The sequence below is a fragment of the Oryctolagus cuniculus genome, chromosome 1, assembly GCF_964237555.1.
Source record: "Oryctolagus cuniculus chromosome 1, mOryCun1.1, whole genome shotgun sequence".
NCBI lineage: Eukaryota > Metazoa > Chordata > Mammalia > Lagomorpha > Leporidae > Oryctolagus > Oryctolagus cuniculus.
In genome coordinates, this window is record NC_091432.1 from 55,065,148 (window position 1) to 55,137,236 (window position 72,089).

The window sequence follows — 72,089 nt, forward strand, 5'->3', positions numbered from 1 at the left end:
TCCAAATACTTCCTAGGTTTCTGCAGCTTGCTCTTCAAACCAGGCTGTCCACCACAGAATAATCAGGAAATAAGGTTCCTGATACACAGGGAAGTAAGACCTCAGCTTAAACATTGTAGGAGAAGAGCACCAAGAGACACAAAAGGGACTCCCTGGAATCCAGAGAGGAATCCACACCAGGCCTGAAAATCCATCCCCCCAGCCCCTGTGCAAGGCATAGTCATTCACTCCTTAGTGGGGAACCAGCGGGCATTTTCCAAATAACACTTTCTAGGCCATTTATAACTGGACTGAACAAATGTATGTGGAGTCAAAGTAGAATGAGCTATATATAATTTCCATTCTGTAGTGTGGGCTCAAAAATTCTCCAGAATCCTTTTGTTCATCTCTTTAGATATGACATTAAAATGTTATCCAGTTAAAGGTATATATTTGGACTTAGGAGACCTAATACTACTATAAAAAACAATATTCTGAACCCCAAAAGGGCAAAAACAAATAAGCAGATCCCCTATATCATCCCCATCATCCCCATCATCATCATCATCATCATCATCATCATCATAGCAACAAAAACAAACACAATAACAGTGAGTTGTTGCCTATGGCAGAAACCATGCTAAGCATTTTACAAACATCCTTTCACGCAATCCTGGAAGATGAGGAAGTAGAAAGTGGGGTTCCAGCCCGAGAACAAAGCGATTCTGCCTGCCCTTCCCCTTCATTACCACCTTCATCATCCTCCCTCACATATTTTATCTTGATGATTTTCCTTTCCTCCATTTTTGTATCAAAGGTTGTACACAGCCTATAATTATGCCATTCAAGGTGACAACCACTCTGGAAGTTCTCCAGGCATTAGCACACGATTTAGGGAATTATCTCCAGGCCCCAAGGAAAATATTAATTTCAGACAAAGAAATGGTTTGCATAGGGAGCTTCCCAGAAGTCAGAGAACTCTCCAGTCCTTTGTGAAAGCAGACCAGAGCAAAGTGGTAAACTCTACCAGACACTGGAAAAGATGTTTTGCTTCCATGTCTCCTTTCCCAGTGGGAATAATACTAGCCAGAACAAAGCAATGAAGAACTAAGCCTGCACTCTCTGCAACAGATTTATGTGTTGGGTGGATGGATAGATAGACACACAAAGATGCATAGATGGATAAGATAAAAACAGATAAGGTAGACTACATAGAGATATGTAAATTGTTGCCAATGTAAAAAAACCTCAACAACATTGCTAAAATGCATGCTATCAGCATCTCTTATAAATACTTTCTGAAGTCTTCTAATGTAGGTCTAAACGCTTCTCATTTCCTCCCTCACTGTCCTGAGTAAGGCGAGACTCCCCCTACCCAAGTGCCCAAGACCAGCTCCTCTGCTGCTCAATGACAGCTGGTTCTCAGAAGCGCCCTCAGACTATGCTTGCGGAGGAAAGCAAGCCTGCGACTTTCAAGAGCTGAGAGCCAAGACGAGGCAGTGTCACCGGGCTTATGGTTGGTAAGCCTTTCCCTTCTGAGAGTGCTGTCTTAGTTTACGTAACAAGTCGAGGCCAAGAACATCTGGTGACTCTGGGGTGGGTTCCACCCCTGGCAATGGCAGATGAGGTTTTCTCAGTCTAAATTCCTCTCTTTAAAAATTAAGCAATCTAAACAAGGTGTTTAAAAACCTTCTGGTGATGCAGTAGCATTATCAATGTCCTGGAAGACCCCCCAAAACTGGCTGGAGGAATTGCTATAGAACCCCCCCCCCAAAACTGGATCTGCTCACCTGACACACAACAAGCCAGTCACTGACACCGGGGCAGTGGAAGAAAGCAGGTGTTTATCACACAGTGCAGAGCAAGAGCAGGCAGCTACCGCTTCATTTCCAGGCTCCCCGAGGGGTTGTGGGTAGAGCTTCTGGATTGGAGTTGGAATTGAGAGGTGCCTGTTCAACTCAGGTCCAGGTCCCTGGCTGGTCCGCAGAACTTGTGGCCTCCCTTTGGTTGGACGGTGATATCTTGTTCCTCAGGAATTTTGATGATGGCAGAGCAGAGTGCAGACATTCTAGGGCCTACGTGCAGGTGGTGGTAGCTATTTTTCACTCAGAACCTGGGGTTCCTGGAAAAGAAACCTCTCAAGACAAGGTTGAACATCAAGACGCTATCTAGAGGGGAGATAGCTGACCTCACGAGTCTTGTGTTCAGGGACCCTGTAGGGCCAGCAGCACCACTCCCTCAGTTTGGTGAGTTCATTTTAATAAGAGAGTTGATTTGCAATCATAAAAGCAGGACAAGGAAACTTGAAACCAAGGGAGCTTCAACTTTAAACTTTAAGCTGTGAGACTGGAGTCTATATCCAAGGCACTCTATAGGGGCTTGTAAGATGATTAAAACTTTAAGGCATAAGAAGAATGAAATGAAGAACCAAGAGGGGTCAACCTGGAATGTGGGGTTTTTCTCAAGCCAAATGTCAATTCCAAAAAGTAAAAGCTATGACTGACAGACTGAGAAACTGAACAAAGTTTTCAGAAATCAGAGAACTAGAGTGATTAAAAAAATAAAGCCCATGGTCTTCCGAGAGGAAAGGATCTGGTGAGCCCCCAGGCTTTTGGTTTGCAACTCAAGAGGCTGAAACTTTGCAGGAAGTGCCAGCCAGAAATAGATGATCTCTCCTCAGGCCTGAAGTTTGAAACATCAAATCTCTGGTTGCAATTAAGCCGGAAGTCCCTATGCAGTAAAAGGCCAGGGCTCCAAATTATGTCTAAAATTTGTCATATATACTGTCCCGTACACATCTAAAATTAATCAGGCTTACAAGAAGACAAGATTGAACAAAGATACAAGAGGGGAAAAAAACAGACAAAAGGACATAGGGCACTTCAAAAAGTTTATAGAAAATGTGCATTGTGAAAAAAATCTATGTATGGGTTGCACTAAAATAAACTTCTTTTAATTTTATTTCCTACAAAATTCTTGAATTACCCTTGTATTTGCTAAAGACACTGACAATGCAGCATAATTCACAATAACTAAGAAATGGAAACAACCTGTGTGCCCATAAAGAAACACAGTATGCAGACATAATTAAATAGCAATTTGGCCCAGGGTACACGTGTGGCACAATGGTTAAGTCACTGCTTAGGACACCTGCACCCCAAATCACAGTTCCTGGTGTGAGTCCTGGGTCTTCTGCCTCTGAGTCAGCTTCCTGCTAATGTGCACCCTGGGAGGCAGCGGATGACTGCCCCGGCCACGCGTGTGAAAGACGCAGACAGAGCCCCAGGCTCCTGGCTTCCACCTGGCCCAGCCCTGGCTGTTGCTGGCATTTGGGGAATGAACCACCAATTGGAAGATGTCTCTCCATCTCTCTCCATCTCTCTCCCTCTCCCTCCCTCCCTTCCAAATAAAATGAAAATAAATAAAAATTTTAAAATAAATGAATATTATTCATCCTTCAAAAAGGACATACTGCCACTTCTGACAACACAGATGAACCTGGAGAACGTTATGTGAAATAAGCCAGATACAGGAAGCAAAAGGCTTTAGGATCTCACTTGTATGTGGCACTTTACAAAGAAGCTGGCTACATGAAAGCAGTTACTGGGGGCAGAGACGAGGAGGGCACAAGGAGATACAGGTCAAAGGACATCAACTTGCAACGATGCAGGATGAATAAATCCAGAGGTTAATGTACAGTAAGAGGCCTGTCGGCAACAATATTGTAATCTATGTTGAAACGTTCTAACAGAGTAGATTTTAGGTATACTTATTATACACAAAATAGAGGTAGCCATGGAGGGTGATGGATACGTTACTTAGCTTGCCTGAGGGAATAATTTCACTATGCATATGTGTATCAAAACATCATGTTGCACACAAAACATCACGAATACAATAAAAGATAAATGTAAGGGCCCAGGGTCGTGGCACAGCAGGTTAAGCCAACACTTGCAATTCTGGCATCCCATATCAGGGCACCTGTTCAAGACCTGACTGCTCTGCTTCTGATCCTGTTCCCTGCTAATGCATCTGGGAAAGCAGCAGATGATGGTCCAAGTATTTGGGCCCCTATCACACATGTGGGAGATCCAGATGGAGATCTGGCTTCTGGGTTCAGCCTGGCCCAGCCTTGGCTGCCGTGGTGATCTAGGGACTGAGCCAGCAGAGGAAAGAACTCTGTGTGTGCGTGCGTGTGTGTGCGTGCGTGCGTGTGTGTGTGTGTCTGCTCTGCCTTTCAAATAAATGAATCTTTAAATATATATATAATATCTTGACACTAGAATTAGTTAACACACATTTTAAAATAATTAGATTAATATATTTAAAGATTAAATATCAACAGGGGAAAAATTTGGCAGAAAATCTATCAAAAATAGGAATTCTGGAATTAAAAACTCCAGTAATTAAAACAAGGAACTCAATATATATGTTTAGTAGCATATTGTGGATAGCAGAAAGAGAATCAGTGAACTAAGAAAAAATGCAGAATAAAGCATGAAAAGACAAAGAAAACAATGTGGCATCATGTAAGATATAGTACACAACCTATGATGCATATAATTGAAGTTTCAAAAGGAGAAGAGAAGCAAAATGAAGAAACTTCTGAAGAGATAATTCTTGAAAACTTTTTACACCAATAAATCCATAAAACCACAAACTCAAAAAGTACTTTTGATGTTGCACAAAACAAAGGCTACTCCTAAGTGTGCCATAGAAATAACATTAAAGACACACACACACACACACACACACAGAAAAAGACCTATTACTTTCAAAGGAACAACCAAACAATGAAAGTCAGTCTCTCAGCAGAACAGTGGAAATCTGAAGACAAAGGAATTCCCTCCTGATAGTGTGCAACACTAAGAATTCCCAGTGCGAGATTCGGAACCTCGTGACAACAGCCTTCTTCAATGAATGAGAAAATTTCAGACAAACAGGAATTGAAGTCTTTGCTTACCAGCAGGTTCATAGTAAAAAAACACTAAAGAATATTCTTGAAGCAGAAAGACTATTCCAGCCGACAATTTGGTGTTACAAGAAAAAGTGAGGAGGGGCTGGCGCTTTGGCATAGCAGGTAAAGCCACCGCCTGTAGTGCCAGCATCCCATACCGGCACCAGTTCATGTCCAGCTGCTCCACTTCTGATCCAGCTCTCTGCTATGGCCCAGGAAAGCAGTAGAAGATGACTCAAGTCCTTGGGCCCCTGCACCCATGTGGGAGACCCAGAAAAAGCTCCTGGCTCCTGGCTTTGGATCGGCGCAGCTCCAGTTGTTGCAACCTTCTGGGGAGTGAACCATCGGATGGAAGACCTCTCTCTCTCTCTCTGCCTCCCCTCTCTGTGTAACTCTGACTTTCAAATAAATAAATAAATCTTCAAAAAAAAGTGAGGATGATTGTTTTAACTCCAAAAGTATCAGTGAGGATGTTAGTTGTAAATGGACTTAGAATTCCAAAATTTTATGATGATTAAAAAAAGTTTATACTAATTACAAGAGACATTCCTGAATATAAGTCCACAGAATGGATGAAAGCAAAAGAACAGGTAAAGTCACATCATAAAAACACTAAGCAGGAGCCGACGGTGTAGCGCAGCAGTTTAACGCCCTGGCCTGAAGTGCTGGCATCCCATATGGGCGCTGGTTCTAGTCCTGGCTGCTCCTCTTCCAATCCAGCTCTCTGCTGTGGCCTGGGAAAGCAGTAGAGGATGGCCCAAGTCCTTGGGCCCCTGTTCCCGCGTGGGAGACTGGAAGGAGGCTCCTGGCTTCAGATCGGTGCAGCTCTGGCTGTTGCAGCCATCTGGGGAGTGAACCATTGGATGGAAGACCTCTCTCTCTCTCTCTCTCTGCCTCTCTATGTAACTCTGACATTCAAATAAATAAATAAATCTTAAAAAAAAAAAAAAAAACACTAAGCAAAGGAAGACTGGTATAGCTACACCTAAACAGACATTAAGACAATTACTAGAGATAGAGATACTGCATTAGCATAGAAGAGTCCACCCAACAGGAAACTAAACAAATTCTACAAGTGTATGCACCAAATATGATAGCGACAAAACACGAAAGGACTTCAAAAGATTTATGGAAAACTGGAACACAAAAATAAGCTTATTTGGTACAAAAGAATTTTGAAAACTATGTATAAATTTTCATAATATACATTTCCCACAAACTATTTGAATATGTCTTCTATTCTAAGCAAAATAGAACCAAATTGATCAGGGTCACAGAGGGAGTCACTTGACAGCACAGAGGGAGTCACTTTGCTTGTCTTGTACCACCAGTACCTAATAAAATGCCTGACAAATTATAGGTGCACACTAAATGACTTACAAAGTCAATATTACAAACCACAATGCCTGTTATTTCTACATATTCCTACCACTGTATGAATTCTAACAAACACATTACTACTGGTGCTTAAACCATATATAAACACACACACACACACACACACACTTGTCTAAGTAGTATATGATAGTATTTAAGGAGCCAGTGCCACGGCTCAATAGGCTAATCCTCTGCCTGCGGAGCTGGCACACCGGGTTCTAGTCCCGGTCGGGGCGCCGGATTCTGTCCCAGTTGCCCCTTTTCCAGTCCAGCTCTCTGCTGTGGCCCTGGAAGGCAGTGGAGGATGGCCCAAGTGCCTGGGCTCTGCACCCACATGGGAGACCAGGAGAAGCACCTGGCTCCTGGCTTTGGATCAGCGCAATGCGCAGGTCGCGGTGGCCATTGGAGGGTGAACCATTGGCAAAAGGAAGACCTTTCTCTGTCTCTCACTGTCCACTCTGCCTGTCGAAAAAAGATAGTATTTAAGGGGAGAGTAAGCTTTGGACTCAGAATACCTGTGTTCATATTCCAGCTCCTACTCTTACTATGTAATCTTGGAAGTGATGACCTCTATGAGCCTCTATTTCCTTATCTGTGAATAGAAGGATGATAATACTTGATCAAAGGTTTTCCCAAGTTTGAAATAGAATAACATGGGACAGGCATTTGGTGCAGAAGTTGGGACATCATTTGGAATGTCTGTATCCATGTCAGAGTGCCTGGATTTGTGTCTCAGCTCTACTTCCAATTCCAGCTTCCTGCAAATGGAAACCTAGAAGGCAGCAGTGATGCTGCAAGTATTTGGCTCCCAGGTGTGAGACCCTGGCTGAGTTTCAGGCTCCTAACTTCTACCTGGCCCAGCCTTGGCTCTTTCAGGCACTTGGAAGTGAAAAGATGAAAAGAAGATCTCTGTCTCTGTCTCCCTGTCTGTCTCTCTCCCCTCTCTAAATCAACTTTAAAAATTAAATAAAACTTAAAAATAAATGGAATGATGCATAGTACAGCATCAGGCCCTTAGCCAAGAGTCAATAAGTGGTAGCAACTAATGTTAATGATTATATAGGTAAGAAATTTGAAAATAATGCCAAAATAATAATCAAAAAATAATCTACATATTAGAATCAGAAATGCCCAGGCACACTAATTTAGCATGCCTAAATCTTTTTAAAGTTTTTTTTTTTTTTTAAAAGATTTATCTATGTATTTGAAAGTCAGTTACATAGAGAGGGGAGGCAGAGAAAGAGAGAGAGGTCTTCCATCCATGGTTCACTCCCCAGTTGGCCACAATGGCCAGAGCTGCGCCGATCCGAAGCCAGGAACCAGGAGGTTCTTCTAGGTCTCCCACTTGGGTGCAGGGACCCAAGAACTTGGGCCATCTTCTACTGCTTTCCCAGGCCATAACAGAGAGCTGCTTGGGAAGTGGAGCAGCTGGGACTTGAACCAGCGCCCATGTGGAATGCTGGCGCTTCAGGCCAGGGCGTTAACCCGCTGTGCCACAGTGCCAGCCCCAAGCTTGGCTATTTCCAAAACCTGGCCCTGAGAATGTTACCGAGGTAGATGGACTTACAGATGGCCTTCATGATCCTTGCCTCTTATAAGTCATAGTTTTGTACAATCTTCTCCCCTTGAGGATGAACAGAACTTGTGACTTGCTTCTTACCAACAGACTGCAGTGGAAATGAGGAGGGGTGCACAGGGTTATTCTGATCACATGGCACCCACCTTGCTGGAGTCTTTTCTTGTCACTGGTTTTAGAGAAGAAAGCTACTATGAACCCAACAGCCATGTTTCCAACATGCAGGGAATCCCACCAACATGAGGGCCCTTGGGCATGGATCTTCCCTGGGCTAAAGCTTGTGAAAAGTCAGCCTGAGCTAAGGACCAGCGCCATGGCTCACTTGGCTAATCCTCTGCCTGCGGGGCCGCCATTCCATATAGGCACTGGGTTCTAGTCCCGGTTGCTCCTCTTCCAGTCCAGCTCTCTGCTGTGGCCCAGGAGGGCAGTGGAGGATGGCCCAAGTGTGACCAGGAAGAAGCAGCAGCCATTTGGGGAGTGAACCGATGGAAAGGAAGACCTTTCTCTCTGTCTCTCTCTTACTGTCTGTGACTCTACCTGTCAAATAAGAAAAAAAAAAAAAGCCATCCTGAGCTGACACCTTGATTACGACCTTGCAAGTCCTAAGGAGAAAAACCAGATAAACTGTACTTGATCCTTGAATGTCTTTATCATGACCATGCTAGTGGGTATGAAGAAATGTATCATCAGGGTTTTGATTTGCACTTCCCTGACGGCTAGCGATGTTGAACATCTTTTCATGTGCTTTTTGGCTGTTCATAGGTATCTGCTTTGGCGAAAATATCCATTCACATTCTATGCTCAATTTTAATTTGGAAATTTAGCCCTTTTGGTACTAAGTTTTGAGAGGTCTTTATATATTCTAAATATAAGATCCTTATTATATATATGATTTGCAAATATTTTCCCACATTTTCTGAGTCGTCTTTTTACTTTGTTGATGATGTCCCTTGAAACACAAAAGTTTTTATTTTAATGAAGTGTAGTATATCTATTTTTCTTCCCTTTGTTACTTGTGCTTTTGATGTCATACTTAAGAAACCACTGCCTGGGGCCAGTGCTGTGGCGTGGCGGGTAAAACCGCTGCCTGAAGTGCCAGCATCCCATATGGGCACCAGTTGAGTCCCAGCTGCTCCACTTCTGATCCCGCTCTCTGCTAGGGCAATAGAAGATGCCCCAAGCGAAGTGGAAACTTGGGCCCCTACACCTGTGTGGGAGACCCAGAAGAAGCTCCTTGTTCCTGGCTTTGGATCAGCCCAGCTCCCCCGACCTGCAGCCAACTAGGGAGTGAATCAGCGGATGGAAGACTCTCTTTCTCTCTGCCTCTGCCTCTCTGTAACTCTGCCTTTGAATAAATAAATAAATCTTTTTTAAAAAAAGAAAAGAAAGAGAAGCTATTGCCTAATCCAGGCTCAAGATGATATAACCCTGTTTTCTTTTTAAGAGTCTAATAATTTCAGCTCTTACATTTAGGTATTTGATCCATTTGGGCAAAGTTTTGCATACAGCATGTGGTGTATGTGGCCCCAAGGTCATTCTTTCACATGTGGGTATTCCATTTTTTCCAGTACCATTTATTGAAAAGATCTTTCTTCCTTTTGAATGGTTTTGTAGCCCTCATTTAAAATCAATTGTCCATGATGTGGTGATAGTCTATTTTCAGACTTTTGATTTTATCAGGGAAATTCAAATCAAAATCAGAATGAGGTATCAGCACATTATATTAAAATGGCTACAATCAAAAACAAAAACAGAAAATTAGGAACTGTTATCAAAGGTGTAGAGAAACTAGAACCCTCTGCACTGCTGGTGGGAATGTCAAATAGTGCAGATTCTGAAAACTAGCAGGGTGATTCTTCATAACATTAATAATAACATGACATGACCCAAAACTGCCATTTCTGGGTGTCTACCCAACAGAAACAAAAGCAGGGTCTCAAGGAAATATGTGTGGACTCATGTCAATAGCAACATGACTCACAACAGTCAACAGGTAGAACGAATGCAAGCATCTAGCAACAGAAGAATGGAAAAACCCAATGTGGACTATCATTCTGCCTTGAAAAAGAAGGAAAGTCCAACACATCCCACAGCACAGGTGAACCTTGAGGACACGATGCTGAGTGAAACAGGAAATCTCCAAAATGACAAATTCTTCGTGGTCTCACTTATATCAAGGACACGGAATCGCCAGGTTTATAGTCTAGGGTGCAGAATGGACTGAGGGAGCAGGGCAGGGGAGCTGCTTAGCCGGCACAGAGTCGGCTCTGCAAGGTGGAAACAGCTCTGGAGAGCGGCTGCACAACCATCTGAGTGAACCTAACACTTCCAAACCAGACACTGAAAAATGGCTAAGATGGTATACTTTATGCGCATTTTATCACAAGTACAAATTTTTAAAAAAGACAGTGAGAGAGCGTTCTCAGGGAGAGGCCTTCAATGAGCGGCTGGGAGGGAAGGCAGAAGCACCCTCCAGGAATGTGGGGAGGTGGTCACACACCCGCCTTCTAAGAGGGGTGGCCAAATATGGCAGGGTCTTGTTCTGCGGAGCCTTTTGTGAAAGTCTTGGCAGGCACGAAATTGCTGGAGACAACGGAGGAGAAACCGCACCCAGCCGAGCGCTCTGTCTGCACGGAAGGCAACACTCAGTCTCACCAACCAACTGTTGGTGAACAAATATTCAAAGAATATTTTGGGAAGAGGCATCAGATGATCAGCCTGCCCAGGGTGCCCACGTGTCTCAGTCCAGCCCTAGGATACTGCAAAGCCAAGGGCTTCAAGGGCCCCAAGAGCTCCATCGTCAATTTCAGTAATTGGTGAGAGTTCAGCTTTCCTCTGCATCTACAAACAGTCTGGACTGTGGTGTTTCTGCTTAGCTGGTCGGAAAATCCTAACAGTTTGGCTTCAGTGTTTTCAGCCGCTTAGAGCTGAGTATTCATTAATTATGCAAAACAGGCTTCAGGGGACCAATTCTATTGAGTTAATTAATATTGAGTGTTGCTAGCCAATTAGCAGCCTTCTCCCTTCCTGCAGGAGATTGCTGTGGGACCAGCCAGGCTCCCCGTCTGGCTCCATCTCTTCACAACAGCAGCGAGGTGCACTTTTTTAAAAAGATTTATTTATTTTACTTGAAAGTCAGTTACACAGAGAGAGAAGGAGAGGCAGAGAGAGAGGTCTTCCATCTGCTGGTTCACTCCCCAATTGGCCACAACGGCCAGAGCTGCGCCAATCCACAGCCAGGAGCCAGGAGCTTCTTCCGGGTCTCCCACACGGGCACAGGGGCCCCAGGGCTTGGGCCATCTTCTGCTTTCCCAGGCTACAGCAGAGAGCTGGATAGGAGGTGGAGCAGCCGGGACTAGAACTGGTGCCCATATGGGATGCCGGCACTGCAGGCGGTGGCTTTACCCGCTACGCCACAGCGCTGGCCCCAAGATGCACTCTTGATGAAGAAGGTCAAAGCACAGACTCTGCTCCCCTGGGCCTGCCCTCATGCTGGGCCATTTGGCACCTGGCACCTCCAGAGGTGGGCTGCAGAGCAGCAGAGGACTTGTTGAAAGGCCCCTTCCCAGGTCTCGAGTCAGAATCTGCATTCTAACAAAATCACTCGTGGCCCTTATGCACATCAGAATTGGGGACGCACTGAGGCTGACGTGGTTGTTATCCTGCTGCTCGCAATGCTGGCATCCCACACTGGAGTACTAGCTCGAGTCCTGGCTGTTCCGCTCCCGATCCAGCTCCCTACTAGTGCATCTGGGAAAGCAGTGGAGGATGGTCTGAATGCCTGGGCCCCTGCACCCCTGTGGGAAACTCAGATGGAGTTCCAGTTTCCTGGCTTTGACCTGGCCCAGCTCAGGCTGCTGTGGCCATTTGCAGAGTGAACCAGCAGATGGAAGACATTCTCCTTCTCTCTCTCTCTCTCTCTCTCTCTCTCGCCCTCCCTCCTTCTCTCTTTCTGTCTCTCCCTCTCTTTCTCCGTGTAACAAAATGTCCTCTTGAAATTCAAATGGCCAACAGACACATGAAAAAATGTTCAGGATCACTAGCTGTCAGGAAAATGCAAATCAAAACCACAATGAGGTTTCACCTCACTCCAGTAAGAATGGCTTTCATACAGAAATCAACAAAGAACAGATGCTGGCGAGGATGTGGGGATAAAGGCACACTAATCCACTGCTGGTGGGAATGCAAACTGGTGCAGCCACTGTGAAAGACAGTTTGGAGATACCTCAGAAATCCGAATACAGCCCTACCACACGACCCAGCCATCCCACTCCTCGGAATTTACCCAAGGGAAATTAAATTGGTAAATAAAAGAGCTATCTGCATTTCAATGTTTATTGCAGCTCAATTCACAATAGCTAAGACATGGAATCAACCTAAATGCCCATCAACGGAAGACTGGATAAAGAAATTATGGGATATGTACTCTATGGAATACTACACAGCAGTAAAAAAAAATGAAATCCGGTCATTTGCAACAAAATGGAGGAATCTGGAAAATATCATGCTGAGTGAAATAAGCCAGTCCCCAAGGGACAAATATCATGTTTGCTCCCTGATCTGTGACAACTAACTGAGCTCCTAAAAAGAAACCTGTAGAAGTGAAACTGACACTATGAGAAGAAATGACTTGATGGGCCCTTGTCCTGACTGTCAAGGAACAGCTTACTATTTTATTCTTTTTAGTATTTTCTTTTTCTACTTAATACCATTGGTTGAACTCTTTAATTAACACAGAATTATTCTTAAGTATTTCAATGCAATTGAAAATTGATCCCTGTTAAAAATAAGAGTGGGAATAAGAAAGGAAGGAGAAAGCTAAAAACTTGCCATGGGACTCCAAATTCCATTAAGTTGGCAGGTACCAATGCCATCTTACTAGTTAAAGTGATCAGTTTAAGTTCATAACTGATCATAAAGATAGGATTAAGTGCCAAAGGGATCACATAAATAAGACCAAATGTCTGCTAATAATAATAGAATAAAAAAGGAGAGAACAATCCAACATGGGAAGCAGGCCACACAGCAGACTCATAGAATGACAAATGCCCTAAATAGCACTCTGGCCTCAGAATCAGCCCTTAAGGCATTCAGATCTGGCTAAAAAGCCCCTGAGAGCATTTCAGGCATGGAAAGCCAAGACGGTGTGGCAAAAAAATGACCTAACTGAAAGATCTCTGTGAGTGAGATCCCAGCAGAAAGAACGGGCCATCAAAGGAGGAGGTACCTTTCTCTGAAGGGAGGAGAGAACGTCCACTTTGATTATGGCCCTGTCTAAATAATGTCAGAGTTTATGGACTCAAGAGGCTTCCATAGCCTTGGCAGCTCATAACAAGAGTCTCCGGTGATCACTGACATCATAAATAAGAGTGTCAATTGTTAAATCAACAACAGGAGTCACTGTGCACTTACTCCCCATGTAGGACCTCTGTCCTTAATGTGTTGTACTATGAGAATTAATGGTAAAACTAGTCTTCAAACAGTACTTTAAACTTTGTGTGCTTGTGTGGGTGCAAACTGTTGAAATCTTTACATAGTATAGAGTTGATCTATCTATATATAAAGAGAATTAAAAATGAATCTTAACGAAGAATGGGATGGGAAAGGGAGTAGGAGGTGGGACAGTTTGGGAGTGGGAGGATAGTATGGGGGGAAGAACCACTATAACCCAAAAGTTGTTCTTATAAAGTTTATATTTATTAAATAAATGCTTTCTATAAAAAAAAGTCCTCTTGGAAGAGTTTGTGTGACCCACTTTCCTGCAATATGACTTTGATGCCCTGTCCATGTGCTATTGATGATAATATTTTAAACAACTACCATGTGTCTATGTTAAGGATCTCACTGGATTGACTTTTCTTTAATCTTCATAATTACACTATGAAAATTTATTTTTATTATTATATATTGAGGTTCAGAGGGGATCAGTAATTTGACTGACATCATCTTGCAACACCGGATTCAAACTAAAGTCTATGTAATTCCAAAATCCCATCTCCCACTCTCCATTCTATACACCACATCCCACAGGGCTTGCCTTTACCAAGACATTATTCACAGCAACCTGTAACCTCTGGTCATATGTTTGCCTCTCCCCGGCCCTCTTGCAAAGGTAAGGCGGCCTTTGAAGTCAGGCACTGTGTGGACCACAGGGCCCTGCCTGCTGGCTGTGCAATGAACAGGAGCGCTGCACTCTGCTCAGGTTGCCGTAACAAAACACCATACACAACAGGATATATGCTCTCACTGTCCTGAAGGTGAGAAACTCCATGGTCAGCGTGCCGGCAGGGCCAGAGTTTCTGGTAAGGACTCTCATCCTGGCTTGCAAACAGCCACCTTCTGGCTTTGTCCTCACGTGGCAGAGAGAGACACAGTGACTGCTGTCTCTTCTTTCTTGTGGACACAAGTGCTATCAGCTCAGGGCCCCACTCTCTGGCTTCATTTAACCTCACACCTTCCTTTCTGTCTCCACCATGGTCACACGGAGGGGCTAGGGCGTGGACGTGGGAATGTGGGTGGAGTGGGGCACAATTCCGTTAACAGCAATGAGCCACACCCTTATCCACACCGTTTCAGGGGCCAGGCAGCCAGCATGCAGACTGACAGCTTGGATCTTAATGCTCTCGGGGGTAATTAATGCTGGGGGGTCCAGGAAAACATACAGAGGAGAGATCCTGAAGGAGGCACAGACGCTACACAGGTGGGAAGGGTGGCAGAAAGTGTCTGTGGCTGGAGGAGGAAGACAGCAGAGCATGGTCAAAGTCACAGAGTCTTTGCAGGAGAGGAGGCCTGGCTGGCAGGCAGGAAGCTGGTCATGCAGCACCAGGGAGGCTCTGCACTGAAGCACAGTTTTCGTACCAGAGGCCGAAGACCCTGGAGTCATCAGGTCTGCTTGGTTGGATAGGGCTGCCTGCACTACCAAGAACACAGGGTTCCGAGACTGCTTCTGAGCTCATCCGAAAGAGGAGAGCAACAGAGGCAGGCATTGTGGTGCAGCGGGTTAGGCCACTGCCTACAACACTGGCATCCCATTTAGCAATGCTGATTTGAGTCCCAGCTGCTCTGTTCCTGATCCAGCTTCCTGCTAATGCACCTGGGAAGGCAGCAGATGATGGCCAAGTGCTTGGATCCCTGCCATCCATGTGGAAACCCAGAAGGAGCTCCTGGCCCAACCCTGGCTATTGTGGCCATTTAGGGAGTGAACCAGCAGGTGGAAGATCTTTCTGTTTCTCTACCCCAAAAATAAGATGAAAACAAATAAATGACAGTTTTTAAAGTCCTATCATCATCTGTTGCCCTTGTCTCCATTCTCTCCCTGATCACAGCCTAACTTCTGCCTTTCTCAATTAAAAAACAAAAGTCTCCTTACATATTAAGGGAGACAAACAGGTCCTAGTGAAAAGAGCCCTGATCCTCCAACAAAATGCTTCAATACAGGGACACTGAGATAGAAAACACATGTAGCAGCCTGTAAGTGGCTCCCCCAGCTCTGTGCCTCTGGAGACACTGAGAGCATATTAATAGGTAGAACTGAATGAACGTGTGTGATGTAGAGGCACTGTGCTAAGTACCAGGCATAGACTCTCAGTTAACCTTCACACGGAGTCTCAGGGAGGAGGGCGAGCATCCCGTGGTGTGCTTTTGATCGTGATGCTGCTGCTTGGATTCCGAGTATTTATTTCCCTGCTGCCCTTCCTCTGCAGAGACTCTGGGAGGAAAATGGAGTTCGTGCCTGCACCTGGGCCAAGCAACAAATGGGAAGCAGCTCCAGCCTGGAATCCCAAACTACAAGGAAGGCGTGAGCAGTTACGAGGGGGTGAGGAACCCTCCAACAATGATAGGAGTCCGCATTCTCATGCACCCTCATTGGCACCTTAAGAGCTGCACGTGTATTTATTTAATCCTCACTACTGATGGTGTTGGACATTAGGGATCTAGGGCAGAGCGCGTTAATAACTCACCCAAGGTCAAACAGCTGGCAAGCTGTGGAGCTAGAATCCAAATACAGACTGTGCAGCTCCCGCCCAGACCCTGGACCATGCAGCAGAGGTGAGGTCCGATGTAATCAGGTCACATCTGTGTGGTTCGGCTGTTCCAGTAAGTTAAATACTCTTCCCGGAGAGCCAGTCCCAAGACTTAGGGTTTGTTGTAAGAGCCAAGTCCTCCCACGGCTCACCCTCTCTGCACACAGACTGGGGAGCTACCTCGGACCCCTTGTAGAATGCCTGCTGGTCATAAGAAACCAAGTCACAAACCTGGGCAGGAACGGGAGGGGTCGAGGCGTTCCTGCAGGAGAGCTGTCCTGCTGAATTTTTCATGTTTCTGCTGTCAGAGTGAGTCAACTGGACCCTCAGACCCTCGCAGAAAACAAAATTAAGGCGCCCAAAGCAAAGCAAAAGCTCAGGATTCTTGTCAGAGCCCATTAAGGTAACCAGTTCAAGTGGCAGGTGGTACAATTTCCGTGGTTAATTTGAAAACCTATTGTCTCTCTTTCCCTTCCCTCTTCCCTCTGTCCACCCTCTCTCCCTAGCCCATTCCCTACCCCGCTGTCTCTCTGGAATGCAAGTGTGTGCACACACAGAGACAGTAACCTCAAAGCCAGGGGCTTGGCTGGCCTCGAGGCCCACCCTGGGGCAATGGGAGCAGCATTTCCCAGGTTGATGCCCCTGACACCAGAATTAGGGTGAGTCAGGAGGCTGGCGTTAGCAAGGCTCCGGGCTCTGGTCATCTGGGGATAAGGCAGAGACAGCTTTGTCTCCCAGGACTCCTCAGCTGTGTGGCTGTGCACCTGCAGCAGGAGGCCCAAGTGTGCGGAACGAACCAGATCCCTTTGCCCACTGGGGCCATATCAGATGCTCGAAGGGAGTGACTTTAGACAGTATGAGGCCTGATGTTCCTCTATCTCCCCAAAGCTGTAGCTGCTGAGGTCTCTCCATGAAGTTTCTGCACATCCCAGTTTTACAGCCAGCTGTCCAGTGCAGGGAGCCTTACCAACAGGGGAACCTTGAGATGGTCACGTGGACATCTAAGCAGCAGCCCAGCACCAGGTGCCTACAGAACACAACTTGCTCCTGCTTCTGACTCTCCTCCACCACAAGTTGGCTCAGTCTGTATGTCTGGGCTTTTCCTGTCCAGTTTCCCTGCCCAGTACTTGATATCTGGGTGGTACTTGAACCCTGCCCTGCACCTCATTCCATTTGGGAAGCCCCTGACCCTCATCCTTTTCTTGCCACCCTTCCCTGGTGACTAAATTCTGTTCCTGAGATGAAATGTTCACTGGGAATACCACTGCCCCCGACCCTGCACGCCTCCACAGATCACTCAGCTCTTGGACAACCTCTGCTCCACCACCACTGGCCCTTCACATGGTTGTCTATTGTCTATGCTCAAGTACAGCAAACTCATCAGCCCTTGGACATCAGATGACCTACTACATCCACCGGCATCAAACCCACAGCCAGAGCATTGGCCAGTCCCCAAGTCCACCCGCGCTGGCCCCCACCTATCTCCGTTGATCTCTGTTGCTGGGATCCTGGCCTGCTCAGAGGCCAAGCTCTTCCCAAGTTGGGAATGGGGGTTGGCAATTTTTGGTTAATGTCCCCAATTCACCACAGGTCAGGAGACATCTGCTGAAGTGTCAGGATCAAGACAAGGCATAAGAGGTGAGAAGCGTGGGTGTTTCCCTCAGGCTTGATGCAGGCTGGGCGATGTGGAGGCCATGCTGATGTTTAGATTTGGACGGAAGAACAGGATGGTTATATTAGGTCAATATTCCCAGACATTCAGATTTCATGGGCCATTCCAATTTCAAAAGTGTTCTTTGGGAGATTTTATAATGTTTACAACCATTAAATAATGGGCAATAAAAAATAACAATCTGTTACTACCATCGTTTCCTGCAAAAACGTGTATCCTAATGCCAAAGAAAATGTAGGGAGGACAATTTCAACATTTGAAAAATGAATTCTATGGAACACATGCACACTTCTCCTACTCTGTTTTATTTGAAAGGTTGATTTAATTACTTGAAAGTCGGAGTTATAGAGTGAGAGGAAAGAGAGACAGATCTTCCATGCACTGGTTCACTCCTTAAATGACCTCAATGGTCAGGTCTAGGCCAGGCCAAAGCCAGGAGCCAGGAACTTCTTCCAGGTCTCCTACATGTGTGGCCAGGGGCCCAAACACTTGGGTCATCTTCTGAAGGCTTCTTTTCCCAGGCCATTAGCAGGGAGCTAGATAGGAAGTGGAGCAGCTGGGACTTGAACCAGTGTCCATATGGGATGCTGGCTGCAGGCAGTGGCTTTACCCACTATACCATGGAGCTGGCCCCTACTTTCCCTATTTTAATAAAAGACAGTAGAAACTGGTCACAGATCAGCCCTAGCATAGGCTTGGGACTTTGGAGCCACTGGGCCAGAAGCCTCCTTCGATTCTCTGCTCCTGTGATCACTCCTCGCTACCTGGCAGCAGGTCGCCTATGTGACAGTTCTGATTGCTGGCTGGTACTTCCTTTCATGAACACAAGTCTGCCACTCCCACACTTTAGTCTTGGTTGTGCTTTGGCCCTCTCTTTGGACAGTTGAAGTCTGTGCCAAAGAGCTTTCTTGGGTTACCCTCCCCCAACCCCTGTCCTAGAGTGGAGGCTGGATTCTCTGAGGATGACCTTCCTGAGAGAGAGAGAGAGAGAGAGAGAGAGAGAGTTGCAGACACTGGGGAGGCCTCTCTCAGCCCCTCCTTCCTCGAAGACAGAAAGCAGGAGGCCAGAGGATCGGGGCGGGGGACGGGGGGCCACTCCTGAGCAGCGGGAGCCTGGGGGCCTCAGGTGACCTGAGAAAGCCTTGGCCAGGGTCCAGATGTCTGTCATGGGGCAGACCTCTTCCAACAGAGCAGGCTGCCTTGTCACCTCCAAACCCAGAGCTGATCCAGAGGGGTCACTTGGTGTATTCCTCACAGCAGAAGAGGGGACATGCCTGCAAAGCCCCAGCTGTGCCTCTTCCTCCCCTAGCAGAGAAGCAAACTGACCTGTGCCCAGGGAGCATTGGTCCAAGGACATTGCTGTCTGTGTTAATGGCTCTTGATGGACAAGACAGACGCAGGCAGAGAGGCCAGTCTACAGCCAAATGCCCTCTGAGCCTGCAGCCAGACCACGGCCTCCACGGCCACCTGAGAAAAAGAAGTTGACCTTTGTGAGGCCCCCAAAGCTACGCCGAGCTCATGACTGTCCGATAATGTTCATCTGATGGGGCTCCAAATTCCTCAATGACCTCCTATTCTCAGAAACATGTTTCTTAATGTGCAGGGAACTGTGCCATGTGGGCTTCCTCATGCAGGCTTGGCTCCAGCGCAGAGCCAGCCACCAGGACCATCTTCCAGTTCCTTCAGATGCAGCCTGCTCCCAGGCAAGGACTCCTCTCCCTCTGTTCCCTCAAGTCCTACCCGTCCTTCAAATCTCAGCTGAACGCCACCTTCCAAGCGAGATTCTCCCTGAACCCCTCCACTTCAGCTGCACTGCCCAGAATGGCAGCAGGAGCAAGTTAAACTCTGGACACCCCAGCCCATATCAGAGTGTCTGGGATGGAAGCCCACCTCTGCTTCCAAGTCAGCTTCCTGCTAATACGCACCTTGGGAAGTAGCAGGTGAAGGCTCAAGTACTTGGGTCCCTGACACTATCCCCCCCCCACACACACAAATGGAAATGTGGAGAATGGGGAATGCTAATCAAGATGCACTGGAAATATAAAATATACCCCAGATTTTTAAAAACTTGGTACAAAAATAATAAGGTAAACTATCTCTCAGGGACCATTTTTAATACTGATTACAGGTAGAAATGATAACACTTTAGGTATATTAAGTCCATATATTAAAACTGACTCACCTTTATTTATACTTTTGTTAATGTAGCTATCAGAAAATTTCTGATCATGTATGAGGCTCTCATTTGTGACTCCCGTCATACTTCCACGACATAATGCTGGTCTGCAGCACGTGGCCCTGGTGCATGCTTACAGTCCTTTTATGGCACTTTAGAATCATGCACCACCCCTGCAATGTCAATGCCACAAGGACAGAGTTCGCGTTTGCTTAGCTCCCCACAGTCCTTGGCGCCCAGTTGGAACACAAAAGGATATGTGCTAAATGGACAGATGAGCTCTCTGACCTGGGCCACACTTCACAGGCAGCGTTTTCCAACTTGTGTGTGCATGTGACTGTGTCTGCTGTGCCTATGAGTGTGTACATGTTGGGGGGGGGATAGAAAAATAAAATATGGGTGCTGCTGAAATCAACAGAATGGCCTTGGATGGAAATTGGGTGGGGAGCTTCTGTATAGCATCCTCATCCTTAACAATAGCCCTGAAGCACCCAAGAAATCCCTAGAAGCCCTTGGTAGACAGTAAGAAAACCACCGTGTTGCCTTCCCCCACCCCCTCAGCAGCTCTGAGAGGAGTAGCAGTGGGAGTGGCCACATGACTGGTAGCCAGAGCGTGATGCCAAGCAGGCACGCACTGAACAACAGATGCCAGGTAAGCCCCAACAGTACACTGAAGAGAGGCACCTGTGTAGAGCAGAGGTGTCCCCAAAGGACACCCAGTTATCCACCTCCAGAGCAGCCAGCTGCAGCCTTGGGGACCTCTGGCCACTCTGGTCACTGCTCAGGGACAAGTGGAGATGAATACAACTTCTTTGAAAGGGTTGCTCAGGGAACTGAATGAGAAAATGTATGTAACAGTGCCTAGCACACGGTTGGCACTGCATTAATGCTCGCTGTATTGTTATGGTCATCATCATTATCATCAAAAATAAGCAAGTGGGGCCAGCGCCGCGGCTCACTAGGCTAATCCTCCACCTTGTGGCGCCAGCACACAGGTTCTAGTCCCGGTCGGGGCACCAGATTCTGTCCCGGTTGCCCCTCTTCCAGGCCAGCTCTCTGCTGTGGCCAGGGAGTGCAGTGGAGGATGGCCCAAGTGCTTGGGCCCTGCACCCCATGGGAGACCAGGAGAAGCACCTGGCTCCTGCCATCGGATCAGCATGGTGCGCAGGCTGCAGCGCGCCAGCCGTGGCGGCCATTGGGGTGTGAACCAACGGCAAAGGAAGACCTTTCTCTCTGTCTCTCTCACTGTCCACTCTGCCTGTCAAAAAAAAAAAAAAAAGAAAAAAAGAAAAAAAAAAAAGCAAGTGGTAAGCCTTGGCAATGGCATCTAAACAGAAGTATGGTTCATTCATTTGCTAAATGTACTTTCCTGCTGCAGTCATTAGTGATCTGCATCCATGACCTATGCTTTGCACAAACACATGGATGTATCCACTAAATACATGTGCCATCGAGCCCTACAATCTGTTATTGTCATATGTGCAGAGCAGGAGCTGAGCTGAACCTATTTTCCCAAGTGGTTCCAGCACAGAGACATATGATCCTCAAATTCAAAACCAACTGTGTCACTTTGCAAAAACAATTCCATGCCACCGTTTCCACGAGTGGGAACAAGGGGCACATGAACATTTGTTCCTAATTAACAGCAACAACAACAAAAAAATCTGTCTCATTTACCCTTCCTGACCAATCCTACGCCCGGTTCCCGAGGTGCTGCTTGTCATGTTTCATTTGAGAAAGGAATCACCGCATCTCCATGGTGTCCGGGATGGGCTCAGGTCTCTGCCTTGCGTGCAGCATGGCATCTCCCATTCGTCATGCAGCAGGCCAGAGGAACTGGCTGTTCTCAGACTTGGTAACCACCCAGCACCTGTCAAAGTGTGGGCCAGTGGAGCTGAAAGCCGTAACGTTTCCACTCAGTCTGAAGCGAGAGCTGTCAATCAGAGACTCATGAATAGACTTCTCTGTGGGCCTCCACCAGGAGACCTGGGCCTGGAAACTAAACACAGACAGGTCCTCCCACCGGCCACCTGCCCTACGGCTCTACTTCAGAGGCCACATCTGTGATCCTTTCACTAGGCTCCAGGAACCCAAAACAGGAGGTGTGGAAGCCAAGTTCACTCACAAAGCCTCAGGCAGGCTGGCAAAGGATGCCCAGAATCCTGAGCTTCCTGGCTCTGTACCCTGGTCATGGCCAAACTCTCTGAAGGCACTTATGAGCCTAAGGTCATGGAGCCTCTCCTCGCTCCCTCTCTCCTTCCCATTAGTCATCACCATTTACTCATGACTCAGCTGGGCACAAAATGAGAGACCACAGAGGTTCTGCAAGCACTTTCTATAAATGTCAGATAGTAAAAGCTTTTGGCTGTATGGAATAGATCATCTCTGTTGCACCTGCTCAGTTCTGCTGTGATAGTTTAACAGCAGCCATAGACAGTATGTAAGAGGTGGCATGGCTGTAGGCTAATAAAACTTTATTAATAAAATCTAGTGGCAGGGAGGATTTGGCCTGCTTCTCACTGACAGAAGTGAAAACAAATTCAGGTAGTAACCAGAGCTTTTGTTCTTCAATGACCAGATTGGGATGAGTGGAATGGGCTGGGACAAGAGGGGACAGACTAGATCACAATGAACTAGAATAGAATATACAGAGTTTACTGCATGGACTAAGAAGCATACTTTTGTGAATATTTGGTTACAAGCATGCATCCAGAGCCGGCACCGTGTCTCACTAGGCTAATCCTCCGCCTTGCGGCGCCGGCACACCGGGTTCTAGTCCCGGTCGGGGTGCCGGATTCTGTCCCGGTTGCCCCTCTTCCAGGCCAGCTCTCTGCTGTGGCCAGGGAGTGCAGTGGAGGATGGCCCAATTGCTTGGGCCCTGCACCCACATGGGAGACTAGGAGAAGCACCTGGCTCCTGGCTTCGGATCAGCACGGTGTGCTGGCCACAGTGCGCCGGCCCTAGTGGCCATTGGGGGGTGAATCAACGGAAAAGGAAGACCTTTCTCTCTGTCTCTCTCTCACTGTCCACTCTGCCTGTCAAAAAGGAACGAAGGAAGGAAGGAAGGAAGGAAGGAAGGAAGGAAGGAAGGAAGGAAGGAAGGAAGGAAGGAAGGAAGGAAAAAGCAAACATGCATCCAAATACACCATATAGGCCCCAGCCTGGACTGGTTTGAACCAGAGAAAGGCCTCCCACAATGGGGAAATCGAAATCATGGATTTCTGAAGTTTTTGCTGCTGGGGAACCCTGCAGCCTTCAATGGTCCCTTCAATGGTCCCAAGTGCAATGGGGGAAAGTTGCCAGGGAGTGTGGACCACTGACTGCTCCAGAGGAGGAACCCAGCTCATATGGTCCCCTCCCCTAACCAGCCTGATGCTGTGCAGAGCCATTTTGAGATGAAGTCCAAGTATACCACACCTCTGTTACTGTGCATGGTGCACCCTGCTGGCTGCAAGCATGGCCTCACTTCCACGTTACCCACAAAAGGTGATGTTTGTGTACCCCCTGATGACATGAAAGCTGCACCATATTTCCTGGACTACTAGAGTGACCTCACCCCCACACAGCTCTGTAGACTGGCATGGGGACAACACACCACACAGGTGCACTGCCCCCTACTGCCATGTGATGTGAGCTGCAGTACGCCTGCCCAGGAACACTGATGGCCCCATCCCTGTGTGAGCGGTGGAGACTGGCAGTTGTACTCCTGCCACCAGGCATGTGCACTGCATTGTACCTGCCTGGGGCCACTGGAGTGGTCACCACTTACACACCCCCAAGAGATGAATGGGTTCTCCACCTCAGCCTCCACACACACCACAACCAAAGCCTTCAATTGCAGCCAAAGAGGCTTTGCAGAGATACACTTCAGCTCCCAAATGGGACCAAAGCCAACATAGACTACCAAGTTAACATTCTAAGATTCCTCTTCAGAAGAAAGTCTCTTATTACAAAAGCCACACAGTAAAATTGGTAAGAAGCAATAGACCCACCAGACAGGCAAATACCGGTATAAAGACACAAGAAGTATGAAAAAGCAAGGCAATGTGACACCTCCAAAGGAATGCAGTTACTTCCTACCAACAGACCTAAAGGATACCAAAAAATGGAAAAATCTTCCATGCTCATGGATTGGAAGAATCAATATCATCAAAATGTCCATTCTCCCAAAAGCAATTTATAGATTCAATGCAATACCAATCAAAATACTGAAGACATTCTTCTCAGATCTGGAAAAAAATGATACTGAAATTCATATGGAGACACAGGAGACCTCGAATAGCTAAAGCAATCTTGTACAACAAAAACAAAGCCAGAGACATCACAATACCAGATTTCAGGACATACTACAGGGCAGTTGTAATCAAAACAGCATGGTACTGGTACAGAAACAGATGGATAGACCAATGGAACAGAATTGAAACACCAGAAATCAACCCAAACATCTACAGCCAACTTATATTTGATCAAGGATCCAAAACCAATCCCTGGAATAAGGACAGTCTATTCAATAAATGGTGCTGGGAAAACTGGATTTCCATGTGCAGAAGCATGAAGCAAGACCCCTACCTATCAACTTACACAGAAATCCACTCAACATGGATTAAAGACTTAAATCTATGACCCAACACCATCAAATTATTAGAGAACATTGGAGAAACCCTGCAAGATATAGGTACCGGCAAAGACTTCTTGGAAAAGACCCCAGAAGTACAGGCAGTCAAATCCAAAATTAACATTTGGGATTGCATCAAATTGAGAAGTTTCTGTACTGCAAAAGAAACAGTCAGGAAAGTGAAGAGGCAACCGACAGAATGGGAAAAAATATTTGCAAACATTGCAAAAGGGCTGATAACCAGAATCTACAAAGAAATCAAGAAACTCCACAACATCAAAACAAACAACCCACTTAAGAGATGGGCCAAGGACCTCAATAGACATTTTTCAAAAGAGGAAATCCAAATGGCCAACAGGCACATGAAAAAATGTTCAAGATCACTAGCATTCAGGGAAATGCAAATCAAAACCACAATGAGGTTCCACCTCACCCCGGTTAGAATGGCTCACATTCAGAAATCTACCAACAACAGATGCTGGTGAGGATGTGGGGAAAAAGGGACACTAACCCACTGTTGGTGGGAATGCAAATTGGTCAAGCCACTATGGAAGTCAGTCTGGAGATCCCTCAGAAACCTGAATATAACCCTACCATACAACCCAGCCATCTCACTCCTTGGAATTTACCCAAAGAAAATTAAACTGACAAACAAAAAAGCTATCTGCACATTAATGTTTATTGCAGCTCAATTCATAATAGCTAAGACCTGGAACCAACCCAAATGCCCATCAACAGTAGACTGGGTAAAGAAATTATGTGACATGTACTCTATAGAATACTATACATCAGTCAAAAACAATGAAATCTGGTCATTTGCAACAAAATGGAGGAATCTGGAAAACATTATGCTGAGTGAAATAAGCCAGTCCCAAAGGGACAAATATCATATGTTCTCCCTGATCAGCAACAACTAACTGAGCACCAAAGGGGAAACTTGTTGAAGTGAAATGGACACTATGAGAAACAGTGACTTGATCAGCCCTTGTCCTGACTATTGATGTACAATGTAATACTTTATCCCTTTTAGTATTTTTTTTGTTCTAGTACTATTGGTTACACTCTGTAATTAACACACAATTATTCTTAGGTGTTTAAATTTAACTGAAAAGTGATCCCTATTAAATATAAGAGTGGGAATAAGAGAGAGAGGAGATGTACAATTTGGGACATGCTCAATCAGACTTGCCCCAAATGGTGGAGTTAGAAATGTGCCAGGGGTTTCCAATACAATCCCATCAAGGTTGCATGTACCAGTGCCATCTCACTAGTCTAAGTGATCAATTTCAGCTCATAGTTGATCACACTGATAGGTCTAAGAGTCAAAGGGATCACACAAACAAGTCTAGTGTCTGCTAATACTAACTGATAGAATAAAAAAGGCTGAGAACGATCCAACATGGGAAGCGGGATACACAGCAGACTCATAGAATGGCAGATGTCCTAAACAGCACTCTGGCCTCAGAATCAGCCCTTAAGGCATGTGGATCTGGCTGAAAAGCCCATGAGAGTATTTCAGGTATGGAAAGTCAAGACACTCTGGCAAAAAAAAAAAAAAAAAAAAAAAAAAAAACCTAAATGAAAGATCTCTGCGAGTGAGATCCCAGTGGAAAGAACGGGGCCATCAAAGAAGGAGGTACCTTTCTCTGAAGGGAGGAGAGAACTTCCACTTTGGCTATGACCCTGTCTGAATAAGATCGAAGTCGGCAAACTCAAAAGACTTCCATAGCCTTGGCAACTCATGACAAGAGCCTAGGGAGATTACTGATGCCATAAACAAGAGTGTCAATTTGTTAAGTCAATGACAGGAGTCACTGTGTACTTACTCCTCATGTGGGATCTGTCCTTAATGTGTTGTCCAATGTGAAGTAATGGTATAACTAGTACTGAAACAGTATTTTACACTTTGTGTTTCTGTGTGGGTAAAACTGATGAAATCTTTACTTAATATATACTAAATCGATCTTCTGTATATAAAGATAATTGAAAATGAATGTTGATGTGAATGGAATGGGAGAGGGAGCGCGAGATGGGAGGGATGGGAGTGGGAGGGAAGTTATGGGGGGAAGCCATTGTAATCCATAAACTGTACTTTGGAAATTTATATTTACTAAATAAAAGTTAAAAAAATAAAAAATAAATAAAACCAGGCCAGTGCCACGGCTCAATAGGCTAATCCTCCACCTGCAGCGCTGGCACCCCGGGTTCTAGTCGCGGTCAGGGCGCCGGATTCTGTCCTGGTTGCCCCTCTTCCAGTCCAGCTCTCTGCTGTGGCCTGGGAGTGCAGTGGAGGATGGCCCAAGTGCTTGGGCCCTGCACGCACATGGGAGACCAGGAGAAGCACCTGGCTCCTGGCTTCAGATCAGCACGGTGCGCTGGCCGCAGCAACCACTGGGGGGTGAACCAATGGCAAAAGGAAGACCTTTCTCTCTGTCTCTCTCTCTCTCTCACTGTCCACTCTGCCTGTCAAAAAAAAAGTAAAAAACAAAAAAAAACAAGGAAAATTAACAAAATGACAGGAGGGAATCTTTACATATCAATAATTACCTTGAATGTGCGCACATTAAGTTCCCCCAATTAAAGGACTCAGACTGCCTGAATGGATAAAACAAGGCACAGCAGATTACGCTGCCACAGAAGGCAGGCTTTCCTTATGAGCACTGGTTTGAGTCCAGGCTGCTCCACTTCCCATCCAGCTAGCTCCCTGCTAATGTGCCTGGGAAAGCAGTGGAGTAACTGGGTCCCTGTCACCCATGTGGGAGATGGAGATGGAGTTCTAGGTTCCTGGCTTGGGTCTGGCCCAGCCCTGACCATTGCAGTCACTAGGGGAGTGGATGGAAGATATACTTCTCCATCTGTCTCATTCTCTTTCAGTAACTCTGCTTTCACATAAATAAATCTTAAAAAAAAAAAAAAAAAAAAAAAGACCCAGTGACGCACGGCTGATGCACGGCCTATCAGAACTCATTTTACCCATAAAGACATGCACAAGCTGAAAGGAAGGGATGGATGCAGATGCTCCAAGCAAATGGAAAACCACAGTGAGCAAGGGACTTTAAGCCAAAAACTGTGAAATGGAACAAAGAATTCACTAGATCAAGGTCAAAGGATCAACTCAACTATGCCATTGTGTGACGATGGCATTGATCTTTTTTTTATAATCTCTCTTGTTTTTGGAATTTTTTGTCTGTTTTCATAGGGAGAGGTATAAACTAATCCATGGGTGAGCTAACATGCCAATTGCGATTTGCTTTAATAGTTTCTAGGCAGAAAAGGTGAGAGAAGAGGAAATACAAACTCATTACTTATTTGTATTTTAGAGATTTTCATAATAATTTTTTAAAAAGCACTGACAAGCACTGTGGCACAATGGGTAAAGCCAACACCTGCAATGCTGGCATTGCATATGGGCATCAGTTTGTGTCCCAGATGTTTCACTTAGGATCCTGCTCCCTGCTATTGTGCCTGACAAAACAGCAGAAGATGGTCCAAGTGCTTGGGCACCTGCCAGCCATATGGGAGACCTGGATGAAGCTCCTGCTCCTGGCTTCAACCTGGCTCAACCCTGGCCATTGCAGCCATCTGGGCTGCGAACCAGTGGATAGAATCTCTCTCTCTCTCTCTCTCTCTCTCTCTCTCTCTCTCTGTGTGTGTGTGTGTGTGTGTGTGTGACTCTTTCAAATAAATAGATAAATCTTGAAAAAAAAGCACACTAATAAAATTATAAGGTTGGTCTTTTACCAGCTAAAGCCTCTCTTTTTTAAAAGGTTTATTTATTTCTTTTAAAGACAGAATTACAGAGAGGTAGAGGCAGAGGAGGGGGGGAGCGGGGAGAGGTCTTCCACCCACTGGTTCACTCCCCAAATGGCTGCAACGGCCAGAGCTGTGCCCATCCAAAGCCAGGTTCTTTCTCCAGGTTTCCCATGTGGGTACAGGGACCCAAAGATTTGGGCCATCTTCTACTGCTTTCCCAGGCCATAGCAGAGAGCTGGATTGGAAGTGGAGCAGCTGGGACTCAAAGTGGTGCCCATATGGGATGCCGGCACTGCAAGTGGTGGCTTTACCTGTTATGCCATAGTGCCAGCACCCAGCTAAAGTCTCTAACTAGGATTTGTTGCTGCAACTCCAGCCTGCCAGACACAAGGGCCTTCTGGCTGAGCCTGCTCCCCTTCCCACTGGTTCCTCACGGGATGGGAGAAACCATCCCCCTGTGACGAGGATATTCATGTCTCTCCGCAGCATACTAGTCCACCCCATCTCCAGCCAGGACTTGAAGGGGCCTGACCTAGCCAGGCCCTGGGGCTGAGGACGGTGGTACAGCTCTGCCAGAGACTATAACCCAAACTCAGGGGCAAGGCAAGAGGGTGGGCAACACATCCTGTCAAGGCCACAGAGGGCTGAAGGGACCCCTAGGAGTAGTCGTATCTAGGGGATTGTATTTGGTTGAACCCACAATTCACTGTTATTTGAAAGTCTAAGATTTGGTAAAGTTACCTATTAACTTGTTGGTATTATCCACTATGATCTCTCGATCATTCTACAGTGCCTTATTTGTCTCTTTTTACAATATTTTACCTGATATACAGAGAGCTGTTCCTGCTTGATTTTTGTTTCTGATTGCATGCAATGTCTTTTCCCATCTCTTGACTTTTAGTCGATGCTGATTTTATCCACAAGAGATGCCAATAATTTCTATCCAATAAAAAAGATAACTCCAAAGTTTTTATTTATGGGTCTCTTAACCATTAATCCATTCTGGATTAAACCCAGGAATCTCCTAGCATTGCCTATAAATAACTAGCTTCTGAAATATTCCTTGAGCTAGTTCTAACATCTTACTGTCTCCCTCATTAATTAATGAGAAGAATAAAGTCCTTGACATATGTTCATTTTAATTCATATGAGACTGGATTCTTTTTTTTAAGCACTCAAAAATTATTCTCTATCAGCTCCCTGGAAGTTATCTCCTGTAAGTCAACAGTTCCCATTCTGCTGGCCGGGGGACTCTGGAGCTTGCCTATCTCCACTTGGCATAATTCCAATCCTTTTTAAAAATAGTTTCTTTTATTTAGCTAGACTCTGTCTCCACAGAGCTTCCCTCTGCTAATGCAATGAACTCAGCACTGGCTTCAGAACCAGGCAAACCTGGGCTCAAATCCTGGTTCCACCACTATTAGCTGAATGACTTTGGAAAGGTACTCCCCAACACCCCCAGGTGCTACCCTTGCCTATCTTCTAATTGTGAACATTAAATGAGATAGTCCGTGTGAAGCCCTCGGCATAGTACCTTTCATAACAGGTCAGCTTGTCTTCTCAATCATTTTCTCATTCATTCATTTATTCCACAAACATTTAGGGAAGTCCTGCCGGTGAATGCCGGAGATGAAACACGAATAACAAATAGCTCCTGTTCTTAGATGCATGCAAATTGGTAGGTGAGAAAGAGAGATTTTAAGAAGAAATTCTGGTAGAGCATGTAAGTACAGCAAGTGAATCACGTACAATGCACAGAGGAGAAAGTGATTAGCTCTGAGGCAGGAGCAGAGGTGGTTGCCAACGTAGGCTTCCCAGAGCAGGTGATGCCCACAGCATGTCTGCACACGAATGAGAGCTCCCCTGGTACTCAAGGGGGACGTGAGCACTACAGATGTGAAAAATAAGAGAGCATGCCAGGCTCTGATGAACCCCCAAAGAGCAAACGAGACAATGGCACAAAGGTGGAGAAGCAGCAACGGAGAGGGCACTGGTAAGCAGAGGAAGTTTGATTTCTTCCTTACAAGACGATGGAGAGATTTTGAAAGGTGTTAGGTAGGGGCATGATATTATCATACATGTATTTTAGAAAGGTTGTGGTGACATGACCTGTGAAGAATGAGGCAAGCCTAGGGCTGGGGGACATCTTTGGCGGTCCAGTGTAAATCATAGTGAAACCAGGAACCAGAGGGAATGAGGTGAACCAGACATGGAAAACCACATGATGACCATGGTGACCATCAACCATCCCTGTACATCTCTGTTGAGAGAAGAGATCCTATGTTGGCCCTTGGGCAACAACTGCCAACTAACTGGAACATGGTAGGCATGTGAACCATGGATCAGTCCATCCATAGGCTGGCCAGCGACTGAAGAAGGAGCTGAGCGTGAATAGTTCTGCCCAATAGGACTGATGACACCACTAGGATACTCAGACATATTCCTTCTGGAGTCTGAGTGGGAAATGCAAAGACCATCATTCAGTCTGGAACAGGAAGAGAAATGAGGATGGCGTGCAAGGAGAAGCACAAATGCTTTGAAAATGAGATTAGTGCCACCGGTGAGAGCCAGGCACCCTACAGCAAGTTCCTGTTAAAGTCTTAGAGTCAAAGCACCTGGCACAAAAACCCATAGAAATTCAAATGTCCCTTGCAGCCAACAAAACCATGTCAGCCCTCCTCGCAACTGGTCAGATGTTAGGGAAAGAGATTTATCTGCATAAAAAGTTGAATACAGGTTTCACCTCCTCTAAGTCTTCCTTTCTTCCAGCTGCATATTTTCCATGTCATCAATTCTTCCCCTGTGACCATAATTGGCCTTCTCTCTCCACATCGATTTTCTCCATTAAACAACTCCTTGATTATCTTGCTTCCTAGCCCCAAGGTCCAAAGTCAAAGGCACTGGCCTCTTTCCCGGCTCTTGAATCCACTTGCCTACTTAGAGCTCAGCTTCTTTCCTGCCCTCCCACCAAACTGCTTCGCCCTCAGGCAGATGAAAAAAAGAGGTGGCAAAATGAGACAGAAACTCCCACACCGCATCACAGACGACAAGAACAGAGAGCACCTTATTGCTTGCTGGAAAGAACAACCTTACCCATGCCCTCTATTCAAGGATGTTTTACCAGATTTAAAACTAGCACCTGTAAAAAGAAAAAGGCTCTGCAGGCACCCAGAGATCCATACATTCCGCTAACGGTCAGGTACCTCCCAAAGGTGAACTAATGGGAGACCTTAAGCTCCGTATCTTCCTCATCACCAAATCCTCAGTTCCTAGAATGATGTGTGGCGCCTAACAGGGGCTCGACAAACATCTGTGTGTGAGCAAACGTGTGGATTCACAACAGCTCCGCAGAGAAGTCTCCGAGGATACACCAGAGTTCTCTGTCTCCAGTACAAACGGGTCAACAATTCAATGAAAACATTAAAAGGATTCCTGGGGGAAAAAAACAGATAAAATAACACCGGAACTGGGAAGAATTCTGAATGCATTGGTGAAGTCACTCAAGACTCGAAGCGTACGCAGTGAGGAGAGACTGCAGCAGAGCTGTCCACCCGGGAGAGGCAGCATTTGGCGGCTGTGCTCTTGGAAAAGCTCCTGAGCCTCAGTTGACCACAAACTCAGTAGGAATCTGAGCCATGCTCTCTGGGTACAGAATCCAGGAGTGAGGGCGGGGATGGCACCAGCACAAGGGATGCTAAGTAGATACCTCTGCGGTAATCTGCTTGGAACTTCAAATGTGGTCCGAGGGATGATCAAGGAGAAGAAAGGCTGGATATTCCATCATGTGAGCGACAGTGGGTGGGACGGGAGGAAAGCAGCCGGGTGCATCTCAGAGCGTTTGTCAATCTGCGCAGGAAGCCGTAACTAAGCAACACAACCTGGGTGGCTTAGAGCAACAGAAGTGGGTTCTATCACCATTCTGAGGGCCAGAAACAAAGGCAAGGTGTCCACACTAAACCCCCAGGGGAGGGCCCCCCCCTGTGTTTTTCCTCCTTGGCTTGTGGCAGCATCACTGTAATCTCCACTGCCACCAGTCTCACGGGACACTCTCCTGTGTGTGTCTGAACGTCCTCTTCTAGGGACACCAGTTGTCGCTCCCCCTCTTTGTGGAGGAACGACACAAAACCCTGCGCTGTTCTTTTGTCTGCTCGGCCCTTCCCTGGTTTGCTGCTGGTTCTTCCCGGGTTGGCTACCGACCCTTCCACCTCCGTGGAAGGGCGGTTCCCCCTGCCACTTTCCCCACTTCCGCGGGGGAGCGGCACACCGCACCGGCCGGCTCTCTCGGGGGCTGCTCAGATGTTCCTCAGGTGTTCCCTGGTGCATGTTGTCTCTCTCCTCCTTTATAGTCCTCTTCCACCAATCCCAACTCTGCTACCCACACGCTGAGTATGCTGCTCTCCTCCAATCAGGAGCAGGTCCTGCTGTTTATTGGTTGAACTGGAGGCAGCTGTGTAGAAGCTGTTTCCTCCTCTCCCAGCGCCATATTGTGGGAGAGCAGATGCATAGAATAAGTCTTAATTCCAGTAACAGTCTAGTCCGAGTTGCTCCCCACACCAGTCATACTTGCTGAGGAGTCCACCGTATTTCAGCACAACCTTATGTTAATTAGGTGCAGCTGCAAAGATCCTGTTTCCAAATAAGGCCACCTCCTGAGGGTGACGACTCCAGCATATCTTTTTGGACAACACCATTTAACCCATTACAAAGCACAGTCATCACATAGCTGAAGAATCAGTTTGTAGAACAGTTGATCTGTGATGGTCTATTGGGCAGCACAAAGAAACAGATAGAAATTACAGGCATACAAATTGTCGTCACTTGTGAAGAACTTTCTAAGAGAAAACTATGAACTTGTGGCTCCTGACCCTGCCGCTGCCCCCACAAGGACTATTCTGGGGTACGATTCTCTCCTGGGAAGGGAATAGGGCTGCTCAGCTCCATCTCACTGTCAGGTGACTTGATTCTCTGGTCCTCTGGCACGAGGGAACCACTTGTAACCAAGCAGAGATTTCTGTGGCTCTTTGCAAGAGCCAATATGAGATGAGCTCCATGATAATGCAGCCAGCATATGAGAAATGAAGCATGAGTTACAGACCCAAGAAATTAAAATAAATTCAGCAGCTGCTTTAATTTTTAATTGGATAAAAGCCTATCCCAGCCAGAAAGAGCAGGGGAAGAGCGTGCTCCGCACAGCGCTGTGGAAAGTATTTGCTGGTGTGACTCACGCAAATGCCGTAACCTTGCTGCCTCCATCAGTCCCACAGTCGGGATGGGAAACATTTCTATGAAGATTGCCACTGCTGCCTGCCTCTGTGGATAATGAAGGTCACGGTTTATGGGCACAAACTGTTCTGCTGCAGACGCAGCCTCATTAGTATGCAGGCACGGCCACCCGGCAGCCAGCCCCACACGCCAATCAGATTGGAGGAACTTATTGATAGTGGAGACCCTTTGTAACTTACCTCTATTTTTCTGAGCAATTTTGTGCCCAAATGGAGCAGGTAGGAGAGAGAAAAGGCTCAAGGAAAAAGAACTGGCATTTATGAGACATGTATTATGTGCCACTGCATCATGCGAGCTTTGAATTCCATGTACAATGGGGTCTGTAGACATGCAGGTGTGTGTGCACCTGCTAGCACACCTGTGATCTACATGGAAAGTGGAGGAAGAGTGAAGAGGTGTACAGGGATTAGAAGATGGACAGATCAAGGAGAACCAACAGGCCAGTCCACTCCATTTCTTTCAGTATAGAAAGCCAGGGCTTCAGCAGAAGTCAGCTTATGAAGGGCCCTGGCAGCTCTGCCAGCCAAGAGTTCGGTTACTGGAAATGGACCTGCCCTGGAGTTGAAGGACGCCCAGGTCAGAGCCACAGACCTTGTTGGCTCTAAGCTGAAAAGCCCTTCACTCGGCCCAGCTTCCAAAGTATCCAGTGCTGTCGGGGGACGGCCAAGTAGGGTCATTAGCATTGCAGGCAGAAATGTAAACTTCCTGTTAGAGATGCCACCTGCCTTCACCTGGCCAGCTCTCCTCCCAGGCCAACTAGGTAATTGAAGTCAACAGGGTGCCTTCCCTAAGGAGGTTCACACCTCCCTTATGATGTACTCCATGTGAAGACATAGATAGGCCTATGCCTCATAACGTGGCAAGGCCTTAATGCCCACTTGATTATTATCAAGCCTCTTCTGTCAGTTTCTACTTGCCTCTTGTCGCTCCCCCATTCGCAGAGGAACAACACAGGACCCTGCGCTGTTCTTTTGTCTGCTCGGCCCTTCCCGGGTTAGCTTCTGGTCCTTCCCGGGTTAGCTGCCGACCCCTCCACCTCCATGGAGGGGCGGCACCCCCCACCGCTTTCCCCGCTTCCACGGGGGAGCGGCACACCGCCGGCCGGCTCTCTCGGGGACTGCTCAGATGTTCCTGGTGCATGTTGTCTCTCTCCTCCTTTATAGTCCTCTTCCACCAATCCATGCTCTGCTACCCACATGCCGAGCACACTGCTCTCCTCCAATCAGGAGCAGGATCAGCTCCTGCAGCTTATCAAACTGATGAGGCAGCTGTGTAGAAGTTGTTTGCTCCTCCCCAGCGCCATGTTGTGGGAGAGCAGATGCATAGAATTAGTCCTAGTTCCAGTAATTTAGTCTAGTCTCAGTTGCTCCCCACACCTCTCAATGAGAAAATTTGCTCATGGTATAGACAGCACCTTTCTTAGGTCCTCTAATAATGACTAGCCTTGGTTTTAGATCCTGTGAGTTTAAATTGCTTGTTAGATTAGTTTTCTCCAGGTTTGAAAAAGTAAAATTCTAGGTGGCCATGCACATGAAACCTCAGATGGAAGCAGTTCCTGCAAGCTGACACTGCATCCCCCTGGAGAAGCCACCTCCTGCTGGAGCCCTGTCCTGACCCCCTTCCCAACGACATCACTTTTCAGCATGAAGCACCCAGAGTGATCATCACCCAGTCCCCCTAACAGATGCTAGGGTCCATTCTTCTTGAGGGGTACTGTGAAGAGTCAAGTGGGTTAATAGACAGTCAGAGTGGTCCTAGTGGAAATTTGGGGTATAGAGTGCTTGCCTTCCCTCCAAAGTTATCCTTAGCAAGGTCAGAAGTGCCTGCCTCCCCACTCCTTGGGAGCTTCCAATCTTATGAGAATAGCAAGGAAGTGGTGACTCCACCCTTCTAAGCTCTCAGCTTATTGTGAAAACAAATTAGGTATCCCACCATTGTGATGGTTCTTTTATCATGAGCAAGCCTTACAGGATAAACAATTAAACGATTGCAAAAAGTGTTTTATCCCTGCCTTGTAACTGAAGTCAATCTGATTGTCAAGGTATTTTTTTTTCCAAAAAATTGCACTTAAAAACTCAAATGCCATGGATCAATTCAGGGATTTTTTTCCCTCTCTTGAAAGCCCCCCTCCATGCCACTCTGGCTGGAGGTCTTTGACTGTGGGGAGCAACTGGGAGCAACTCAGACTAGACTAAGTTACTGGAATTAAGACTTATTCTATGCATCTGCTCTCCCACAATATGGCGCTGAGAAGGGAGAAACAGCTTCTACACAGCTGCCTCCAGTTCAACCAATAAACTGTAGGACCTGCTCCTGATTGGAGGAGGGCAGCGTACTCGGCGTGTGGGTAGCAGAGTTGGGATTGGTGGAAGAGGACTATAAAGGAGGAGAGAGACAACATGCACCAGGAACATCTAAGGGGAACATCTAGCTGAAGGAACACCTGTGCAGCCCCCGAGAGAGCTGGCCGGCGGTGTGCCGCTCCCCCACGGAAGTGGGGAATGTGGCAGGGGGAACCGCCCTTCCACGGAGGTGGAAGGGACAGTAGCCAACCCGGGAAGAACCAGCAGCAAACCCGGGGAGGGCCGAGCAGACGAAAGAACAGTGCAGGGTCCTGTGTCGTTCCTCCACGAAGAGGGGGAGCGACATAATGGTGCCGTGACTCGGATATGAAGCCTAGGCAGGGTTTAGTGTCGTTCCTCCACGAAGAGGGGGAGCGACATATTGGTGCCGTGACTCGGATAGGAAACTTAGGAGGGAAGAAACGGGAAGAAGTGGGAAAATACCGGAGAGAGAGAGACTAGCAAAGAGCCTAGGGGAAAGCCGGACGAAAAAGGTGCCGGAAGAAGCTATTGAAAGCCTAGGCATAGACTTGGATACGGACTGTGGGAAAGAAGTTAGGATTTAAAGTGAAAGCAAGAAGAAACTTAGACTTGGATGCGGACTATGGCGGGGAAGCTAGGAGATTGAAAGCGAAAGTGAAAGCTAGAACAAACAGACTCGGATACGGACTGTGGGGAGAAGCTGGGAGAAATGAGGGAGGAATATTGTTGGAAGAAAACTTAGGGAAACATACCGGGTAGAGAAAAATGTTAGGGAGGATGAAGCCGCGAGTGCAGGCCGAGGCGGAGACGTAAGCCAGCTTGGAATTCTTCAAGTCAGCCCGGGGAGCAAAAGGCGAAAATCTGGAACCAGAGGCGGAGACGTGGGCCGCCAGGTTGGAATTCGCCAGGTTAGTCCGGGGAACTTGGACTGAATACCGGTGGTGGCGGAATACCGGTGGTGAGCTACGCTGTGTGATTCGCGGAAGCCGCCGCGTGCAGAGAGAGCACGGGGCATGAATAGATAGGGAACACGGGGCTGGCGCGAGGCCGTGGTGCGGGCGCGAAGGGCATGGAGACCGCGGAGTGTGCGCGCGAAGCCGAGCCGCGCAGAGCTGGGAGCCTGCCGCAGGGCGGGTGCAGGGAAGCCGCACAGATGAGAGAAGCGCGGGCTGAAGCAGCGCAAAGCCGGGAAGCCGCTGCAGGGCGGCGAGGTGCCGAGAAGCAGCCTCGGGGCGGGCGCCGGGAAGCCGCGAAGATAAGAGAAACAGAAGTTTAGAAGTAAAATGAGAGAAATAGGAATGCTGGCAGATAGAAGTAAAATAGGCGAGATAGGAATGCCCGGAGATAGAGAAATAGAGAAAAATAAGGCCTCCCCACAACATGGCAATGAGAGAGCTTGGATTCGGTCTGCCTGATTAGGGAGGTGGTGAGCACCTGCGGGCGGCTAGCAGCTTATGCGCCGCAGGTCACCGAAGACAGGCACGAATTAACATCAATAAGTCTCCCCACAATACGGCAATGAGAGGGCTTGGATTCGGTTTGCCTGATTGTTAGGGCTTGTAAGCACCTGCAGGCAGTTCTAGCAGAGTAGAGCATGCGCTGCAGGGCACCGAACTCAGGCACGCATCAGCGCCTAGAAACCTCCTCACAACATGGCGAAGAGAGGACCTGGATTCGGTTTGCCTGATTTATAGGGCTTGTAAGCACCTGTGGGCAACCCTAGCAAGCAGAGCAGAGTGTGTGCCGCGGGGCACCGAAGACAGGCGCGTATCAACGCCAAAAATAAAAAGAAAGGGGGATCTGTGGGGAGCAACTGGGAGCAACTCAGACTAGACTAAGTTACTGGAATTAAGACTTATTCTATGCATCTGCTCTCCCACAATATGGCGCTGAGAAGGGAGAAACAGCTTCTACACAGCTGCCTCCAGTTCAACCAATAAACTGTAGGACCTGCTCCTGATTGGAGGAGGGCAGCGTACTCGGCGTGTGGGTAGCAGAGTTGGGATTGGTGGAAGAGGACTATAAAGGAGGAGAGAGACAACATGCACCAGGAACATCTAAGGGGAACATCTAGCTGAAGGAACACCTGTGCAGCCCCCGAGAGAGCTGGCCGGCGGTGTGCCCTCCCCTGCAGAAGTGGGGAAAGTGGCAGGGGGAACCGCCCTTCCACGGAGGTGGAAGGGACAGTAGCCAACCTGGGAAGAACCAGCAGCAAACCCGGGGAGGGCCGAGCAGACGAAAGAACAGCGCAGGGTCCTGTGTCGTTCCTCCACGAAGACGGGGAGCGACATTTGACTATAATAAATCTTGCTTTTAAATCTCAAAAAAGAAAAAAAAAGGATGGGCATAATATGAGTTAAGGGTGCACAGTATGAAGAGAGGTCTAGGAGTTAACTTACAAGACAATGAATTAGCTTCCCTGCAGACTAGGTAGGGGTTCCTGCCTCCAGCAGGTTCCAACCTGGACAGGACCCAACATGTGGTGGAATGAGAAGGCGATGCCAAGTGTCGCTCCCCCTCTTCATGGAGGAATGACACAGGATCCTGCCTAGGCTTCCTATCCGAGTCACGGCACCATTATGTCGCTCCCCCTCTTCGTGGAGGAACGACACTAAACCCTGCCTAGGCTTCATATCCGAGTCACGGCACCATTATGTCGCTCCCCCTCTTCATGGAGGAATGACACTAAACCCTGCCTAGGCTTCATATCCGAGTCACGGCACCATTATGTCGCTCCCCCTCTTCGTGGAGGAACGACAAAGGACCCTGCGCTGTTCTTTCGTCTGCTCGGCCCTCCCCGGGTTTGCTGCTGGTTCTTCCCGGGTTGGCTACTATCCCTTCCACCTCCGTGGAAGGGCGGTTCCCCCTGGCCACATTCCCCACTTCCGCAGGGGAGCGGCACACCGCCGGCCGGCTCTCTCGGGGGCTGCACAGGTGTTCCTTCAGCTAGATGTTCCCCTTAGATGTTCCTCGTGCATGCCGTCTCTCTCCTCCTTTATAGTCCTCCTCCGCCAATCCTAACTCGGCTGCCCACACGCCGAGCACGCTGCTCTCCTCCAATCAGGAGCAAGTCCTACAGTTTATTGGCTGAACTGGAGGCAGCTGTGTAGAAGCTGTTTTCTTCTCTCCCAGCGCCATATTGTGGGAGAGCAGATGCATAGAATAAGTCTCAATTCCAGTAACTTAGTCTAATCCGAGTTGCTCCCCACAGATCCCCCTTTCTTTTTATTTTTTGGCGTTGATATGCGCCTGTCTTCGGTGTCCCGCGGCACACACTCTGCTCTACTTGCTAGAGTTGCCCACAGGTTCTTACAAGTCCTATCAATCAGGCAAACCGAATCCGGGTCCTCTCTTCGCCATGTTGTGAGGAGGTTTTTAGGCGCTGATGCGTGCCTGTCTTCGGTGACCTGCGGCTCATACTCTGGTCGAGCCGCCTGCTGGTGCTTACCGCCTTAATCAGGCAGACCGAATCCAAGCTCTCTCATTGCTGTGTTGTGGGGAGGCCTTTCTATTTCTCTATTTCTCTATCTCCGGGCATTCCTATTTCTCCCATTTTACTTCTATCTGCCAGCATTCCTATTTCTCTCATTTTACTTCTAAACTTCTGTTTCTCTTATCCCTGCGGCTTCCCGGCACCCGCCCCGAGGCTGCTTCTCGGCGGCTTCCCGGCTGAGCCGCTTCAGCCCGCTTCTCTTATCTGCGCGGCTTCGCTTCGCGCGCACACTCCGCGGTCTCGCACTAGCCCAGCGTTCCCTATCTATTCACGCCCAGTGCTCTCTCTGCACACGGCAGCTTCCGCGAGTCACACAGCGTAGCTTACGTCTCCACCACTAGTATTCAATCTAAGTTCCCCAGGCTAACCTGGCGAATTCAACCCAGCTCACGTCTCCGCCCCACGATCTGGCTTCCCGTCCTTTGCTCCCCGGGCTAATCAGACGGATCCCAATCTGGCTTACGTTTCCGCTTCTGGTTTCAACTTTTCGCCCCCCATTCCCGGGCTAACTTGAGAATCCCAAAGTGGCTTTCGTCTCCGCCTCGGCCTGCCCCCCGCGGCTTCAATTTCCCTAACATTTTTCTCTACCCGGTATGTTTCCCTAAGTTTTCTTCCAACAATATTCCTCCCTCATTTCTCCTGGCTTCTCCCCACAGTCCATATCCGAGTCTGATGTTCTAGCTTTCACTTTCGCTTTCAACCTTAGAGATTTCTCCCAGCTTCCCCCCGTAGTCCGTATCTGAGTCTATGCCTAGGCTTTCAATAGCTTCTTCCGGCACCTTTTTCGTCCGGCTTTTCCCTAGGCTGTTTGCTAGTCTCTCTCTCCGATATTTTCCACTTCTTCCCGTTTCTTCCCTCCTAAGTTTCCTATCCGAGTCACGGCACCATTATGTCGCTCCCCCTCTTCATGGAGGAATGACACAGGATCCTGCCTAGGCTTCCTATCCGAGTCACGGCACCATTATGTCGCTCCCCCTCTTCGTGGAGGAACGACACTAAACCCTGCCTAGGCTTCATATCCGAGTCACGGCACCATTATGTCGCTCCCCCTCTTCATGGAGGAACGACACTAAACCCTGCCTAGGCTTCATATCTGAGTCACGGCACCATTATGTCGCTCCCCCTCTTCGTGGAGGAACGACAAAGGACCCTGCGCTGTTCTTTCGTCTGCTCGGCCCTCCCCGGGTTTGCTGCTGGTTCTTCCCGGGTTGGCTACTATCCCTTCCACCTCCGTGGAAGGGCGGTTCCCCCTGGCCACATTCCCCACTTCCGCAGGGGAGCGGCACACCGCCGGCCGGCTCTCTCGGGGGCTGCACAGGTGTTCCTTCAGCTAGATGTTCCCCTTAGATGTTCCTCGTGCATGCCGTCTCTCTCCTCCTTTATAGTCCTCCTCCGCCAATCCTAACTCGGCTGCCCACACGCCGAGCACGCTGCTCTCCTCCAATCAGGAGCAAGTCCTACAGTTTATTGGCTGAACTGGAGGCAGCTGTGTAGAAGCTGTTTTCTTCTCTCCCAGCGCCATATTGTGGGAGAGCAGATGCATAGAATAAGTCTCAATTCCAGTAACTTAGTCTAGTCCGAGTTGCTCCCCACACCAAGATGGCCACTGGCAACGGAAACTGTCTGGCAACAGGCTGTGATTGGATGGCTTTGGAAACCACATGACCATGGAGTCTGACTGACAACAGGCTGTGATTAGATGGCTTTGGAAACCACATGGCAACAGAGGCTGCCTGGCAACAGGCTGTGATTAGATGGCTTTGGAAACTGCCTGGCAACAGGCTGTGATTGGTTAGAGCATAGACTGCCCCTTGACCAGATTGGCTGCCTTTGGCTATATAAGCTGCTGTACCAACTGAAATAAAGGAGTCTGCAGGCTGCTCGCCTCTGGCCTGCTCTCACTGACTCTCAGGGTCTGTGTGGTGACTCTGTGCCTCTTGCCCCCACCACGCTCCTCCTCTCAGAACAAATCCACAGCAACACCAACAGTCAGCACAGACCACAGCTACAAAGGTGTCTGGAGTCAAGCTCTAAGATGCAAGAAGCTGAATAATCTGAGAGCCTGGGTGGTCCCATCAGTCCTGGAAGGCCTGTGAAGCCAGCTGGGCCTTTCTGTGTCTCTGTTCAAAAGATGCTGCCTCCAGAGCACTCAGCTGTATAATTTTTCCCACTTCACACTTGTTGATTTGCTTGATTTACTCTGGAATCTCAATAAAATGTCCCCTTTAAGGCTCTAGAGCTGTGCTTCTTGGCCACCAGGATGCAAATGGATACTGGGGAGATTATTTGTAAAACAGATGCCCCAATCCAACCATTAGAAACAGCCAAATTGTTGGGTTTAGGATGAAACTTGGTGAACTGCACTCTTTTCTTTTTTATTATCATTTTAATTGTCCATCTTTATGGGGGTCAATGTGATAAGTCAACACATGTATTCAATGTGTGAAGACTGAATCAGGTTAATTAATATTTCATCTCTTTCAACATTTTTAAATTTAATTAACAATAATTTATGGGGTGCAGTGTGCCATTTCAATACATGTATACAATATGCACTGATCAAATCAGGATAATTAATATTTCCCTCTCTTTGTCATTACTTTATGACAGAAGCCTTTGTGCTCCTTTCTTCTATTTGCTCACAACGTTTCTAATAGGTTATTGTGAACTGCAGTCACCCCATGGTGCTATTAACACCTGCAGCTTATTCCTTCTTTCTGACTCTGGTAGCTCCTTTCCAACCTCCCCCTATCCCCACTCTGCTGTCCAGACCCTAGTCACTACTTCAGATAAACAGAGGACAGAGATTTGGAAAATAGATTTCCAGTCATTTGTGACTTTTCCAGAAGAAAAGGATCTGTCTACACTTGGGCTAAGAGGGAGAAGATAGAATTGTTCTTAGTGGCCAAAGAAGCTGCTGTCACAACATGGGAGCCTAGAGGCTCTTCAGGGCCACCCCTCAGCTGTCCATTGCTCAGAAGTTTTAGAGACACTCTTGATTGTGCTGAAAATCTCACCACTGCTGCCCTCTTCCTTAGAGTAAAGCAAGGTGCATCTCCATCACTGTCAACACATTCGTAAGAATAACGCCATCTTCAACCAGACCCTTTAGAAAAAGGAAACATGCAAGAGAAACTAACTTTTGTGGAATTCTCTCAGGGGTGTCTGGCATTGCAGTCAGTGCTCTGCTGTGAGGAACACTGGATGAACCTTGGCTGCGGCCCACAGCAACCGTGGGAGACTATTTTCTACAGTCCATGGATGAGGAAAGGAGGTTCAGAGAAACAGAGGAAACTGCCCAAAGTCACTCAGCTGATGGCAGCAGACCCGAGGTGAAGTCCAAGGTCTGTCTGCCTCTAAAACCCACCCCTTCCCCCATCAGACCATTGGAAGAAGTCAGGGAACTCTTCTGGGAAGAGCAGGCCCTGTGTGAGCTACCAACAAGGGTACAAGAGGGTAGCCTGGAAGTGGAGGGTCATAGGTGTGGACACAGGCAGTCCAAGGACAACTGGTATTTTTTATTTTGTCTCAAAGCATCCATCCTTGTAAATGAACAATGACCTTTGTCAAGAAAGAGGCATGGACTGCAGGGTGGGCATTTTGGGCAAGAGAGGAAGACCTGGGAGTTGGACGGCTCCTCATGCCAGGGACGGGTGGCAAAGGTTGGGCCAAAGCTTCACATGCCTGCCATCAGCTCTCTGCTGTGCATGGGGTGCTCCTCATCAGAATGGGGAAGGGTTGCACAGGGACTGAGCAAGGAGACGTTAACAAAATGTGGTTGGGGGAAAGGAGAGGCAGAGAGCCAGCGGCTGCTTTATCCTTGGGGGCTGTTAGAAGAGTGTAGTGGGAACCAGAAAAACAGACCTAACCTCATGGGAGCAAGCACGTGGCAGCACCCACAGCTGCAAACCATCTCTGCTGAATGTCTCGCCATTCCCTTACCCCTACCCAGCTCATGCTAAGCCCACCTGCCCGACTCTAAAATCAGCTTCCACCTCTGACTTCAGTAATATTGTCATAACAGCCAACAGTTTTGGGAGTTCAACAGCTACTAGACAACCATCCCAGATTCCCTCTTTGCATCACATCCAGTCCCACTGCTGGCTTCTCCTCATCTTTTCACTCTTATGCCACAGCCCTAGGCAAAGACCCAAGTCACACGTCCTTCAATTATAGCAACTCCATGACTTGTTGTTCAAAGCCTTCTATGATCCAGCCCCATCATACTGCATAACCCAGCCTCCTGTTGTCCTGTGGCTCACTCACCTGGGCCACCACGGCTATCCAAGTGGTCTCCACTGCTGTGCTCACACCATGTCCTGAATATCCACCTGAATATCCACTTTCCTTGTGTATGCCTTCATCACCCCCACTTCCAATCCATGCCGACAACAAATGTGAGTGAGTGGATATCCAAGCAGTATTGGCACCATACAGAGGTGACAGAACAGACACTCATTCCTGTCCCCAACGAACTCACAGTCCAGCAGAGAAGGCAGCTGCTAAATCAACGAGTACCAACAATTAGGTGATTCTACATGAGCAAAACTCTGCAATGAGAGGCCACTCAGGCGTATGAGGAGGGGCTTCAGAGCACGTTCCCTGAGGAAGCGACCGCTCGTCTGAGACACACAGTGGCTAGCAGTTAGCTGGGGACAGATGGTAGCACAGAAGAATGTTCCAGGCAGAGGCCAGCAGGAAGCAGCAGGACTCTTGAAAGAACAGCGAGTCCAGCAGAGCTGCAGTCAAAGAGACACAGGACAAGGCAGGGAGGCAACAGGAGGCCAAGCCAGGACAGGGCTGTGTGGGCGCACGAAGGCTTCGGGCTTGGCCCGGAACGCTGCATTTCACATTCGGGTCTCAGGCGAGCACATTAACCTCTACCAAAACAGAATCATCCAAGTCCCCTCTTTGGGAAGGAAAAATATGACATGAGAAATGAATCCCCTCTTAAGACAAGAGTCAGTTTTAATTAAAGGGAAATTAAGAAATCAGTTGGACACAAAAGTACTTTGTGTTTACTCAGGCATGATGGCTGCGTATTGTTTTTCTTGGCTGACAAAAGAGGCTGAAGGATGAAGATTATTAACAATCCAGGTAAAGAATCTGTTTGCTTACAAATCAGATTGAGACAAGGTCCCCAGTAAAACTAACCTGGATTATGCCCTGGGTAAGCAACAGATCTCTCAGCTGCTGTTCTCTAGCAGGAGAAAGGACTGTCTTCCTGTCTGTATGTTTTGACAGACCTGTTTTACACACCTCTAATGTTCTAGAAACATCAAGAATTGTGGGACAAGTTTTATGTGACCATAAGAAGTCATCAAACAGAATCAGGGTGGGAGGTTATCATCGTTGGAAATTTGTAACATCAGATATAACTAATCACCCAACGGATTAAAATTGTTGCTTCTTTTCCAGGCCTAAATCTCATTGTCACTCAGTGATGTAAAAGCTCCGTTTATGCCTTGGGGAGTTGGAAAGAGCAGCTGTCAGTCTTTCCCTTTGAAACTGTTAACATGGAAGTAGGAGCCTTGCTGGTCTTCTCACTCCCGTTAACCCCACCCATGGCTGGCTACTCCTCCCCAGACTAGTCCACGCCAGCCTCTCCCTCCTTTGCTTGTGTCATTGTTCCTGCCTAGAGTTCTTTCAGTTCCAGCTCCAGAGCTGTATTTCACACCACATGCCTAAGGCGACACGGCTGCTCATTGCCAAGGAAACCGTGCTGCACACTCAAGTCTTTGGAGTGAGGAATAAGCCTCTTGAAAATGGTAACTCAGAATGAAATTCATCACCAGTTGCAGATTTTCTTCTCTATGTGGGGAACAACACCAAGGAAGGAACATGCACACTGAGAATGTATAGTCAAAGGGCATACCCCATGAATGAAAATGACTCACTGGCCCACTCCTAGTGAAACATGAGCCTTGTGCTGCCCCCTAGTGGCTGAGTTGAGCGGGCCAATGAATATCATGTATCCCCTCCAGCTGATTCCCCACCTACCCCCAGATCAAGGCCCCTCCACGGTCTGGGTTACAGACAAAGTGAGCTGTTCACCTTGACCTCAATCAATACCAAGTCAAATGTCAACAGGCTAAGAACAGTAGGTTCCTGAGTATGACTCTTGGTCAGTCTAGTAACATTATCGGTTTGAAGCCCAGATCACTTAAGGTAACAATATGTCGCACCTCCTCAAAGTATTTCTCCCTGAGAAAGGGGAAAGTGGCAGGACAAACCTTGACTCCTGAGAAAGCAGAGGCCAGGTGGAGGAGGATACTCCCACCCTGCATCTGAGAGGATGAAACCAAAGTGAGCAGCCCCCAGCCTCCTTCTGAGTCCATTCAGGTATCATGCGCAAGGCTGAATCCATGAACCCCGAACCAAAATGCACCTGGGAAGTCTTCTGCTGTGCTTGATCTGCTTGGACAACCACAGCAGATCACTCCAGCCAAGAGCTTCCGACTTTAATTCTTCAGGAGCCCATGTGCATTCCATTAGCTCGGAAGTGAGCCCTAGAGCCAGCCCCTGGGTTCCATCACTTAGATGTCGTTGCCTGGGCTATCCCAAGCCTCCTGAGTGCAGGGAACTGCTCCTCTCCCTGTCCTGATTGGCAGCAGGGCACTCAGGAGCCGCTGCTGCATCTTCAGATGTTCCCTCTGCAAGAAGCAGGACCTGTTAAACTTCCCCAAACACACGTCTCAGCAATAGGGGCTTGCTATGTCGCTTGTGTCAGGGGCTCAGATTCTGATTCCTCCAGACCCAGTCATAAAGGGCCAGGCACCCCCAGAGGCAGCACCACCATCCTACAGACTCATGGTGCGTAGCTGAACACCTGGCATGCAGTGGACACTCAATTCTCACAGGCTACCAGCAGGGCTGATGACATCCAGCTAATCGGTACCCAGGCAGGCACAGAGGTGGGCAGAACAGCTTCCCCACTGGACAGCGAGCAGCTGCTCCCCAGAACATTGTCACCCCAGTTCCATCACCAGCATGGTGGCCTCTTCCTTGGGATCCCCAGAAGCTCTTCAAGGCTGGCCCTCATTCTGACTGGTCAGTATCACGGACACCAGCCATCAGACTCACTCTCATGTCTGGCTATCGTCATCGTCATTGCCACTTCATTAGGGGCTCACATCTCACAGATACTTATACCCAGAAATTCCACCCCATCCTCTGACTCCTCCTTCTCGCCCCACAGTGGGTCCCTGTCCCCTGCCTTTCGTTTGCGTGGTGATATTTTCTGGCTCAGCGTGATCCCTGGCCACCTCACTCACAGTCGTGACTTCACTTCCATTGTGTGGAGACTTGTCAGTTCCCACTGTGGGGAATGTGTCAGCCTAGCCAGGCTGGAACTGAACTGTGTTTATGATAATTCCCTTCCCTGAAGGGCTCTGGGTTAGCACAGGCCATAGAGACGGTGTAGGTGAGCCACGGAAGACAGAAGTGAAGCAGGGATGGTTTTGGTTTGATTCTCAGAGAGCTGCTGCAGGACACCAGGTGCTGCTGCCCCATAAACATTGGCCACCTTGCTGCCGTGAGACCATGGCCAGGCCGGCAACCCCTCCAGCCTGCTGGATCTCATCCTCCCGCTGCCCCTGCTCCTTGGCCAGGTGCCCCTTAGCTCTGTGATGAAGGTAAGCTTACGGGTAGTGAGAGTTCAACGTAATTTCTAGTCCAGCTTCACTGGGCCTGGTTCATCCTTGCAAATTCCCCTTTGTCTTGCTTCCCACATCACACCCCTCTTCCTTTCCTGATGGCCATGCAGACATAAAAATAGCAGCTGTGCCCAAACTGCTGACCCAGTTCTCGTGACGTGTGAGGTCCAAGCCCTAAAATAAATCCATGTCTATGTCTGTGTCTGTCTCTGTGTTCACAGGTAGGTGGGTAGATATACCAGATAGATAGATAGATAGATATTAATAGCTTGGCCTCTGATTGAAGTCTGATAGATGGAACTCTGACACAACATCTACCCAGTCACCTAAGCCACAAATCTGGTTTCATCCCAATCCCTCTCTCTCCATCACACCCAACATCTAAGCATCCAGCTGGGGAGCCATTCCACCTTCCAACCTGTATCATTCTCCAGGCGATTGGCTCTTCTTATTTTCTTTATGTTGGGATTTGACAATCAAATTATGCTTCTTCTACATACAGCCACTAAATGAGATGTCATGGTAGGAAAAGCAAAAGGGCTTCATGAGTGCTTGCTCCATAAAGGCTCAACAAAGAACTACAAATGACCCAAGTGCAGGCCAGCTCTCCTGTTCATCCCACTATCACTGCAAGCATTAAACAACCCGAGGTGAGCCTTCAGAAGGGCACCGTCATAGAGAGGGGTCCGTGACTGTACATCAGAGTCGTCCACCGTCCAGCACTGGCTGCAGCCAGTGACAAGCAGTGCACTCGCTGGGGGCTCGGCAGCAGCTTGATGACGAAGGCTTTTTACAGAAACACGTCTGCACTTACTTATCATGAAGGCAACAGGAGCTGCGCAGCAAACTCAGGATGCAAACAAGAGAAATGTTAGCCTGCTTAAGAGCACGGAGCTTAAGCATTGGCCTTGACGTTCACATAATAAATACGCTCATTCCACATTTCCCTGTCTCTTTCCTAATGTCCTGGCATGAGTCTCTAACACATTCTCCTTTTAGCATTTTTCCTGTGGGTGCTCAATTTTAATGAAACGATATTCCCCTCCTAGTGTCCTGCTTTTCCAGCCTGTCATCCATCATCCGGTAAGTCACAAAACATTTATTAAGTGCCTGAAGTTTGCCAAGTGCTAGGAAAAGATGGTTTATTAGTGCAGGATTTGTATTTGTGCAAGTTTCATCGGGGGGGGGCGGGATCATCTGTCAAAAGTAATCAAACAATTAACACTTTCATTTAGTGATAGGTGTCACAAAGTTTGAGCGTATTGGGGGGGGGAGGCAGGATGATAAGCATGAGTGGGCAGGGAGAGAGGCCCCTTGGGAGAGGTGAGAATCAGGAAGGGACAAGCCCATGTGACCCTCTGAGCCAGGGCTTCCCTTGAGGGGCCGGCACTGTGGTGTAGCAGGTAAGGCTGCTGCCTGCAGTGCCAGCATCCCATATGGGTGCCAGTTCAAATCCCGGCTGTTACACTCCAGTCCAGCTCCCTGCTATGGCCTGGGAAAGCAGTGGAAGATGGCCCAAGTCTTTGGGCCCCTGCACTCACCTGGGAGACCCTGAGGAAGCTCCTGGCTCCTGGCTTTGGATTGGCCCAGCTGTGGCTGTTACAGCCATTTGGGGAGTGAACCAGCAGATGAAAGACTTCTCTCTCTTTCTCTCTGCCTCTGCCTCTGTAACTCTGCCTTTCAAAATAAACAAATAAAAATCTTAAAAAAAAAAAAAAAAAAAAAAAAAAAAAAAAAAGAGAGAGAGAAGAAAGCAGCAGCAGCCTGGAAATAGAAGGACCCTGGCACACACTCAGGTTGTGCCTAAATGAGGAGTGTAGAATAGTCCTTACGGGCCCCGCGGCCTGGGTGCCTGGCGGGCGGCCGAGATGGAGGCGGCGGCGACGACAGCCCGCCAGAGAGGAAGATTTACATGGACTACAACGCGACCACGCCCCTGGAGCCGGCAGTCATTCAGGCCGTGGAGGAGGCCATGCAGGACGCCTGGGGCAATCCCAGCAGCTCCTACCCCGCAGCTTGATCTTAAGCAAATTATTCCACCCTTTCATTCTCCCGTCTTGATGGACGGGAAGCGAGGTAGATGGCCAGAGCTCCCTCTCCTAGCATGTGGTCGGAAGGCCAAGGACATTATAAACGCAGCGCGGGAAAACGTGGCGAAGATGATAGGTGCGAAACCTCGAGACATAGTCTTCACCTCCGGGGGGACTGAGTCAAACAACTTAGTGATCCATTCTGCGATGAAAACCTTCCACGAAAACGAAGCCTCCGGAGGGGGCGCGGTGGAGCACCCCAGCCCGGTAGAGGGGGCCACGCCCCACTTCGTAACGAGCACAGTGGAGCACGACTCCATCTCTCTGCCCCTGCAGCACCTGGCAAAGGAGCAAGTGGCCGCAGTCACCTTTGTCCCAGTGTCCAAGGTGAGCGGGCAGGTGGAGGTAGACGACGTCCTGGCCGCAGTCCGTCCCACCACGTGCCTGGTGACCATCATGCTGGCCAATAACGAGACTGGCATCATCATGCCTGTCCCCGAAATCAGCCAGCGCATCGCAGCCCTGAACCAGAAGCGGGCAGCGTCCGGGCTGCCCCGCGTCCTGCGGCACACGGACGCCGCGCAGGCGTTGGGGAAGAGGCGCGTGGATGTGGAGGACCTGGGTGTGGACTTCCTGACCATCGTGGGGCACAAGTTCTACGGCCCCAGGATTGGCGCGCTTTATGTTCGAGGGCTCGGTGAACTCACCCCTCTGTACCCCATGCTGTTTGGAGGTGGACAAGAGCGGAATTTCAGGCCAGGGACGGAGAACACCCCGATGATTGCCGGCCTTGGGAAGGCTGCTGAGCTGGTGACCGCGAACTGTGAGGCTTACGAGGCCCACATGAGAGACGTCTGAGACTACCTGGAGGAGAGGCTGGAGGCTGAGTTTGGTAAAAAGAGAATCCATCTCAATAACCGGTTTCCAGGGGCCGAGCGGCTGCCAAACACCTGTAACGTTTCCATCCGGGGACCCCAGCTTCCAGGCCGCCTGGTGCTCGCACAGTGCCGGACGCTGCTGGCCAGTGTAGAGGCCACATGCCACTCGGACCTCGGGGACCAGCCGTCGCCCGTGCTGCTGAGCTGCGGCGTCCCCTTCGCGGTGGCCAAGAACGCGCTGTGCCTCAGCGTGGGCCGCAGCACCACCAGGGCAGAGGTGGAGCTCGCCGTGCAGGACCTGAAGCAGGCCGTTGGCCCGGCTGGAGGGCCAGGCCTAGTGCCGGGCCGCGCTGCTCATGGGAGTCCCCCGCCAGCCGTCTGGCTTCTGCTCGTCTCATCCCGCCACGGCGTGGCATGGTGAAGCGTGGGCGTCGGTGCGAGTGCCTCCTCCACGGACTGGGTTTGCCAGGCGCACAGACGGCCCTCCCCACGGCCCCACTGGCCACGGGCGACGGCGGGAGCAGACCGGCTGCAGCAGACCGGCTGCAGCCACACCCGCGCCCCTCTAGGGATCCGTGAGCCTCTCCTGAGCGCCCTACCTGGAAGCGGCGTTTTCATCTGCAAGATAAAACCAAGGGATCTATAAGTCACTGCCACTCGGCCGCCGTCAGGAAACTAGGAAGCTTGGCTCCCGGGGGCTCCCTGCCGCCTCGGTGGGCCCTGCCTCGACCAGGGCAGGACGCACCCTTGGTGGCCGAGCCCTTTCTGCTGCTGCCATGTGGGCTACAGGTCACTGGGCACCTCCCCTCCCCGAGCCACCGCCTCTCCTGGCTCCCCTTCTGATCTGCTCCACTGGCGTGGGCGGCCGGTGTCTGTGCCATCCCCGAGGTGGGAAATCGGATCTCCCCATCCGGCTCTCATCCCCACCGTCTGCAGAAGGACTTTTATCTTCACACAGCGTCCTGTGGCGAGGGGGATTTGCATAGGAGCCACCGTCAGGGCTGATGGTTCTGACATATGACATAGGAGCGACCGTCAGGGCTGACGGTTCTGACATGTGACATAGGAGTGACTGTCAGGGCTGACGGTTCTGACATGTGACATAGGAGCGACCATCAGGGCTGACAGTTCCGATGTGTGACATAGGAGGGACCATCAGGGCTGACGGTTCTGACATGTGACATAGGAGCCACCGTCATGGCTGACAGTTCTGACATGTGACATAGGAGCAACCATCAAGGCTGACAGTTCTGACATGTGACATAGGAGCCACCGTCACGGCTGACAGTTCTGACATGTGACATAGGAACGACCGTCAGGGCCGAGAGTTCTAATGCATACTCTGTAACAGAGAGCCACGTGCTGTCACCGAGGAACCACCTGTGGGAAATGGGGCTAGCTAATAAATGGTTTCCACACTTGGAAAAAAAAAAAAAAAAAAAGAATAGTCCTTACGGAAGCACCACGCTCTTCTCTGCCTCAGGACTTTTGCACATTCTATCCCCTTATCTGGAAGACTCTTGACCCTGCTCTCTCCTGAACGAGTCCTTGCTTTTCATGTCTGAAACCCAAACACAGCTTCTGACTCTCCCCCGACCCCACACTCCCGAGAGACAGGTCCTCCTTGGTATTTCCTCTGACAGACACAGAGTGTAACATGTGGTGTGTGTACTTATTCAGCACATAGAAGGCACCTGGAATAATCACTGAAGAGATGAACTGAGAGATGGATGGACCCCGGCAGTCATCCAGGGGCCCTACAAACCAGGGAACCTAAGAACAGCCATGGGGTGGGGCTGGAAAACAAAGGAAAGTTAAAAAAAAAACAAAACAGGATTTAAGGAAGAAGGAAGGGAAAGCCCTAGGGGAGGCCAAGCAGCAGGCCTGGCATGAGGGCAAGAGGCAGAGAACAGGCCAGGGAGGACGGTGGACAGCAGGGACGAGCAGTCTCCCAGCAGAACAGTGGCTGCACCGCAGGTGGTATGCCAGTGACGGCGGCAGCTCTCTTCAGAGGGACAGAGTCCCGGGTGGTCCCAGATGTGAACCACCTGCCACCGGCCCCTCCGTCGCACAGACACGCTCACCAGTGGGCGGGCAGCTCATCCCCAACAGCACTTCTGCCCCAGCCGCACACAGAGGCACATTGCTTCCCTACTCGAAACATTTGCCGTCCCTTAGCCACTCTCTCCAAGTCCCCATGAGGAGCTCCAGTTTGTCAAGACCCCCTTTGCAGCATGCCACCTGCAGGGGCACCCACAGCACGAGGTGGGACTGATGCCCCCCCGCCAGCGACATTTGGAATCCTGACAGCCTGACCTTCTCAAGGCCTTTGACGCTGCCGAGCCTGCCAGCTGGGAGGAGGCCCGGGCTGGCAGCGAGCCCCGCAGGCTGGGCAGGAGGGGTAGCAGCAGCTGCTTTGTGTTTGCTCGAGTGGCACGCGCATGTGCCGTGGGAAAGGGCATGCGGGTCTGTCTGGGTGGCTGTTGCAGATGGGGCTGTCCAGAACCAGACAACCCAGATTGCCAGCGTGGGGCCAGCTGCTGAGGCGTGACTGGTCTCTGAAGGGAACATAAGCGGCTCTCCTTGAAATGAGAAATACAAGGTAGACAAATGTGCACAAGGAGAGTCTGAGGATTGAAGGACTCCATGGGGCTCCTGGGGGAGCCAGCATTTCCAACCGAAAATACTGCTGCAGGTGGAGGCAGATCCCTGGTTCCCTGCTCAGGCTGCATGGAGAAACAGACCCCCAGCACCCAGTGCCCCCCTCCACGGGGCCTGAGGTCACCACCTACAGCTGTCTCTGTGCAGCTATCATTAGCCAGTTTCCTTTAGCCACAAAAAGCAAGAGCCCCGGTGCCCCTCCTTCCTTGAGACATTTTAAAAATGTATCCATAAAAGTGTATCTTTAAAAGGGAGTTGCTGTATTCTCCATATCTGGATAATTGATCTGTTACGACTCACAAAGGAGCATTTGTCATTTGCAAAGGGCCCAGACCAAGGGCTTCTTCCTCCGGAGATGAGTGTGCAGGCACTTGACTTATTGCTGCCATCAAGTTGAAGTGGTGGGTTGATTATTTGGTGTTTCGGAATTCCTGACAAATCACCACCCTATTTTGGTGATTACAATTTTAAGAAGAAGAGTCTGATTTATAGAGATCGGGAGGAAGCGAGGCGGGGGTGGGGGCGACCGGCAGGAGGTGCACAGAGGCAAGAGACTCAATAACAACACAATTGGAAACATCTGCAGGATACACTGCCCCCTTCTCCAAACCCGCAGCTCCAGGCTGGGCCTACACCTGGGAGATTTTTCATTCTCCGAGCTTTGGCAGATAAATACACGTGTGGGGGGTGGGGGGAGGGTGCTTTTGCAAATGGACCTGGGTCGAGCCTCTGGGCTCAGGGCTGGGGTTGGCCCCCAGCTACTGCCAGAAGAGAACAGAGCTCCAAAGTGAAATGCATCCTATTGTTAACACCTGGCCAAGCCCTGAGATGTGAGTCCATGTTCATGGGGAAAACAAGCAAGCCGAGGGCTGGCTGCAGCTGGACACAGCTGGATTCTGAGATGCAACGGAGCGGAAAATGACTTCTTCGGCACCGGCACCGGCGAGGACATCAATCGACTGCATTTATTGACAGCTGAAGGGAGGCATGGCCACGAGGCAGGTGCTTTGGAGGAGCCCAGGAATGATTATGCACAACGCCTGCCTGTCCGGAATAAATTTAAGGAGGAACCAGGAAGGCCCTGGTGGCATGTGGAGCGCCCTCCTCAGGTCAAAAAGTGATCAAAGATGAGCCGTGGTGGTGGATACGCAGGAGAGGTGCCGGGCTCCCCGGGTCTCCCCCAGCTGTGAGCTGCAAGCTCTTCCTTAGGGCACAGAGGCCACAGTTCAAAGGAACGTGCAGGTGGCCAGCGCCCACCAGGCGGGATTCCTTCAGTGCTGCATTTTATGAAACTGGAGCACGTCCAGATGCCCAGGTGGCCAGGGTGGTGAGAGAATCAGAAACTAATCCCACTGGAATATATCAAGGAAAATGAAGGCTTCCACCTGGAGAACAGGGGGACAGGAGCGTTCGCGGGTGTCTGAAAGGTTGTCACGGGGAAGAGGAAGCAAGTTATTTTACTGCGGCAGACAGGAGAGGGCAGGGGTCGGCGGCCAGCGGCGGAGAGGCAGATTTCAGTTCAGCATAGGCTAGCAAGTAGAGCGCCACGGCACAGGAGTGACAATGGTGTGGAAGGGCAGTCTGGGGGCCATGTTAGTCACTGTTCAGAGAAGCTCTGCATTTAGGGGTAGGTAAAGCTAGATGCAATTTGAGGTCCCCAGCCACTGTAAGAGTGTGTATTTCTGAGCCAGCGCTGTGGCATGGTAGGTTAAGCCTCCGCCTGCATGGCTGGCATCCCATATGGGTGTTGCTTTGTGTCCCGGCTGCTCTACTTCCCATCCAGCTCTCTGCTAATGGCCTGAGAAAGCAACAGAAGTTGGCCCAAGGGCTTGGGCCCCTGCACCCACGTGGGAGACCTGGAAGAAGCTTCTGGCTTCAGATAGGCCCAGCTCCAGCCATTGTAGCCATCTGGGGAGAGAACAGCAGTGGAAGACTCTCTCTCTTCCTTTCTCTGTAACTCTGCCTCTCAAATAAATAAATAAATCTTTAAAAAAGATTGTATGAGTCACCCTGGGGCTCCATCACAAGGGCTCCTGGGGCTGGCCAGTCCCCACCTGTTCCCCAGCTTTCAGCCCCCGTGTCCTGCTGCCTCTCTGTGATGGCTGTGCTGAGCTCTGCCTCATCCTGTCTGACTTACTTTCCAATTGAACACCAGGACAATATCCCATTTCCCTTTTCTTCTCACGGGTGGAGTGCTGGCACCATCACTGCCCAGCCCCAGTGCATCCAATGTGCCCTGACCCTCCCCTTGTCCCCTTCTTTGCAAGAGCAGGTGGAGGACCTGGAAGAACCCAAGTCTGCAGGGGCTGGCAGGGCATCAGCCCATTTCCTGATGCTGTGTACACCACTGTGGGAGCCCAGACTACAAGGTTCTCCCACCCCAGAGAGGGTCTCAGCCCTTGCAGCTCCACCACCCTCAGTCTGGAACTGAGTTCTCTTGCCCCAGAGCTGAGAAAGCACATACAACCCAGGAGCCCTGAGAATTCTCCCAGTACATCCATAAGCGTAAAGGCTCTTCTTCCCCCCTCCTCACCCCATAGTGGCTGTCTTCCCTGGTGTGTACCCCACCTCCCTCCAGGCCTGAGCTCCACCCTGAGCCCTGCCAGCTCCTGTAGCCTCCACCCAACATGGCCCATTCTGCTTCCTGGGACTCCTCACGGCCCCCCAGTTCTGCCCAGGCTCTCTCGGAGAATGGGAAGTTCTAGTTACTAGTAACACACTATTAATGCTTACAACAGATCTACCACACAGCACATGTCTAGCACAGGCCAGCTGCCCTGCTAAAGGTTTGTATCTGTGTTAGAATCTCGTTCAATGCTCTGAACAACCCCGAGAGGTGAATGTTACCGTCACTTCCCGGATGAGGAAACCAGGAAGCCCAGAGCAGAATCCTCAGTGTCACACAGCAGGAGCAGGACTCGGACGTGTCTGTCCCCAGAGCCCGTGCTGTAAGCACTACACTATCTCATCACACCTTAGGCAGCACCAGCTGGCTGGTGGCATTGCCACGCGTGCCATGATGGGGCAGGGAGGGATGAGGGGAGCTATCCCCTTCCACGACATAACTCGGAAGGGCTAAGAAGAAACACAGGCACGCCTCACGGGAGAGGGGCAAGGGCAGTGAGGGCAGCTGAGACGGTGAGCACAGCCTAACTCGCCGTACCCCTTCTGTACCGTGAACTATTCAGCTCTTCTTAGTTCTGTACGTATTGCTATGCCAGAGCAGCTGCTGTCTTATTTCAGCCAAGCTGTCACCCCCGAGAGCCTTCCAGCATGAAACCCCAGAGCCATCTTGACCTGGCTCCCCCACCCCTGTCCTGGGAGATCCTGCCCACCTCCCCGAGTCGGCCTCCTGCACCTGTCCTCCCTGGGCCCACCCTCTGTGGCCAGCACAGTGCTCATCATGCTATGCTTTGTGTCCCAGCGACTGGGCTCTCTGCAAGCCCCCAGCTCCTCCCCAGCCCGCATGCACTGACTTTCTGCGCCCTGGCTGTTCCTTGCAGAGGCAGCTCCATTATGCATGCAAAAACTCTTCTTTCCCATGGTTCACTTCCATAGCATCCAAAAAAAAAAAAAAAAGAGAATCACAATGAGAAAAAAAATAATAAAGCTACGGTATAATTCAAAGGAGGATTATGCTAAGTGTGGGAGGGGGCGAATCTTTTCATCAAAGGAGTATCATTAGAATTTTCCACATCATTTAAACCTCTGTGATGATTTAAACCAGTGGATGTCTTAAAATAACAATAAAAAGACAACCGTTCTAAAAGCACACAAAACCTTGTGGAAGCAAATGCCTGGGTAGCTGCTCACGGAGGCTTCAGATGGGTCCTCTCCAGTTCTAGCACTGACAGGAACTGACACTTGTGGTTTTCTAAATCACTAGCATGAAAGGGAAATTGACCAGAAAACCCTGTGCAAGGGACCGTAGGATGCACAGGAGAGAACTGGGGTGAGACCACAAGATGACTGGGTTGGCAGGGCTACTCTCTGTCAGGCCCGGGGACACAGGCCTGGTTCTCAGCCTCGGGCTGTTCCCAGTCTGGTGAGGGTGACAGACTGGGGAGCCAGCAGCCCCTGTAACACACACAGAGTCACCTGCAAAAGTCCTTGAGCCTCTCTGAGGCTCCCTTCCCTCACACAGAAAATAAGCGAGGTCATCAAGAGCCGAAGTGGGTGCAAGGGCTCAGAAGAGTGGCTACTCCATGCTCCGTGCGCTGGACCTTACTGCTGTCCGCATAGACGGGACACCCAGGCAGCCGCACCCCTCATACCCACCACAAAGGCAGGGCAGAGGGGAAGGCTTGGAGAGCTGTCCCCGGGATGAGGAAGCTGGCCAAGCAGAGAAGAGAGGGCAAAGCATAGGAAAAGCAGAGGCATCAACTGAGTCTGACATAGACACACACGTGTGAACTGGCACGTAGTGGATGTGTGCATGTGTTGAATGGTGTGTGTATTGAGTGGCATGCCCTACCTATGTGCACATGCATGAATGTGTGTACGTGTGTATGTTAAAGTTCCTGCTGTGTACCACCAGGATGGCGGCAGCAATGACATTTGGGGTGAGGGGCAGCAGCACGGGGCAGAAAGGTACAAAGAAGGGGTCACCTTAGGGAATCTGCCTGCTCATGCCCAGGAGCCCAAGTGTTTGTGTGCTGGACATGATGAGGGGTTTTAAGTAGAGTAGCAGTGTGATCAGGTGTGCAGCCTAGGGAAGAGCTTTGATGAGAAGATGCTGGAGGCAGACAGTAGGCTCCAGCTGGCAGAAAGCTGCTGTCATCTTCCTCTTAAGAAATGATGAAGGGGCCGGCACTGTGGGTTAAAGCCCTGGGCGCTGGTTCTAGTCCCGGCTGATCCTCTTCAGATCCAGCCCTCTGCTATGGCCTGGGAAGGCAGTGGAAGATGGCCCAAATCCCTTAGGCCCCTGCACCCACGTGGGAGACCCGGAGGAAGCTCCTGGCTCCTGGCTTTGGATTGGTGTAGCTCCAGCCGTTGCGGCCATCTGGGGAGTGAACCAGCAGATGGAAGACCTCTCTCTCTGCCTCTACGTCTCTCTCTGTAACTCTTTTAAATAAATAAAATAAATCTTTAAAAAAAATGATGAAAATATGAGAGGGATGGTCGGGAGATCAAAAGATAAGATTTCCAGCTCCAGATGGTAGATCAAACATGTGCACCTGTACTTCTTCTTCCTCCTGGAACCTTACTAAGGCAACTGTAAACACACACACACACACACACACACACAGGGTCTTCAAACTGTTCATGGAAAAAACATATTGGGAAAAAACCTTGCAGAAATTCAACATTATTTTGCACCAAAATTAACTTAGCCAGTGTTTGGAGAGGCTGAAGCCAGGAGCCAGAAGATTCATCCAAATCTCTCACATCAGTGGCAGAGGCCTGAACACTTGGGCCATCTTTTGCTGTTTTTCCCAGGCCATTAGTGCCAGTGTTGCAGGTGTCAGCTTTACCTGCTAAGCCATAAATCTGGTCCCTTAACTTAGCTTTTTTTTTTTTTAAGATTTTTACTTATTTGAAAGACAGAGTTACAGAATAAGGGAAGTGGAGACACACAGAGAGAGAGAGAGATCTTCCCTCCACTGGTTCACTTCCCAAGTGGCCACAATGGCCAGAGCTGGGTCAGGCTGAAGCCAGGAGGCAGGAACTTCTCCCAGGTCTCCCATGTAGATGCAGGGGCCCAAACACTTGGGCCATCTTCCAGTGTTTTTCCTAGGCACATCAGCAGGGAGCTGGATCAGAAGTGGAACAGCCTGCCACCATATGGGATGCTGGCACTGCAGGTGGTGGCTTTACCTTCTAGGCTACAAATGCCAGTCTCCTTAACCTAGCTTTTAATTCCATTTTTTCCATAAGCTTTTTGAAGTTCCTCGTGTGTGTTGGTGTGTTATAAATCTCCCCAAGGACAAAGAGAAAAGCTGAAGGGAGAAGGATCGATAGCAATACATTCTTGGAAACCTGGAAGTACAGGGCCACTTGTAGCTGACAAGCAAGCCCAAGGACTGCAGCCAGACCGTGAGCAGGGCTGAAAACCACGTGATCTGCACTACAGAAGTCCCAGAGGCCCAGCCCCGGGATCAAGGGGGCAGAAGGATTCGGGTCTGTTCACGTAGCAGAGACCTGGACCCACACCCACTCCCGGAGCCTTCAGGAGAGCGCTGCTTTATAAATACACACAGGGGCTGGCGCCATGGCTCACTTGGTTAATCCTCCGCCTGTGGCGCCGGCATCCCATATGGGCGCCAGTTCTAGTCCGGTTTGCTGCTCTTCCAGTCCAGCTCTCTGCTGTGGCCCGGGAGGGTAGTGGAGGATGGCCCAAGTGCTTGGACCCCGCACCCACATGGGAGACCGGGAGGAAGCACCTGGCTCCTGGCTTCGGATCGGCACAGCACCGGCCGTGGCAGCCATTTGGGGAGTGAACCAACGGAAGGAAGACTTTTCTCTCTGTCTCTCTCTCTCACTGTAGCTCTACCTGTTAAATAAAAAAAAAAAAAAAAAAAAAATACACTGCAGGCCACACACTCAGCTTAAGGGGCGCTGGTATCCTCCTCACCAGAAATCAAGAAAGACAGGTAAAATTACACCTGCAGTTTTATCTTTGACACTTAGTAATCACATGGATTTATGTGGCACAGTGTGGTGTTTCAATACACGTGTGCATTGCGCTACGATCAAGTCAGGGTAATTGGCATATCTATCTACCATCTCTAGCATTTATCATTTTTTGTGGGGAGAACATTCAAAGTCACTCCTCCAGCTGTTTTGAAACATTTAAGACAAGGCTGTTACTCATAGCCATCATGGTATGCAGCAGCCCAAACTCCCCCTGTCTCCCTGTAACTTGGCACCTGCCACCCTGCCTCTCCCCAGACTCCACCTCTCCTCCCTTGTGGCCTCTCCACTACTCAACCTTCTCCTAGGAGATCCATCATTTGGGATTCCACATATGAATGAGATTCAAAGTTTTATCATTTCAACATGTACCCAACATTTAAAAATAATTGTTGAGGCTTTTTACATTCTTTCTTTTCTTACAACATATCTCAACTCAGTTGATAACTTTTCATCAGAAATACTTGATCTGTTGTTAGATTTCACAAGATCCACAGTTGAAACAGCAAAGCCACATACCCAAGTCATTCCAAAATATGTAAAAACTTCCCAACATTGAATAGCGTATGTGTTTTGAAAAATAGATTAATTAAATTTATTATTTTTTTTTTTGACAGGCAGAGTGGACAGTGAGAGAGAGAGAGACAGAGAGAAAGGTCTTCCTTTGCCGTTGGTTCACCCTCCAATGGCCGCCGTGGCCGGCGTGCTGCGGCCAGTGCACCGTGCTGATCCGATGGCAGGAGCCAGGTACTTCTCCTGGTCTCCCATGGGGTGCAGGGCCCAAGCACTTGGGCCATCCTCCACTGCACTCCCTGGCCACAGCAGAGAGCTGGCCTGGAAGAGGGGCAACTGGGACAGAATCCGGTGCCCTGACCGGGACTAGAACCTGGTGTGCCGGCGCCGCAAGGCGGAGGATTAGCCTAGTGAGCGGTGGCGCCGGCAATTAATTAAATTTAAAAATTTAGTTCCTCACTTGCACCAGCCACATTTCAAGTGCTCAACAGCCCAGGAGGCTAATGGTCATTGTACCTGCCAGCATAGGTTTAGTACTGTCTGTACTAACAGATGCTCCACAGACAGACTCCATACAAACAATAGAGAAATGAAAGGATATTTGTCTACATACTGAATGTTGAGACTCCCGGCTTTCTTCCCCAAATGGTCTTGTGTGATTTCTATTAAGCCAGGCACATACCCTTCAGGCAGGAGACTGGAAGAATATTTTCCAGGAAATGAGACTAGTGCAAGAGAAAGGCCCAAACCTATGACGTGAAGGAATCCAATTAACCAGCTAGCACAATTACCTTACAATGAGGCCCAGAGTTGGTGAGTCCAAACCACGAACAGAGACAAGGATTTCCAAATGTGTAAGGAATGCCCGGAGCCTGGAGACAGACTGAGACAGATGGGAAAAAGCGACTGAAAGAGAACAGAGAATATACAGGAAAAGGAAGGGAAAGCATCCAAAAACCTATTGATAACCACCTTAGCATGGCACCTGAAGATTTTGAAATTGTTAGATTAGAATAAGATTCTATTTAAAAAAAAAAAAAAAACAGGGCAGGCATTTGGTGCAGGGGTTAAGTCACTGCTCGGGATGTCCATATCCCATACTGGAGGGCCTGGTCTGAGTCCAGGATGCTCTGCTTCTGGTCCTGCTGCCTCATGGCACACCTCCTGGGAGGCAGAAAATGACTGCTCAAGGTCTTGGGTGCCTGCCACCCACCTGGAAGATCCTGGCTCTGGCGCAGCCCAAAGCTGGCTACTGTGGGCATGTGGGGAGAGAACCAGAGGATGGAAGATCTCTCTCTGTCTTTCTGTCTCTCAGTATCTCTGCCTTTCAAATAAAGTAAAAATAAATATATATATTTAAAAAAACAGGAAACAAATGACAACAAAAAAGAACTCTTAGAAAGTAATAAAAACCTGCAAGCAGAAATGAAAGATTCAATACAAAGACTGGAAGATACATTAACCAGATTTCTCAGATTGAGAGAGAGGGAAGATTTAAAACTTAAAGGAACAACTCCAGTCACTTAAAAAGAGGAATTCTAGACATGGGGAAAAGAAAATACTGGGGAGGGAAATGCTAAAAAAAAAAAAAAAAAAAAAAAAAAAAGTAAGAAAGAAAAAAATCAAGAAAATACCTTAGAAGGGAAGGACAAGGGTTTCTAGAATGAAAAGATCCACTGAGTATCCAGCACAATGTATAGACATAGTCACTCTGAAGCATGGAAGGGGAATTTCAGAACATTGTGGTGCTTACAGAAAGGGTAGGAAAGGAAGGTTACAAATAATGGATCCAAATCTTGTTGTCATGGGACTTCCCAACATCAACTCTGAAACCTATAAGAAAATAAAGAAACGCCTTCAAACTCCTAAGGAAAAATACTTTCAACTCAAGATTCCATAGTCTCTCGAAATATCAGGTAAATGTGAAAATAAAATAAAAACACTTAAATTCTTGCAAAGTTCTTTTTTAAAAAAAAATCTTTCCAATAAACCCTTTCTCAGAAAGTTACTACAGGGTACACTGCACCAAAATGAGAGAGTAAATGAAGAAATAAGACAACTTGAGATCTAGGAAATGGGACATGATGCAAGCAGGAGGGAGGCAGGGGGATGTCTAGGATGGTGGGGAAGAATGATTTACTATGAACGCTTTGCAGCAGCCATGGAGGTCCATGAGGCCAGCTCAGAACTGGTCAGAAATTTAATGAGTAGTTTTTCAAGAAGACACTGACAAACTACCTTATTTGTTTCATTACATTGAGAGGTTTAGAACACCTATGGGCGAGTTTAGGGGTAGAATCAGTGATGATTACAAAGCCAACCATGGGAAAAAAAATTAATGGGAGAGAATTACAAATTCAACAGAGAACAAAAAGTTTTATAAGAAGGGACAAGTAATGACTATGCAGCAAATGAAACTGACATAATCATACAAGTGCCAGGTCTTGATCAAAGCAAAACTATCTCATGGTCTTCAAGGGAGGGTGGGTGAGTTGCAGAATTTGCATGATGTGTGTATTTGAGGAGAAAACAGTGAAAGAAAAGAAGAGGAAGCCAACAGATGAGACTAAAACCAAAACATCAACCAGTAGCAGCATGACCACATAATTCAGGACTAGAAATAAATGCTAACATAACCAACAAAAGGGGTGGGTGCCACAGGTTGTCACTGCCATGGACACAGCATCTCATATTGGAATGCCCAGGATCAAGTCCCACCTCTGCTTCCGATGTGATTTCGTACTAATGGCCTGGGAAGCAGTACATGGTGGCACAAGTACGTGAGTTCCTGCCACTCATGTTGGAGACCCAAATGGAGTTCCAGGTCCCTGGTCCAGCCAAGGCTGTTGCAGGCATTTTGAGGAGTAAGCCAACAAATGAAAGATCTCTCTCTTTCCTTCTGCCTTGAAAGTAAATAAATAAATAAATAAATAAAAATAAAATAACCACTACAGGAGAGGTAACTTGACAGGTCAGCAGTAACCTACCCAGGATGGGAGTACAATGTTTCTCTAAAGGACTTGCACAAGTTACCTGTCTGGTCAAACCACGGTCAAGTATGACTTGGACACAAATGAACACTTTAAACAAGAGTACTACTTAGATACTAAGATTGACAATTTTATTATTGTGGGGGGGGGGGGAATAAAGAAGAATATATTGTCTACTCAGGCGGCCATAAAAAAATTCACAGACTGGGAGTCTTAAACAACAGAAATTGATTTGCTCTCTGTTCTGGAGGCTGAAGATCCCCGAGCAAGATCTAACAGGGTCCATGTCTGGTGTGGGCTCCCTTTCTGGCTGGCAAATGGACACTTTCGTCCTGTGGCAGAGAGAAAGGGCTCCTCGTCTTCTTATAAGACCTCAGTCCTACTGAATTGGGGCCCCAGCCTCCCTCACTTAAACTTAACGACCTCCTAAAGATCCCCCCTTCAGATACAGTCCGTTTGAGAGCTCCAGCACAGGATTTGGGGGTGGGGAGGGAGGGACGACACAATTCAGTGGATAGCAAGGACACAGGACTGATTGTTGGTCTCGGGTTTCAGTCATTGAAGGATGAGGATGTCACTACACAAAAACTAGGCCTAGGCAGAGGAGCTCAAGCTGGCCAGCTGGTCATGGCAAGTTCCAGTTTAGGCTCAGTCTGTGGCACTGGTGGGACACCTGAGAGGAGCCATCCAGGTGATGACTGCACACACACTCAGTACTCAAGGTCCACATCTCAGCTGGAAGCGGGAGGTGAAGCCACAGATTACCTAAGGGATGGAGTGGGAAAAGAGGAAAGAAAAAAAAAAAAGCTCAGACCTCCAAGGACCACCAAGGCTTTAGGGTCGGGTCACAGGAAGAGTAAATCCCTAGGAAACTGAGGAAGTGATCAATGGTTAAAAGCTCCAGAGAAGCCCAAAGATGGAACACTGTGTGCCTGGTCTAATGACGTGGAAGACACCGGCAACACTACCCAGGACACACCAGGTGGGAGTGGGGAAAACAGAAGCCGCACCACCTCAAATGGAAGAGTTAGCAGGAAACAAGTGTACAAAGCATGCATAGGCAAAAAGCACTTTTCCAGATGTTTTACTATGAAGGAAGAGAGGGGTGTGGGGTGAAGGTATGACTCCAAGCACAACAGTTTCTTAAGGGAAAAAGCCACCTGGGAGTGAAGAGATGAAAGACTGGGGGTGAGGGGGCTGAGGGAGTGATTGACAAGGGGTGGGGCCAGGGTGACAGGATGAGTTTAGCAATAGCATGTCTCCATCAGAACGAGGAAGTACGAAGAAGGGAAAAAGGAAAGGGCAGGAGAAAGTGGTATAGGTGGAGACTGGGTCATCCTCATAATGCAACCTCTGTCAAGTTCTCCTCGCAAGGAGAACACTGGAGCACCGGCCCTGTGGTACTGCTGCTCCTGCCCCATTTGTTCTTTCCTCCTCTGGCTTCTCTGTGCTCCAGCCCTCCTTTCTGTCTCCTTCTCCCTGCCCCAGTGGCCTTTCATTGCTGAGCTCCCACTTCCACCAGGGACAACACAAACACAGAGACCACCTGGGAGGCTGAGACCTAGAGGTCAGGTTGAAGCACACAGCACCCAGCTACTACTCAGCCCTCCCAGGGGCACAGAGGAAAATGGCTGGTGGCATAACTGGGCGACACTGCCCTTCAGTGAGCTGCCTCTGCGGTGGGTGGTGACATCACTTTCCTCAACACCTGCCCAGTAGGTTGCAAAAATAGAAGAGTGCAGCATGGGAGGTCAGGCTATAAGGATATGAGTCCTCCATCAGAATTCTGAACAATTGTGACCTTTCCCAATGAAGTGCCAAAAATTCTTGGGTCTATAACCATACACAGTGGTTGTAATCTTAGTATTCATTGACTGAGAAAACACAAGCTCCAAAACGCTTCTCTGAATCTACTACTGCCTTTAAGCATTCTTTTTCACAAGAGCATCTATATACATTTAAAACATAAACAAATGCAGGATTTCAAGATACACCTTTATATAGGCAATGTTTGGTGGCTGTATGGGCTCCTGGAATCTTTTGCAATAAATCCTCCTTTTCCCAACTCTCTGTTGGAAAAGATTGGTTCAGACTATGGTGGGATGCAGTGCTCTGACACGCAGAGAAACACTGGTTCCCTCAAGAGGTCAAATCAGATATCAGCAAGATCCGGTCTTGGAAATCGGCCCAGAGTTAGAGGGGGGTCACCCAGGGCTCCTGTGGGAAGATGCAAGTCGCTGTCTACATCTCCTCCTGCATGGAATTTGCCACCTACGCCTGCAGGCACCAACGAGCGACATCTAAATGAGCGTGTGGTGTCCGAGTTCCCTCCTCAGTCTCACAGTAATAATCCTTGCCTCTTTCCCAGGCCCCCCCTCAATTGAGCAATCTGATTTGGGCCACATATCAGATTAGGAGTGCCACACGACTATATAAGCCATTTTTGTTGCTGAATCTTTACAACAATGTCATGGAATACACATTATTACCTTCATTTTAGAGATGTGGAAACCAAGGATCACAGAGGCAAACTGCTTTTCCCAAGGTCACATAGCCAATAAATGATGGAGTTAGCATCCAAACCCAGACTCTGTATGTTACAGAATCTCTTTTCACCATAATATTTTTCATTTTTCCCTCTGAAATACAGGCCTGCTGTTGAGAGATGGGATGGAGGTAAGGGGTGGGTGGTAGTCATTTTTTCAGCTGGTTCCAGGCAGAAGGAACTCCTCCTAATGGCATTTCCATAATTAGAAAGCATTTTTTTCTGATTGTTATAATTTAGGCAATTGCAGTGACATTCAGCTGAAACCTGGCATGCAAGATGTTCATTTCTCTTAAAAGTTCACTTCTAATTGGCCTCAGTTCTTTCCCAGTCTGGGAGAAGTACAGAATGTATATTTCTGACGTTTCTAACATTGAAGTCTCCTTGACACAAGTACTCAATCCCTGGGGTTTACTCTGGATTCTCTGGTAAGAGATGGGGGATTAGGTAGAAAAGGAAGACAGAGAACGGGAAGAAATGAGGGAGGGGCCTTTGCAGACAAAGGGACTTCTCCTACAGAACACACTGGAATGCTACGTTCTGTAAGCCACATGGAACGGGGAAATACCAAAAACTGTTCATTTCCTCATCCCCACAGGTCTCCAAGGGCACCTGGGCCATAACCACGAGACCCACCTCATCCATTTGGACAGTCCTAGCTGGGTCATCCTCCTAACAGAAGTGGGTACTCCTAGGAGAATGTGGACTGAGCAAGTGAGAGCAGAATGAAGGCAAGGCTCCTTTGGGAATTTCAAGGCACCTGTGGGCTTTTGGAACAGCCCAAATCCTGAAGGGCCTGGGATTTGCGTTAAATGGGGAGAGAAAAACCAGAGATTATGATGAGAACTAAATGTAGCATTAGCCTACTGTTTCTGGTGCTGTGGCAACCTAAGTATTCTGAAATCCCTGCCACTATGCTGAAAAAAAAAAAAAGTATAGAAATAAATGAGTTAAGAAGACAATTTTAAAATCTTCAGAGATTAAAACTAAAGAGAACATGGAAAGCACTGCCCCCCTGAAGGCATTTGGCATGCCCAGGCAGCCTTGAGCTTGGTCCTGGCTGTTTTCGAGAAAGGAAAGGCAAGGCTTAAAGACCTTCCATAGTGGAGATTCTAGCAGAACCACCACCTCCGCATGGGGCTGGGAAGGCAAAGGGTTGTACCCTGAATGTAAGGGTGAAGTAGAAATAACGTCCCCAGGGGCCTGCACGCCAGCATCCCTTACAGGCGTTAGTTCAAGTCCTGCATGCTTCACTTCCAATCCAGTTCCCTGCTAATGTGCCTGGGAAAGCAGCAGAGCATGGCGCAAGTCCTCGGGCCCCTGCACCCATGTGGGAGACCCAAAGGAAGCTCCTGGCTTTGGACAAGCCTAGCCCAGCTCCAGCTGTTGCAGCTATTTAGGGAGTGAACCAGCAGGTGGAGGAATCTCTCTCTCTCTCTCTCTCTCTCTCTCTCTCATTCCACCTCTCTCTGTAAACTTGGCCTTCAAATAAATAAATCAATAGGAAGGAAGGAAGGAAGGAAGGAAGGAAGGAAGGAAGGAAGGAAGGGAGGGAGAAGAGGGGAGAGGAGGGGAGGAGAGGAGAGGGGAGGGGAGGGGAGAGGAGAGGAGAGAAGAGGAGAGGAGGTTGGTTCCTACTCCAGAGGGACCAATGAAGAAAGCTGGCTACCTCAGAACATGGCTGCCAAGTGGACAGGACAAGCATTTCTGAGAACTGCAACCACAAACCCAGGCTGAGATAAGCATTGGAAGCCCAGCTTAACATTACCTGGATTTCTCACAAACCCTCAAGCTTAAAGAGTTAAGTGCTCCCAGGAGCCTGACAGAAACAAACACTAACCCTTTCTAGAGAAATTCACTTTTCTCTATTTTCCTTTATTTACATCTTAAAATGCTTAAAATTTTATTAACAAAATTATACATATTTAAGGAGTACAGTGCAACATTTCAACACATGTTTATGATCGTTGATCAAATGAGGATATTTCACATTTCCCCCTCTTTGTCATTATTTTATGACTGAAGATTTGGAACTACTCTCTTTTCTATTTCCTCAGAAAATATGTAATAGGTAACTGAACTATAGTCACCCACACAAAGGAAGTTCCAAAGAACATATGGTGATACTCAAAAAAGCCTAACACACAAGGAAACATGACACCATGAGAAAAAGCCAGCAGAAGCAGCATCAGCCTCACCATATCTATAAAGACTTCACATATTAGAGTCATTTGACATGAAATACAAAGTGTTTTGATATGATTAGAAATTTAAAAAATGATGCTGACAATGAAAATAGAGAGACCCATAAGTATGATTAAACAATTTGGAGGAAAAAAGAATCAAATATGTGTTCACCTCTATAAGCAATATGATTGAAATCAAAAGTCAATAAATGGATATAACTTTATTAAATGTATCCAAAGAAAGATTTTTGTCAGCTCTAAGATAAATCCAAAAAAATACTCAAAATGGATCATAAAAGTAAAAAATAAATTGCAAAACCAAACAAGAAGTTAGGATACATGCTGACTAAAGTGAGAGGGTCTAACACATCTAACCACAGTTTCAAAAGCAGAAGAGAAAGAGATGGAGAAGACAAATTATTTGAAGATCTAATGGCTAAGATTTTTTCAAGACTTAAAAAGACATTAATCTTCAGATTCTAAGGAGAATAATTAAAAACAAATCACACTTAGACATACCATGGTTAATCTACAAAACAGAAAAGGCAAAGAAAGAATCTTTAAAAATAGGAGGGATCAGGCGGGCACTGTTGTGCAGCAGGTAAAGCTGCTGCCTGCAGTGCTGGCATCCCATATGGGCGCTAGTTCGGGACCCGGCTGCTCTACTTCCAATCCAGCTCTCTGCTATGGCCTGGGAAAGCAGTACAAGATGGCCCAAGTCCTTGGGCCCCTGGCCCTGCATGGGAGATTTGCAAGAAGCTCCTGGCTCCTGGCTTTGGATCAGTGCAGCTCTGGTTGTTGCGGCCATCTGGGGAGTGAACCAGCAGATGGAAGACCACTCTCTCTCTCCCTCTCAGCCTCTCCTTCTCTCTCTGTGTAACTCTTTCAAATAAATAAATAAATCTTTAAAAAAAAAATAGGGGGGAAAACAAAGAACAATCAAAAGGGAGTAGAATGATATCTTCACATAGTAAGAAAAAATTAAATTGTACACCCGGAAAATGTCCATCAAGAATGAGGGTAAAATTTTGTAACAAATAAAAAGCAGGGACAGGAGTCATCAGAAGATCCTGTCAGTGTATTGACTCCCGGCTCCAAGTTCACCTTCTCCTCTGCAGGAGAGAACAGAGAGAACATGCACTCTTTAAATACTTCCCCTTGGCCAGCTGGCATTCTGTGGGCCTGGTGTCATGTTATAGTTAATGGAGGGCCCTGGGGGACATCAGAGAACAGAGATTCTCCTTCCCAGCCTGTGTTCTTGACCCCACACAGTTCCAGGAGTTCAAGGGCCCAGCTTCTCTAGCACCAGGTTCTTCCGATGTAATCGGCAGCACCCATTAGTCAAGAGCTTACAACAAAAATAAAATAACCAGATTAAAAAAAATAGAGCTTCTTAGGAACGCTTCCCTCGGGACATCTCCGGATGAACAGCATTCCCTGGCAACCGAGAGGACAAATTCCCAGCAAGTCCCACCGGTGTAGCCTCTTGGCAACTTCTCTGTCATTCAGAGATCCACAGTCATACCCTCTCCAACAAGGTCTGCGTCCACCCTGGGGGCTTTACTCCTTGGATGCTCTGTCTCAAGCCCAGGAGTGGTGGCTGCTCCTATATTTTCTAAATTACTGCTTGTAGCCAATCCCTATTACTCCATTCCCCATTAGAGCTAGGAATTCTTTCTATTAAATTTTCCCTGCTTAAATTAATACGTGGTTTCTCTCTCCTACTGGAGCCTGGACTGATTAGTCACTCAAGGACACCTTTCATGCAGAAGCAGAATGGTCACAAATGCAAGAAGGAATGATGAAAAAGAAACATCATGAATGCGAGTGAGGGGTCAGCGCTGTGGCACAGCCGGTAAAGCCACCGCCTGCAGCATTGGTATCCCATATGGGTGCCAATTCATGTCCCAGCTGCTCCACTTCCAATCCAGCTCCCTGCTAATGTGCCTGGGAAAGCAGTGGAAGATGGCCCAAGTGCTTGGGCCCCTGCACCCATGTGGGAGACCCAGAAGAAGCTCCTGGTTCCTGGCTTCAGAATGGCAGAGCTCTGGCTGTAGCAGCCATTTGGGGAGTGAGCCAGTGGATGAAAGATCTCTTATGTCTCTATCTCTTCCCCCCTCTCTCTCTCTCTAACTCTGCCTTTCAAATAAATAAATAAATAAATCTTACAGAAAAAAAAAAAGATAATAAAAGGACACAGTTCTGTGTGTTTCAGATTCACTTGAGATTTGAGCCAGCAACCATATGGGATGCTGACACCGCAGGCAGTGATTTTACCTGCTACAATACAGTGCTGCCCCTTTTATTATCTTCTTAAGCCTCTGGTTTTTCTTAAGCAAATTTCTAAGAAATTCTCCCTTTGGTTCTCCCTTCGTAGCAGAGCCAGATCTATGGCATGATGAGTACATGGGACTTGGAGTCAGAAAGAGTGAACAGCTCTGCTACTTGTTAGCCATGTGACCCCACAGACAAATTCTTATCCTCTCTAAGGCTGTCTCCTAATGGAAAAACTATGCCAATGACTGACTCACACGTGCCACAAGATTTAGCTGAGATAACCTACACGAAAGGACTTGAAATCTAATAGGCTCTCTATCTTTTTCAAAGAAAGTGTTCTGAAGAGTCACTTCTCCCCTAGAGATCCCTGAATTCTCTTCATCATAAAACTGTCTTTTCTCCAGAGAACCCCATAGTCTTGAAAAGATTCTTCAATGTTCTCTTAATGGGTTATTTAATTAGCTGATGTCTGCACACAGCTCAGAAGAAAGTACTGAGCCAGCTCTTTGTATCACCTGGTTCTCGTCCCTACCTAATGGACTTCTAAATCTTTGAACTTGAGCCCTGTATATCTATCTGGCTCTTGTGCTGTAAAGAGATCCAGAAGAGACCAGCCGTCCTGGGCCAAAGATCAAGTGGCAAGGCAGGGTAAATGCTTAACACATTCTCCAAGGCCATTTGCTGTGCTGTGAGTTTTAAGTCAGCTCATCTTTGCTGGTACTGACTAAGCATTATATAATATACAAAGCTTGTGGCAGGGATGAGGAGTTGGTATTGAGACTCTTTCCCAAGCCTATGATGTATTCTGTGTATCAGCCGACCCTGCTCACCTATCCACCATGTGTTTGAGTCTGACTGATTGGAAACGTGCCCATCTGCTAGACTCTGAACTGTCTCAGTCATTCAGCCACTCAGCCACCATTCTGCTAGTGACACAAAGTGATCATCCTGTGTGCAAAGCCCAGCACAAAGACCTGAACCAGACAAATAGGAAGTTTGCCTCTGTTCTCTGGTAGCTCATCCAACAAAGAACGAGTGGACTCAGTTTCATAACCTTAGAACCAGAAGTGTCTCAAAAGTTGCCAAGTGCCTCCTCCTTCCTAACACAGGACTTTTAGCCTCAGCTGGGATATTTCCAAGGATGGAGAGTTCACAATCTCCAGAAAAGGCTTTCTCATGGGAGAACTAGAAAAAAGGCATTAGAAAATTCTTCATTCTTGTAGCTGAAAATTTCCTTTCATGTAAAAAAGAGCATACAGTTGCAATCCCCAAATCAAGAAGGGCCGGTATCTGAACTACAGATATGTGGGGTGACTGGGGAGTATCCCAAGAAGGCAGTCACAGAAGGGTTTTCAGCGAATGCTTCTTGGAGGAGGTAACTGGTACTCACCTGAGCTGAGACTCTCTACTGACGTCCTCTGAATCCAAAAGTGTCTGCCCAGACAGGGGGACTTGCACGTCTGGGAAGATGACGTAGACATACGTGGCCCTATTCCTCCTGTTATGCATACATCATATTATCAAAGAAGAATGGACATATGGAGAGAAGTAAGAAGGTCTTCAGAGACCTAGAAATCAAGGTGTTCCATGGAGATGCATTCCCTGGATTTTCACATAGGTTCAGAAATCCTGGGCGTCGAGCTGAAGAAGGTAGTAACTTGAAAATGTGAAGAGATGCAAAGTGATTCCCAGTAAAAGCCTACTATTTCTAGGCAAAGTTTCAGAAAATGAGCATCTCAGTAAGGTGGAGAATTTTTAGACAATAACCACTCTACTCCAACCAAACACCACATAAAAAAAAAAAAAAAAAAAGGCAGAAAACTGTAGCCCCGTCCCTACCCAAGTCAGCCGTATCAGTCATGGTTCTCCAGAGAAACAGAAGCAGTAGGCTTCATATATATAAATATTTATTATCGGAATTGGCTCACACAATTATGGAGGCTAAGAATGTCCACAATATGCCATCTGTTTGCTGGAGAACCAGGAAACTGTTGGCTGGAGGAGCAGGTGGTGTAATTCAGTCTAAGTCTGAAGGTCTGAGAATCAGGAGCTCTGATGTCCAAGAGCAGAGGAAGATGGATGTCCCAGCCCAGGGTGGCAGAGAACAGCCTTTCCTCTGCCTCTTTGTTCTGGTTATGCCTTCAATGGACTAGATAATGCCTACCCACATTGGAGAGGGCAGATCTTTCCTCAGCCCACCCACCAATTGAGATGCACAACCCTTTTAGAGATATCTGCATAGACATGCCCAGAAATAATGTCTTCCCAGCTATCTGGACATCCTGAGGACTGTCATCACAGCACCCCAACAACTCAGCCATGATGTGGTGTCAAAGAGAGACAAGCAGCTAAATAGCAGTGAGGCCAACTTCTTCTGTGGTTTCAGGAGAGACCACATGGGGAGATTCTGGACTTTTGCAACCATGAGATTGTGATGAAGCACCTTCTGCTACTAACTTAAGTGGTCTCAGAGAAGATTTAGCAGAGAGTCA

The 72,089-nt window shown here is 48.3% G+C and overlaps 1 protein-coding gene across 1 annotated transcript; it reads left to right on the plus strand.

Annotated features, from left to right (window-relative positions):
* Nucleotides 1–10,415: 10,415 nt before the first annotated feature.
* On the plus strand, nt 10,416–50,408 carry LOC100352639 (selenocysteine lyase-like). The gene is given in 5 exon segments (XM_070060101.1): nt 10,416–10,705; nt 47,934–47,967; nt 48,710–48,897; nt 48,992–50,105; nt 50,107–50,408. Coding segments are annotated over 5 exon segments (1,650 nt in total). The 3' UTR covers nt 50,131–50,408.
* Nucleotides 50,409–72,089: the final 21,681 nt, after the last annotated feature.